General features: G+C 36.0%; 3 protein-coding genes, 2 long non-coding RNA genes and 2 other non-coding genes across 12 annotated transcripts; 3 read left to right on the forward strand and 4 right to left on the reverse strand.

Annotated features, from left to right (window-relative positions):
• Positions 1-5,878: 5,878 nt before the first annotated feature.
• LOC113336257 lies at positions 5,879-9,503 on the reverse strand. 6 transcript variants are annotated; one of them, XR_003353672.1, is made up of 8 exons: positions 9,167-9,503; positions 8,880-8,950; positions 8,725-8,788; positions 8,524-8,622; positions 7,811-7,909; positions 7,488-7,675; positions 6,650-6,748; positions 5,879-6,550 (listed from the first exon to the last, which is right to left on the reverse strand). It is a non-coding gene; the product is annotated as an uncharacterized LOC113336257 (long non-coding RNA). The 6 variants fall into 6 exon arrangements; XR_003353669.1 differs by adding an exon at positions 8,052-8,126 and having other exon boundaries at positions 7,811-7,906; positions 8,725-8,950; XR_003353668.1 differs by adding an exon at positions 8,052-8,126 and having other exon boundaries at positions 8,725-8,950.
• A 5,652-nt stretch (positions 9,504-15,155) lies between these two features.
• Positions 15,156-23,856, reverse strand: LOC113336230. Its single transcript, XR_003353657.1, has 3 exons — positions 23,636-23,856; positions 23,455-23,532; positions 15,156-23,351 (listed from the first exon to the last, which is right to left on the reverse strand). It is a non-coding gene; the product is annotated as an uncharacterized LOC113336230 (long non-coding RNA).
• Positions 23,857-24,985: 1,129 nt separating this feature from the next.
• Positions 24,986-26,320, reverse strand: LOC113336255 (metallothionein-like protein type 2). The gene is made up of 3 exons (XM_026582222.1): positions 26,165-26,320; positions 25,444-25,518; positions 24,986-25,326 (listed from the first exon to the last, which is right to left on the reverse strand). Exons 1-3 carry the CDS (start codon positions 26,254-26,256, stop codon positions 25,248-25,250), a joined length of 246 nt encoding a protein of 81 aa, XP_026438007.1. The 5' UTR covers positions 26,257-26,320; the 3' UTR covers positions 24,986-25,247.
• Positions 26,321-34,410: 8,090 nt separating this feature from the next.
• Positions 34,411-34,484, forward strand: TRNAV-AAC. Its single transcript has one exon. It is a non-coding gene; the product is annotated as a tRNA-Val (tRNA).
• A 10,175-nt stretch (positions 34,485-44,659) lies between these two features.
• LOC113336253 lies at positions 44,660-46,873 on the forward strand. The gene is made up of 2 exons (XM_026582220.1): positions 44,660-45,461; positions 46,137-46,873. Exons 1-2 carry the CDS (start codon positions 45,090-45,092, stop codon positions 46,209-46,211), a joined length of 447 nt encoding a protein of 148 aa, XP_026438005.1. The 5' UTR covers positions 44,660-45,089; the 3' UTR covers positions 46,212-46,873.
• Positions 46,874-47,017: 144 nt separating this feature from the next.
• On the forward strand, positions 47,018-47,091 carry TRNAV-AAC. Its single transcript has one exon. It is a non-coding gene; the product is annotated as a tRNA-Val (tRNA).
• Positions 47,092-64,972: 17,881 nt separating this feature from the next.
• Positions 64,973-66,286, reverse strand: LOC113336239 (F-box protein At5g49610-like). Its single transcript, XM_026582204.1, has one exon. The coding sequence runs from the start codon at positions 66,284-66,286 to the stop codon at positions 64,973-64,975; it is 1,314 nt and encodes a 437-aa protein (XP_026437989.1).
• Between the last annotated feature and the right edge of the window lie 5,803 nt (positions 66,287-72,089).

Raw genomic sequence — 72,089 nt, forward strand, 5'->3', positions numbered from 1 at the left:
CAGTGATGCGCTTGATAAGCACCTATTTCCTTGCAAGTCTCTTCTAGGTACGAAAAGTTACAGTACGCATATGGCTTTTACACCTCCATAGTACTTGAGAATGAATCTGAGGTTCAAGACAAACCAATCTGTACCAGGTAGTTACAATTTAGTATTTTGAATCACCTAATCGTTTGGAGATGTGTGCAAGGAAGTCGATTTACTTGGCACAAGTGTCAGTGAGAAGTCCTAAAGCTTGTGATCTGGACTGGAAGAAAATAGAATAGGAAGTGAGACACCAATCAGTACAAGGTCATGCGGAAGTTATGTCCTCAAACTCTTTTTATTGTGGTTTTGTTTATGAATCACTTTTTACTGTTTCTTTATCTTTTTTGTTAATTGAACAAGTCTTTCCTCCATGTGTAGGTACTGAAAAGGAAGCAACAGAGATAGAAACTTTGTGAATGAGTCAGATATAAAAACTTTAATATGTGCATTATACCCGTGGAATGAACTGCAATTCCTAGATTGTGTCAACTATTTCATGGATGGTAGTAGAATGACTATGTTTTTCACTAACTATCTCCTAGTACTTAGGAGATCTTTCTCATAGGTATGGTAGAACAGGACGTGATGGAAAGATGGTGAAATTCATACCCCCTGCTGACAGGTATTTATTATACTGAAATTTTTACCCCCTGCTGACAGGTAGTAATTAGTGTATGCCTTAGAGGTTCTAATTTTCCTCTATGCTAGCTTATATCATCTCTGGAATTTGAACTCATATGTGAACTAATAACTTAACTTGAGAAATATACTGAAATTTTCTATCTTTTGGTTGTGCATATCATTCTTCAGAAACTTAAGAAATCTCTTCTAAAACTGAACTTTATTTGGTATTGATTGTATGTTATTAGCCTGAATAAATTATTCAAATGGAAAACTTTGTTGTTTAGAGCGCACTCAATGTGTCTCTCGGTACTGTTTGGCCTCGATTTGGCCTGAAAATATTACAGGGAACTATTGACTAAGTCAACTTGACTTTTCTTTTATGTTGCAAAAGATTAGCAAAAACTGTTGCTAAATTTAGAACCAGAATAACAAAACCGGATCCATCTAAGTTTAGCCGTTCTAAATTTTTTTGGTTCTAAACTTCGCAACTGCTCCCGAGCTGTTGCGAGAATAATATAGCAACAGCAGTCAGCAATTGCTAAACCTTTTCGCAACAGCCATAACCGTTGCAAAGCCGGGAAAAAACATATGGGTGAACCGAAAACCGTTGCGAAGAAAATTTCGCAACGGCTTATGAGCAGTTGCAAAAAAATATGCAGCGTCAGGTTTCGCAACGGCCTGATGCTGTTGCAAGTCCCTTTTGCAACTGCACGCAGTTGTTGCTATTCCGGAAAAATGGTGTAGTGATTGTAGTTGAGTAGGTATATATGGTGTTACTGCTCGGAACAACCATACACCACTTTATTCTTACAACAACATTGAAACATGAGTTCTAGATACAAGAAAGAAGCTTAACACCGTTTGCCTGTGGCATGTTTAGCATCTCTTTGTCCGCTTCACATTGAGTAACTAGCCAAAATACATATCATTGATATGTTCTTGTTAGATATGGTCGCCCATATTGTATGTGGTAAGCCCGGTAGGGTTCCATATTCCTTAGGGTTTGTAACCTATATAAACATCTATAGCATATGTATAAAGGGTTACGTGATTCCCACCTATATCACACATAAGGTTTTACCATTGGAAAAGTGGTAACTCTAACCCTAAAAGAGAGTTACCATAAGGAGATAAAGGTTTTAAGTTCTTGCCTGTGAATCAAGTTTGTGCTCATTTTTGGAGATTGTAGTACCCGCTGATCATCGTGTTGAAACGTTGTTGTTATTGCTGCTGCTTGTTCTTGCTAATCGGAGCTCAAGTTCAAGGTATGAACCGATAGCCGCTTCCGCTTAATCGTATAATCTTTTGATATCGGTATCGTGAGCTATCACTAGTACAACTATGGCCTTCAGTCACGGTTGGCTTTGTCTCGATTGTATCTATAACCGTGACTAATACATTGATTGTCCCAGTTAAATATGTTTCCGAGTCCATTGTATATCTCTTTGGATACGGGTATATTGAATGCGTGTCTAATTTTCATCAATCCCCCTTTCTTAAATCCGATCAAGGGTAGAAGTACAACTGCTTTGATTTTTTAACCCACCACCTGCACTTCCAGTCTCCCACGATCTATGAAAACTCCGCCCATCTTCTTAGGTTTCAAGGTAATCATTCCTCTCAACTTCTTCTCTCCGTCGTTCAGTCCCAAATAAAAACCATATTTTATCTGTATTCACTGCTTGATCTAATTTCTTCTACCTATGGAGTTTGAATCTGAATTTCCAATCAGTCAGTCAATGTTTTTGTTTCTCAGTTTTTCTCTCAACGTGTTTTGCTATTTGATGGTGACACTGGTGTTCGATTAAGTTCAAGTGGCTTGGCATTTTTATGGAGTATGAATCGGAAGTTCCAATCAGTCGATCGATGTTTTTTTGCCCATCTCTTGATCTCAATCACATAGTTTGAAGTTTTTTATGGTTAAAATTGGTGGAAAGCCAGTAAACATTGAGCTTTCTCTTTTGGTGTTCAAGGTAACACTGTTAGTATTTATTTCTTGGTGTTTAATTGGATCTACACCAACATTCTTGAGATTTTTTATTATTGTGCAATCTTGGAATTTTTTATTATTGTGCAATTAGATTATCCCTGTGAAAACTATATTTTTCTTGTAAATTATCTTTTTAGGGCAAACAATTTTACTGGGTTCGATTAAGACCAAGCTGATTATCTGTTTTCTTTTTTCCGGTAAGAGTTTGAAATCGTTGTCAATTGTTTGGTCAATAGATATAACATTTTGCTCAAGTATGAAATCATGGAGAGTTTTCTTATTTGAAATCATAGTGAATTATTTCTCCAATTTTGATTGAATTATAATTTTAAATGTAGGTACCCTAAAGATAAGCATTGCTAGAGTGTGAGAGATCCATCCGTTCTTTCTTTATGTGAAATTGTTTCTTTCCTGGCATCATAGTTTACGTTGATACCTATTTTAAGGATGAATTGGCTTTCGGTGTTGTTTTGTGTGTTGAGATTCGGATCATGGAGTCTGTCCAATTGACGCATTAATATTTTACTGTAAGACGTTGTTTGCAGAATGCAGCATGTGTTTTGGTTCTTGGGGGATTCAGAAATCGTGGTCAGGAATGATATTGGTTGCAAATTATGCCAGCGAGAATCACATCCCCTGTCTTGTATATGCTTGGGAATGTAGATCAATGTGATCGGTTATGCTATATATCTGTATGTGGTCTTGTATCTTCTTAACAGCTCTTTTCATTTTCCCCATTCTAGTTAGTCTTCCTGACATCAATTATTTATTTACCTACCTTTGGTGGTTATGATTTTGATTAGGTTATGCTTCTTGAAAGAGCTAACAGTGCAGAATTCGACCCTGATACACCTAAACCTCTTATAAATTTTATGCCATACGTATGTTTTATGTTCTAAGATAAGTTTTGTGGGAATTTATATATCGAACAAAAACCGCATAAGGGATACTTCTATGATTGCAGGGCTCACGAACACATGGGAAGTACAATGAGGCGAGGATCACGAAGAACATTATTTCAGACAACTAATTGTATCACCTAAAAGATATATGATACATCTGTTAACTCTCAGTCAACAAATACCTTTAATTACTTTAGTTAGTTGTTTACATTGCCTATCTTTTTTTCTGAATGAGTGCTATATATATTTGTTCAATTTATATAGATAATTACTCTCACGTGGATCAGCGCAATTGTCATCGGTATGAGGTCAGCCTGTAAAACTGTTGTAGCATTAAATTTGGTGGAAATCTACCCATTGCAGCCAAATTGTCTTTCATTACACTAGATTATATGGAGCGCTAAATTTCCTTTTCCAGTGCTCATTTACCATACAAAAATTAACTGATTGCACTATATTTTGTGGCGCTAAATTTCCTTTTCCAATGCTCGTTTACATTATTTTGACTTGTATATGTAAATCCAAAGTAAACTGACCAGTTTGAGGCAGCTGACCTGAGATTTTTCGATTGGGATGAAAGTGGGAAAAAAATGGAGGTACATAATTTGGTCAATAAGGACCATCCACTTTAGTTCTTTTTAGTTTTATGATGTTATAATATCTGGAAAAAAATGTCTCTTCTTTTGCAGATTGTAGAGCTTCCAAGTCACCCTTTTTTATGTTGGAATGCATTTCCATTTCATGTACGGCCTCCTAGGTACCTTTTGCTGAAGCAAGAAATTTTTCCAGTATGGATAACGATTCTTTCACTCCGGCTAATCCCGGTGAAACCGTTTAGAACTGCAAGTTCATTTTTTATATTTTAAATCTCTCTTAACAGTAAAATTTGTGCAACTGTAGGTCTTATATTGGCAGCAAGTGGGACAGTTGCAAGCGTACGTTGACAAGCAGCAAAATGGAAACTAGGACAGAAGTTGATTTTCTTCGGTCATCGGCTGATACTTTTTCATGGTACACTAGATAGTTAGCAGTTTCAATTTCATACGTTTTGGATTTAGGAAATATCATTGGTGCACTACAGACAACACTAAAGGCACCCATGAAACTGGTGGATCCAGAAAGTAGAATTCTGAGTAATACACTTCGTTTTACTTTCTCTTTTGCATGGCCAAGCGACATGCTAGAGATAGTTTGGAGGAGCTCTTGTAGTGTGAATGAACATTGGAGTAGGCATGCAATGGAAATTCAGCTGTCGTTTGGAAGCTTTGTTGGAGATCGCCCTTTCTTATGTTCGATCCGAATTCATTAACATGTTTTGACACTTACGGGTTATATTGATGTCTTTGTTATTAACTCTAGTAGAATCCATATATCATGATCATGATAAAATGTAAACCATGTTGATTTTGCAAGATATTATGAGATCCAATGACATTAATTTCAATCAAAATTACTGTGCCTCCATTTTCTTCTTTGTAAGACACATAGATGTGCCTATACATCCAAGTATATCTTGTATATTAATATATGTGTTTAACAATTCACAAATTACTCACGGTAACAATATAATTCGTGTCCAATGATGAGGTTTGGTCACGATGTATTCCAGCATCCCGTGACTAAAGAGAAAACTTGTCACGGTGAATAATAACAACCCATGGCTGTTGGAGATGTGGTCACGGTAATTTCAAGAAACAGTCTCGAACTAAACCGTGACCAAACGTTACACTACAAAAAACCCGAGAAAAGGCCACTAAAATCTGGCAACTGCACAAAAAAATTAGTTTCCAAAGCCTTTCGGAACTAGTCAACTGCAACTAGTAGTTCTTATATACTTTGGCAATAAATTGATCGCAACTATTGTTTTTATTAGTTTCTAAACTCTTTAGCAACAAACATATGCCAACAACATGATATACGCTAGTAACCTAATGCTTCCATAACTAGGCAAAGGAAACTTGTAGTTCCTATATACTTCGGCAACATGTTGATCGCAACTCCAGTTTTCGTTAGTTTCCAAAAAAATTAACAAATGTAGGCCAACTAATGTAGGCCAACTACAAAACATACGCTTGTAGCCTAATGCTTTTGAAACAAAGCAGACACAACTACTAGAACTGCTAGTTCTTAAGTACTCCGGCAACAGTTTAATCACAACTACTGTTTCCATTAGTTTCTAAACACAAAACCAAGTAGATTATGTGGCGACTTGAACTCCAGCATTGCGGGTTTAAGTCTAAGTCATCAACCATCCTCAATAATGTTCCGATTTGTAAGCTTTGTGCAGTCTTTTTAACAATATTAGATCACTTTTTCACTGACCTTAACTTGTAAATTATGGAAGAAGTAGTGCAAATTGCTATCACAAATGTACAGTTAAAATCAATACTTAAACTCAAATAGATAAGAAGATCAACTAGTGCTGTCAGTATCTTCCACCAGCTTTGCGAATCCCCATCGAGCGTGTCTAATTTCATGAACCTGATCAATAAGAGCATCATCTGCAACATGAAAGATCCACCTGATATACACTGGGTGTTGCTCTCTCTTGGTGAACATAATTAGAAATGCTAGCAGCTAGCCGGCTCCCCATGAATTCGCACAGCGAGATTCTTACTATCACCACAAGGACAACTAAATATGATTTCAGGATTTCCAAGTTTCCCATTTGACTGTATCTATGAAATTAGTAAATGCATCATGGTATTCAGGAGTTCCTATACATGTATAAGATATATGAATTTTAGCAGAAAAAGTCAAAATATTTTAAACATGATAGGGGGATGCAATGATAATTATCCTACGGAGTATATGGCTGCTTAATTGCTTTCGGAAGCAACCAGATGACACTTGTACTAAACCAAAACCATGATTGATTGGATAAAATCTAGCTAAAGCACAAGTCATGAAATTAAAACTTGTGAGCCAACTGCAGAGAAAACATTTCAAGTAGTTGCTTGAAGAAACTGCAGAAGGACGAACGGAAGTTCACTCATCCGCAATGTACCTGAAAAGTAAACCGAAGAAGCAATGAGAAAAAGTGCATAGGAACACAAAAGAAAGTTTACCAAAGCTTAAATTGAAGTAATTGGAAGGAGTTACCTACCAGGGTTTGTAAATAAAATTTGGGGATATCAATGAGCACTCAATCCTTTGCTGGCAACCAGGAGTAACTGCGTGATCCAAGTACACAAGGCATATGCTCCTATTTGTTTCCAACAAGAAAACAGGAAATACACAATAAGAGTTATGGAGTAGAATGAGAATGTATCCACAGAAAGGTACACCAAATAGATACAGTAATAGTCAGAAGAACAAGCATATTTCTCGTGGAAACTAAAGTTCACCCCCATAAGAATGACAATTCAGAAATCACTGCAACAGAACAACTAAAGTTCATCTCAGGTGACAATTCACAAATTGAACATGCTTGGGACAGTTTACGCATTATCCAGAAGCAATATACAGCAAATATACAACAGTCTACTCCATTTCCACTTTTCTTACATGGTGGTTCGAAGACTAATTCTTCATTACAAAGAAGCCAGAAGAAAGAAGAAACAAAACTCTGTGCCCCTACCCCTGCCAGAAACGGATATATTGACTTAAAGCCACTGTTAAGTTGTTAACCCTGTTACAGCTAAACATAAGTGAAAAATTGGTTCATTTTTAATAACCAAGATATTGGTGTATTTCCTGACCACATTTTAGGTGTACTAACATTGAGGTTAACTTAACTAGTTGAGTAGGACTGGGACCAGACAAGCTGTTTCTAGAGAGATCAGCTTCAAAAAGATTCATAAGATCTCCAAAACTTTGAAGGAGTTTTACCCGGTTTTTTTCTAAGTGCAAACGTTCAAGACTTGTGAGCTCTCCCATACTTACAGGTAAATTTCCTATTAACATGTTTTCATGAATTGGTAATTCTTGGAGTGAAGTCTTACCAATTGATGATGTTAGTAATTCTTGGAGTAAATCTGTTATCTGACGTTCCTCGATATGTTTGGGAAATTAGCTTCTGAAATGAACCTGGAATGCTTCCGCCAAGCCGATTGTATTATGGATGACTGTAACCTCCTGAATTTGCAATTAACGGGTTAAGCTCTTGAATTTCATCTTGAATTCTTTTCTCCTGCAAAATGAAGTGGTGGAAATCAGTTTTTACCTTTGGGGTCCAAGCTAAATGTATTGAAAAAATTCAACACAGAACAGACTTCAGAAAACACCCTATTGTAGGCAAACACAAAGATCAACAGGTATAATAAACCTCATGAAGCAACGGCCACTTCATTCCATTTCTCCCAAAGCCAGGTAATTGGTGCTGGTTCTAGTGTTGATGACATGAGAGGGTCTGCAATTGGTGCTGCTGAAGGGGATGCAGATTCAAGAGGGTTTGCAATTAGTGCTGCTGAAGGTAAAATACCAAGAAAACACACACTAATTCACAAAGAAAAGCCTCGAATCCAAACTAACATAACCCTAAGAAGCCAAGAGTAAATGGTCTTTACCATCCGTGTCGGCAAAACATAAACTAGAGCAAATTGCTGATGCATTAGATCATTATCAAGCCTATACGACCCAACCTAAATCACCCAAGAAAACACCCAATGAACACACTCTTTAATCATAAATAATAAACCCACTACAAATTAAAATTGTGGAAAACTAATACCATTCCAAAAAAGGGTTTTCATAAATGAGTAAAAAGAGATAAAGCCAAGAAATAGGAAGCGTAGCTAAGGCAAATTAATATTGGACTCTTATCTCATTTTTGAACTAGCTTGGAGAAAAGAATCTTCTAGTTACAGAGATTTCATAGTTCAAACCAGAGCACCCTCTTCTTCACCACTATAACTACTGTTGAGAATGCAATCCATAACATTGGCAAGTGAGACAATATCTCAAACAGGTAATACATATCAAAATGATGACTAAGATTAGCTCAAATGAAGGGGAAAAGAAAGACAAGAAGAAAATTACCTCGAACTGATGATTAATTTCAGGTGCTAAATGATACCCAAACATCTAAATCCCCGACACAAACCAAAACCAATACCCAACTCCAACAAAATGAAAACCCTATTAAGAAATCAATATTTTTTCTTTAGATCAACAAAAGACTCTGAGAAACTAATGTGAATCATAAGAAACTTGAAAAACAAAGATGCAACTCAATTTTACCTTTGAGTAAGGGAAACCTCTATCACCACCTTTCTCAACAGTACTGCAAATCAAAAACTCGCTTCTATAACAGAAGCAAGCCCATTAATGCCAATCAGAAAAAGATCTGTTGGAGAAAATGTTGCAAGATTATGACAAGAACAACTTTCAATCACCATGAGTTCAGCTTGCTTCCTTAACAATTTTTCTTGAATTTTTTTTTCAATCAATCAATTGTCAACACTAACTGCACAAAATCGAAATAACAAATTGATTAAACCCCCCAAAAGAAATGAAATCGGTCAAGAAACCCCAAAATCAAACGAATCCCACACTTACAAAACCCTGGAAATGACAGGGAAAGATAATTGACTCAAAGATTTAAAAAAAAAATTAAGATCTGAACAACATATAGCATCGACTGCAACTTTCTCGAAGAATACAGAGAGAAATCACAACAAACCTCAAACGTTAACAGCCACTTCATTCCCTTTCTCGCACCACATAAACTCGTGGTTTTAAAGTTTATTTTTAGCCTTGATTTTCCCTTGGTGAAAATGTTTGGTTAACTGATTTGGATTTGGTTTGGCCGGAAAAGGTCAATTTGGAATTTCTGAGAGAAAAAAAGAAGGATGAGAGTTTCTTTTAAACTGTGAGCTAGAGATGTGGGGGATCTGAGTTTCAATTCTGGAAACAAGTTTTGCTTTTTGTTTTAGTTTCTTAGAGATAGGGGAGAGATCAATGTTTTTTTAGAATAATTGATACTGAGAATGAAAGAGAAAGGGTGAGATAGGAGCTGTGAAAAAATTTCTAGTCGAGAATTCTAGAAAAATTCATTGAAATTTTAGATTTCACCCAAAAAAAGGCGCCAGCATTCCCGCCAAATCATTTTCCCCAAAATGTTTTCCCGCCACATAAAAATTATGGTTGAAATTCTTTTGCCACCGTTGAATAAGATGGCAATCCTTATACCTTTTGTGTTTTAGTAGATAGCGGTAGGATTAAAAAATCTAATTTTCTATTGGTTGGATATATATCAGGCTGGATCGCGTATATTTAGTTATGGTGTATTGGTGTGGTGTCTTGTGTGTAACCCGAAATTTGCATTGCTAAATATTGGGATCTTAATTGTAGTGACTATCAATAGATAACAAGAAATGGGTGGATAATGAGGAGCGAGTTGAGTTTGAGGAAAAAGGGTTAACCTGATAAAATCCTCATAATTTAAAAATATATTTTTAGAAAAATATTCGATTTTAATGTCAGAATCTTATTCACTGTCGATTCATTCTCTCAAACTTCAAATTGTTCTATCTCAAATTTCATATATTATTCTCATTATGAGTTTGGTATTGGAATTTGTGTAAACTAAACATGACCAAATTAAAAATCGAGTAAAATTGGTGGACAAATGTGTAAAATCTAATGCAGTTGATTCCAAGACAATCATTTGTATTTTTAGTTCACATGCATTTGGAGCGGTTATTTCTTGGTATAGGCCGAAGTCTTACAAATTGGCGTCTCGAACTCAAAATACTCCCGTGCAATACATTTGTTTAAAGGTTAATAGAATTTGCTTAATCTGGCATCTGCTTACTCCACCATTTTACTCTTTAACCGGTAAAACGTTTTTACAAACGAACACTAAGTTAAAATAATATATAATTGGAGAAAATTAGTGCAATCCGTGAGAAAATGAGTGAGGTCGACCGACAATAGGTAAGACTGGTGAAATTTTGGTTTGAATGGGTAAAACCCCATGGAGTCCAAGCTAATTCCAATAAAATCAAGCGATATTCGATAAGATTGAGGATATATAACATATGAAATTGGGTAAGGTCGATGGAAATTCGATTAAAATCATGGATAAATGGAGAAACCTACAGAATCTGAGAGAAGAAATCTACCGATATTGAATAAGATTGACGGATAACAAGCAAAATCGAGTAAAGTCGACCGAAAATTTAGTTTGAATTGATATGTAACCATATAAACCTATGAAATCTATGGGAAATCTAGTGAGTTGAGCGGTATTGGATAAGATTGATTTAAACGCGCGAAATTAACTAAGGTTGATGAACATTTGGTGATAAATTTCTGATAACTGAAGAAACCAGTAGAACTGGGATAAAGAGTAAGGATGGATGTTATCTAATCATAAGATGATGGATGACAAGTGAAATTAATTGAAGTTGATCAAAATTGGATTTGAATTGATAAATACCCATATAAACCCATGGAATTAGAAAAAAGTTGCGTGAGGTCAGGTGATATAAAACACATTGATGAATAACATGAAAATTTAGTTTGAATTGAGTATCAAGAAGAACAAATTGTAAGGAGTACATGGGCAAATATTACGACTAGAGAGAAAAGGAATATTGAAAATTAACTAATTATGAATACAAAAGATCCGATTAAATCAGATGACGGGTGATATTAGGACAAAACCCTACCATTTGATGTATTTTCTTCTCGAGAAAGATATGCTCCATCTTCAATGGAGTAGTTTGCACAAATTTTGACCAAAAAAAGGCATAATCCGGCGACTGGAGCTCCATATTAATGATCTTCAAAATTCTAGTAACTAAAGTACAATAACTAATAAAGCTAGAGGAGAAACACTTAAAAGTGTAAATAGAAATGCCATAAAGATGCAACCAAACTACAGATGACTGGAAGAATATATCGTCGGAAAACAATAAAAACCTTCACAAATCTAAACCCTACCTTCCAATCCAAAAGAAACCAATAAATAATAAAATCTAGATACTTATACTGCTCAGATTTTCTCCAGGAAATCTGAGTAGTTTAGAGCTCGCCGGAAATATTTTCCCCTCGACGGAAATCGTTGATGTCTAGAATGGATAAAAGAGAGAGGAGGAAAAAGTTTTTTGGTTCTGCTATTCGTATTTCACAGTCACACAAATTCTAAAAGATACGTATTTTTATTTTAAATTGACAAGTGTAAATTTTGTTTGCATCCATTAATGGAAATCAATAAGATGAATGCATCACAGAAAAGCTGGTTAAGCCGTTATTAAAGCTTTATGAAATGAGTAATAACCAAAGCATCATTGACAATTTTAGAACGACTAGATTTAACGTGTCACATTCCAATGGACTATATGTATTTTTTTTTGAAGGATACATTTTACACGCTAGTATATGCTACCAAATGATTAGTTTTGTGGACAATTTTTTTAAATGATCGTTTGTGCTCATTTTAACATCCAAGTTCGTATGCATTTACATATTTCTTATTTTTGATAAATGTATACATTTACATAAAAAGTGCCATGTTTTGAACGTGTCTACTAGTCTCGTGTTTTTAATGGAGGAAGAGAGAGCAAGACAGGAGGCTGGAAATTCATCGTTTTTATGAAGTTTCCTACTTATAGTAGTTCACTCACGTCCAGGTTTCGAACTCGGAGCCAGGTTCATCCCTCGAAGTTGACGAAAAGGGGTCTCTTTGAGATTTAGGAGCCAGGTTCATTTCTCGAAGTTTCCGACTTATAGTTGTTCAATGATGACGAGGTGCAGTATCGAATTTTATGAAAAGGTAACATATTTTTGATGGTATTTTAGTTATAATTTCTAATCCGACGATCTAAAATTAAGCAAAAAAAAAACAAAAATTATCTAACGGTCACAATTCCTTGTTTGGTATGACAAAAACAAACACATTCCTCAATCCGTAACCTATTATCTTAACCAATCATATTGTACAAAAACTAATCTAACGGCTCTTATTATTATCATGCGGATTGAGGAAATTCCACCACAATACCGCTCAAACATCCCGTCAAAATTTTCCTCATTCTTCTAGAAACAGCTACGTGTCACCTCTTCCATTTTTCGGATAATAAAAAAATCGAAAACCACCACACGTACTCTTCACACATGTTTCAGAATTGAGGACCACCACATGTTTGGTCTCCCTTGGTTCTTTCTCCATTCAACTCACACACTTTCTCATCTCAGAAAGAGAAAAACTCTTTGTAAACCCTAACTCTTTCTCATCTAAAAAAATCAAATCAAAAGAGTTAATCAATTACTCAGAAAGATAAAAACTCTTTTCACCTCAAACCCCAATTTATGGTATCCGTCAAATTAGAAAACTCTTGATCTACAAAAAATCTCTCTAAAAATTCTATCTGCAACCCTCTGTCATCTGATAAACATCAAACCCAACATCACCTCAAACCTAACTTCACCTTAAACCACAACTTCATCTCAAGAAATCTCAGCTTAAACTACGCCGATTTACATCTCAACATCAAACTCTGGTATAAATCTCACATGTACAGATTTTTTTTTCATGTTCTGTTTGTTTGATACCTGATTTCCTGTATATAATTAGATTTTCATTTTCGTTGTGTTTGAATTCGTTAATTTCTGCAATAATTCGTCACTGATTTCCTGATTAGGGTTTTGTTTTCTTAGCCGAGTTAGGGTTTATTTTCTGAACCGATTCATATGATTTCTTTTTTTTTTTTCTTATAACAAATACCCTTTGCTAATAAGCTTAATTAATACACATAGGAAGTATGATTTATTTCTGAAAACCACAAAATGTTCTGTGACTCGAGCGAGTCAGAACAGATTCATGTTTGTTCTTCAATTTGGTTTGCTGATTGGTTTTTTTTCTGAACTGATTCTTGATGTGCAGAGTTGCTTAAGCTAACAGATGGTGGAGTTTAAATGAAAGAAAAAATCAAACCGAGGGATTGTCACAGCTAATGCGAAGGAAATTTCTCATAGTGCAGGCAACAGTAGTTTTTCCAGCGTAGAATAAGATTTGGTATTACATTGTATCTCATTCTTTTTCTACTGATGTTATTTTGAATCCTTGTTGTATATATGGTGTAATTTTAACCTAGCTTCTTTTGTATGCGACTTGTTGCTGCTTCAAAGATTGCAGAGAACAAGCCTTGTGATGCGGTGATTTTGTTCCCGGAAACCCATTGTTCTAAAAAACTACCACCCAAATGTCAGGAGATGAAAGTAAGACATACTGTACAATTACACTTCGAATTTTATGTGTGTTAATTGATCTGTGCAACAGTACTGATCTGTAATTTATGTAGAAAACAATGAGGACATGAAAGAAGCAACACTGCGAGGAGAATCTGTTTACAATAAACAAATGTGGGACTGCGGCTGCTAAAGCAAAGGAAATTAATCATAGTGCGGGCAACAGAAGTTTTGCCAGCGTAGAATATGATTTGGTATGCATTAATTGTATCTCATTCTTTGTCTACTGATGTTGGTTCGAATCCGTGTTTTATATACCGTGTAGTGTTAACTTACTTGGTTTGTTTGCAACTGCTTGCTGCTTCAAAGATTGCGGAGAACAAGCCTTGTGATGCAGTGATTTTGTTTTCAGAAACCCATGGTTCTAAAAAATTGCCACCGAAATGTCAGGAGATGAAGTAAGACATACTACAAATATACTTAGAATTTTGTGTCTAAATATATCTCTGCAACAGTATATGATCATGTATAGCTATCTGTAATTTATGTAGAAAACAATGGAGGACATGAAAGAAGCAACACTGCGAGGAGAATCTAGTAAAACTCCATCTGACATATATGAAACTGTCTATAATGAACAACGTGGGAGTCTTAACAAACGTGGTCGCAAAGCTTCTCACACTCACAAGAGTTTGGCTGATTTAAGGGAAAAAGAAATACAATTGTTGAATTGAAGAATTGAGTCTCTACAGACAGAAAACATGCTACAGAGAAGAGAAACACGTCGGCTTACTGATCTAATTAATAGTTTTTTTTCTAAACATTATCCTTCCATGGTTGTACCAGATGTATCAGATGATGAAATGGAGGATGATGCAGAGGTCAGTGGGCGAGATCTTGATGTGGAAGGTCAAAATGATGAGGATGACTATGATGACCTAGAGGATGAAAACTACATCCGTGACTATCCTGATATGGAGGATCGAAATGTGGAAGGTGCCATGGATGATGAATTATTTTCTTTATTTGAAAGATTGACGTGGAGGATTCCAATTGGGAGTGGGCCAGCGAGTGATGCATGAATTTCTATTTTATTTTGTTTTGTGTTTTTTTTTCTTTCTTGTTTTTTTTTCAGGTATTAGGATATTAGGGTAGGGAGGATGATAACGAGCATCCAAGGTGTTATGACTTTTTACTCTTGGTTCTGGAAATGAAATGCATATTTTATTAATTTGTTTTGTCAATGCATACATTATACAAAAAAATTGTTAATTAGGATATGATCAAAAATAGTAATTAACTAATTATGAGGTTAATTACGATATTTTCATTATCATATTAATTATGATAATTATTTGAGTTTAATTACGATATTAATTACAAGATAAATGAAGATATTAATTACCATATAAATATAATAATTAATTGTGATATTAATTACAATATTAATTACAATATCATCCATGCATACACCCAAAATAATTACAATATCACAGTTGCGGAATGAATATCACAGTTGCGGAATTATAATTACAATATCACAGTTGCGGAATGATTTGGGAACCATATGCCAACTAGTAAATTTAATTGTTTAACGATTCGATAACTATCAATCAACTTCAACTTAATTGTCTATACCTATTGAAATTATGAAATCATATTATTTGGCTACCACCAAATTAATTGTTAAATAAATCCACAACAAGATTTTAATTTAGTTGCCATATTATGTGGAAAGTTACTGACAATTACGATGATTATGTTGTTAATATGTTTGGCAACTCTAGAACAACTGCAAAATTTTGTGGTTTTAATTAATTGCATTTAACTAAGTAACGTATTTGGCTCCTGTAACATAAGTTGCCAAATGAAACCATGGCAACTATGTATTTTTAGTAATTGCCTTTACATTTGGAAACACCCCATACGACAACTTAGGCTCCGCAACTACCATTAGTTGCCAATGTGTTTGGCAACTAAAAACTCATATTCGGCAACCAAACTAGCTTGGTTGCCAATGCTCAAGTTTTTTGTAGTGTTAGACTTTTGGCCTCGCAGGCTTTCGTCACGGTTTTAAAAAATGAGTCACCATGACCATAAATATTTGGTCACAGTAAATTAGCGTGACGAAAGGGCATTTTTGTACTAGTGTATTGGTTATGCTACGTTTTCGTGCTTGATATAACTTGCTTTGGTTGCTTGAAAGTTGCTGATAACATGATAGTATCATGATTAGGGTTCTTATTGTTTTTTTTTGGGTTAAAAACCATTAATGGATGTATGAATCTTTCGGATCTTGATACGGGTGTTTCGTTTTGAAATATTTAATTGGTATGTTCATTATTGATTCAAACCCTAGTTTTATATCATGTTTGTGAGCATTGGTTTGATGATTGTTTTGATGTATATAAGTTGATCTATGTTAATTAAAATTAATTTAGATATATAGTGCTCTTTGAGAGCTTTCATTTGACATATTATTTGCTTGAATCGGAGCTTGTATGAGTGAGATATCGTCTCCCAAAGTTGGTCATGTGCGTCTGTACGCTGCTGAAATTTGGAGAAGATGATGAACAGTAACCGATTCAAATCGGCGATTTGAACCGAGTCAAATCGGAGAGTCAACCCGATCTAGGATCGGCGGTTCGGTTCGCGGTTCAGACCGATGGTTCAGTTCGCGGTTCATACCGATGGTTCGGTTCGCGGTTCAGATCGGTGGTTCAGTTCTCGGTTCAGACCGACCGTTTGTTCGCGGTTCAGACCGGTGGTTCGGTTCTCGATTTATACCAACGGTTCGGTTTACTGTCCAGACTGGCGGTTTGGTTCGCGGTTCAGACCGGGTTATTTGTTTTTCATTTGTTTCTCTATTTGTGGTTGTTGGATCAACTCTAATTTTGGTACCCTAAGGTTTTTCGCCGCTCCGAATTCAATGAAACTATTTTCAGAACCTAATTATATTCACATGATAGAGTTTCTTTGAATTATATGGTTAATCGCTTTATCTATGATATCATGTGAATGGTTTAATGTTGTGATTGTCTAATTTCCTTAATATAAAACATGTATGGTGCTGGATTGAATTCATATCTTACTGAATTGTATGTATATATAACATGTTAATTGATTAAATAATCATCTTTGTTTGATAACATGTTTGATTGAATTACTATTTTGATTGAATAACATGTTAAAAAAATTGAGTGGGAGGTTGTTTGGTTGAGTTTGTTTAATTCCCAAAACCATTAACTTGCAGATATATTAAATTGATGTAGAAAATATTACCTGTGGCGCGAGAGATGATTAGGAGTTTAACGATTTTTCGATCTTGCGACTTGTAATGTTGTTTTGCTATTTATTTAGATTAATCCTGGAAAGTTATTTTTTTTGAATATGTGTATAGTGCCATAAGTTTAATATCCTTTTTCTTATTTTTCGCCTTCTATGTTAGACTAAATGGCTTCCAAGAACATCATTTCTAATTTGAACAAGGGTGAAAAACTTGATGGATACAACTAGAATATCTGGCGCCGAAAGATCGTTTTTCTCTTGAATGATGATGGGATGCAGGAAATAACTGAGCATGTGATGCCTCGGCCTGAGGAAGGTACGACGGTACAACACCGTCTCAACCTCGAGGCTTACTAGGAATGGATTAATAAGGATCCCAGTGCTCGTCATATGATCCTGAGCTCAATGCACAATGATCTCATTGGGGAGTTTGAGAACCACCAGTTTGCTCATGACATGTTAGAGGCAGTCAGGCAGAAATCTGGAGTTACCTTTGTGGCTAAGTTGCGCGCTTTAACTATGAAGTTTGACACTTGTCAAAAGAAGCCGAATGTTAAAATGAAGCAACATTTGAGGACAATGTCGTCAATGATACACGAACTTGAGGCTGCAGGTCATCACTTGACAGATGAACAACATGTACAAGCTGTTATTCGTTCGTTACCTAACTCTTGGGAGCATATGAAGCAAAACATGACACATAATGATAATTTCCGCACTTTTGAGGATATTTCTCGTCATGTGGAACTAGAAGCCGAGCGCTTGGAAGCTGCTAAGACTGACAGTTCTGTTTTTGCTGCTGAATCTGTTTAGCATAAGACCAATGGGTCTAAGCGCAAGAGGGGTAAGGGTTCTTCTGCTAAGAATCCTCGTGATGGATCTGTGTCATACACTACCAACGCTCCTAAGCGCAAAAGAGGGAAGCGTGATGGTAATAAAGACAAAGCAGAGATGAAATGCTTTAACTGTGATAAGAAATGACACTTTTCTCGTGAATGCACTTAGCCAAAGAAGGTAATTTTTGAATCTATTGCTCGCTATGAATGTTTTGTTTCTAGTCAAGCATTAGTTGCTCATTCTCCTCATTTGTGGGTTGTAGATTCGGGAGCAACCGACCATGTAGCGAGGGACCGAGATGGGTTCCTAGATTATCGTCAAGTTCCTGTTGGGAGCATGAAAGTTTATATGGGGAACACAACTAGCATATAAGTACTTGGCATCAGTACCTATATGCTAAATCTGCAACAAGGGCGCACGTTAATCCTCCACGATGTACTTTATGCTTCAGATATTCGACAAAATTTAGTTTCAGTTAATAGTATGTTGCGTCTAGGCTTTGGTTTTCTTTTTGACGGTAATTTTGTTAAGATTTGCTTGGAAACTGAGTTTTATGGTTTTGGTTTTATGTCAGATGGTTTTATGGTTTTGTATATTGAAAATTCTAGTTCTTATGATGTTAATAAATATATTTAATTAGTTGCGTCTTTCTTAGATGTTAATAATGATTCTGTGATTTTGCATGCTAGATTAGGTCATATAGGGAAAGAAAGGATGACTAGGCTAGCTAGAGAAGGTCTTTTAGGCCCCATCGCTAAAATCTCCTTGCCTACCTGTGAACATTGTCTTGCAGGTAAAACCATCAGAAAACCGTTTGGGACAGCCAAAAGGACCTCTGAGCCTTTGCAATTAATTCATTCTGATATATGTGTCCCAATGAACGTTAATGCAAGACATGGATACTCTTATTTCATCACTTTCATAGATGACTTTACGCGCTATGGTCATATTTACTTGATATCCCACAAAACAGAAGCATTGGACTGCTTTAGACGCTATGTATGCGAAGTTGAAAATCAACTAAAATAAGAGCATTAAGGCTCTCAGAACTGATCGTGGCCGCGAGTATCTATCTGAACTATTCAAAGGGTATTGTGAGAAAAAAGGGATCCTGAGACAATTGACTGTTCCTGGTACTCCGCAACAAAATGGTGAAGTAGAGAGAAGGAATCGTACTTTGTTAGATATGGTTAGGTCAATGATGGCGCAAGCTCATCATCCTATTTCTTTTTGGGGAGATGTGTTACTGACTGCTTCCTATGTCCTTAATCGTGTGCCTTCGAAGTCAGTGCCTTCCATCCCATATGAATTATGGACCGGCAGAAAACCTGAATTGGTTAATTTGCGACCATGGGGTTCATCTTCTTATGTATACAACAGTTCTCATCGGTATGGAAAGTTGGGCCCTCGAGCGAAAAGTGTATCTTTATCAGATATTCTGATCACTCAAAAGGCCATGTGTTCATTGGTGAGCATCCTGATGGAAGTGTAACTGAGATTGAGTCACGTGATGCAGATTTCCTAGAACAGGATTTTCCTAGAATGAACGAGGTAGGGGGATATCTTAGCCTCTTTGAGGTGGAAGTGTCAATGGAAGACACACCAATTCGTCTAGTTGAGAATCACGAAGAAATTCCTCGTTCTCCTAGGGAAAGTGGGAGTGTTCCACTTGATAATGGATTGTCTTCATCAAATCAGGATCCCCGATCTCGGAGAAGTGAACGTGGAAAATTCCTTCGTCGTCGTTTTCAGATTGAGGGGGAAAGTTTCATGGTTTGTTCACATGATGACGCAGAGCCTAAGAATTTTAAAGAGGCTATGTCATCTCCTAAAAGGGAAAAATGGATTATTGCACAGGAAGAAGAGATATAATCAATGAGGATAAATGGTGTGCGGCAATACGTTGACCTCCCAGAAGGGCGCAAGGCTATTGGAAATAAATGGGTTTTCAAAGTCAAACGCAATGGGATGGTTTAGATGAAAGATATAGGGATCTCCTTGTGGCGAAAGGTTACATCCAACAGGAGGGTGTTGACTACGAGGAAACTTTCTCCCCTGTGGTGATAATTTCCTCGATACACCTTATGCTAGCTATTGTCGCACATATGGATTTGGAACTTCATCAAATGGATGTTAAACTGCATTTCTCAATGGAGAACTAGATGCGGAAACTTACATGGAGCAACCAGAGGGCTTCGTGATTAAAGGTCAAGAGCGCAAAGTTTCCAAGCTCCAAAAATCTATTTATGGCATAAAACAATCATCTAAACAATGGTATTTAAAATTTGATCGAGCCATTATTTCCAATGGGTTTATGATGATAGAGGAAGACCATTGTGTGAACGTTAAACGGTCCGATAAATATTTCCTTATCTTGTCCTTATATGTTGATGATATCCTTATAGATGGAAGTAACATGGAAATTGTTGTCGCCACAAAAGAGTGGTTGTCCTCAACTTTTGAGATGAAGGACATGGGAGAAGAAAGCTATGTGCTCGGGATTAAGATCCTTAGAGATCGTTCAAAGAGACTTTTGGGTATGTCACAAGAGACATACATTAAAAGGGTTCTTGAGCGATTTCACATGAAAGATTGCAAGCCCATAGACACACCAGTTGCTAAAGGTCAGAACTTAAGCCTTGAGATGTGCCCTAATACCCCTGAAGAGAAAGACAAGATGTCACGAGTACCATATTCCAACGCAATTGGTATTCTGATGTATGGTATGATGTGTACTCGGCCTGACATATGCTATGCTATTGGATTAGTTAGTCGGTACCAGTCGAATCCTGGTTTTGAACAATGGTAAGCGGTCATGAGGATACTAAGGTATCTCAAAGGGACGAGCGACCTCATGTTATGCTACAAGGGTTCAGATCTACGTCTCAGTGGTTATTGTGATACAATAAGCTAGCATGAGGGTTAGACTAGCTCTACGAGGGATCAGAGTAGTCTAGACCAATGAGATTTTTATGGACCTAGGATACTACGAGATACAAACATTTTTAAAAGGGTTGATGTCTCTATGCTAACTCATATTGAGCTGCTAGTATGAAGCTCCCAAAATTCAGGTACCTCGACGGTCGCACATGCTATTTACTAATATGATACGGGACGTATATAGGATGTCTATCATCAGTCTCGGACCCGGTACTTATTATCTTTTTAGTCGTATCATTGTTAGGATTTGTTATAATGCTGTTAGATAGTTAGGATAAACTTCACACATATGTGTAGTTCTGTTCGGTCAAGGGTTTGTTAGGGTTTAGTTAAACTACAAGTATTCATTGTTCTTGTCATTGTAAGGTAGCTTGGTTTAGGTCACTTTTATATGATTAATGAAAACTCTTAAGTTGTTTGGTTTATACCATTGTTTATCGTTTTAATTCTTGGATTAGAGATTGTCGTAGCTCCTGGATTGGACTGAGTGTTACGTTTTGGGAGTGGATTCTCCTTGATCTGTTACTTTTCTAATTGCTTCCGCTTGTGCCATATCAGGTGGTATCAGAGAAGGTTTTCCTGCGATGTTCTTCTGTGAGGCCGCCTAGAAGAATCGGTCGAGGATTCCTGTGATCTCTAGGTAAGATCTCTGACTCTTCGATTAATTAGGGATTCGGAGTTTTGGAAATCAAGGTTTTCAATTTGGGATTATATGTTTTACGTGTTGAAAAGGTCCTGTCTCCTGTGCACGAGTCAAGATGCAGGGTCAAAATAGTACTTTCCATGTCGATACATAGTGGAAAACAGAATCTGTGATTTTATTGTTGATGGTGGTTGTGAACAGAATTTGGTTTCGATCAAAATGGTGAAAGCATTGGGTTATGAGGTGGACTGGTATCCCGTACCGGGCCAGATTAAATGGGTAAACAACGACGACGGGGTAATTACCTGTATGAGTGTTTGCAAAGTTCCAGTTTCAATCGGTAAGTGTTACTCTGACACAATCTTTTGTGAAGTTGTTGACATGGATGCTTGTGATGTTGTGTTGGGTACGTCTTGGTTATTTAATGTTCGAGCAGTTCGTAGCAGCCGAAGCAACAACTTGTATGAGTTCCGGGTGGGAAAGACAAAGGTAATTCTAATGTTAGGTTCTAGACCTTCGCAAGGAGACGAAGACAGTAAGGAGTTTGTCAGTAATGCTTCTGTAAAGCCTGAGAAGTTATACCAGGCAGTTGATGGGTTTGCATAAGAAAACAATCAAGGAAACTGAGACAACAATTACCATGGTTTTACAAGTGGACACATGTGGAGACTTAATGTTGGTGCCAAAATCATCCGAGATAGATCTCATGGCTGTTTCTCACCATGGCGACATCTTGGTTTCGACCAAGAAGTCGATGGCAATGGATGTGGCGTTGTCAGTTCCCTATCAATATGAAGATGCATTTGCTATATATTATAAAGTAAAAACCATATCTTCTGGAGGCTCTTGTGATTACGTTCATATGCTAGGAATGGAATCTCTAACTTTTGTTTATGGATTTGTACAAAAGCATCAGCTCAAATCCAGTATACAAGAACAGAGGGGATGTCATCATTTATCGGGTTTTAGTCGTTTTGTTACGCCCATGCATAATTCGACAGCAAGCTACGCTACTGAAGCAACGATGTAAGGACAGTCAAGTGCTTTGTTTCTGACTTGCCTCATTCATTGTAAACTCGAGAAGAGTTTCTTCGCAGTAGGGAAGCCTGATACGGGACGTATATAGGATGTCTATCATGAGTCTCGGACCCGGTCCTTATTATCTGTTTAGTCGTATCATTGTTAGGATTTGCTATAATTCTGTTAGATGATTAGGATAAACTTCACACGTATGTGAAGTTCTGTTCGGTCAAAGGTTTGTTAGGGTTTAGTTAAACTATAAGTATTCGTTGTTCTTGTCATTGTAAGGTAGCTTGGTTTGGCTCACTTTTATCTGATTAATGAAAACTCTTAAGTTGTTTGGTTTATACTATTGTTTATCGTTTTAACTCTTGGATTAGAGATTGTCGTAGCTCCTAGATTTGAGTGAGTGTTACGTTTTGGGAGTGGATTCTCCTTGGTCTGTTACTTTTCTAATTTCTTTCGCTTGTGCCATATCATAATATGAACTTTTTTTTCTTCTGGTATAATCCACACACACTATGTGCGAGTGGGAGATGTTAGATATTCGGGTTGGATCCGAATATGGTCGTCCATATTGTATGTGGTAAGCCCGGTAGGGTTCCATATTCCTTAGGGTTTGGAACCTATATGTGTAAAGGGTTAGGTGATTCCCACCTATATCACACATAGGGTTTTACCATTAGAAAAGTGATTACTCTAACCCTAAAAGAGAGTTACCATAACGAGATAAAGGTTTTAAGTTCTTAGCCTGTGAATCAAGTTTGTGTTCATCTTTGGAGATTGTAGTACCCGTTGATCGTCGTGTTGAAACGTTGTTGTTGTTGCTGCTTGTTCTTGCTAATCGGAGCTCAAGTTCAAGGTATGAACCGATACCCGCTTCCGCTTAATCGTATAATCTTTTGATAGTTCTTCTATTCTCATTTCTGATCCCTCAAAAAACCTGCATGCATGCACAGTGAACACTCCCAAATTATAAAAAACATCTCTTTAATCATATAGCTAGAGATAGCTGAAAGTGAGAGGAAGATGATCACCAGACTTACAGTTTCTGAGAAGAAACACCTACGATGGTCGGGGTTTGAGTGTTAGTGCTCTCGCCAAAGTCTAGGTACATCTTGCTTCTGTAATTAACAATCAACCCAACCATCATTAAAAAACTTTTTTTTTGTAATAATGTAACTGAAAATTCTTAAAATTTAAATGGTCAATCAGGAAATTACTTACCCTGCACGGCTAGTGCCGAATGAACAGCCCGATAAACCTTAAGTGCAAGTCATGATTTCTAATGAACAGCCCGATAAACTTTAACAAAGAAAAAACTGAGGTTGTGAAGTGAAAATTAATATGTTGAGTGATCTTGGAGAGTGAGGTCTATTTATAGTGAAGATGGGAGTGTTGAGTGAACAAAGATTTCGCTCAATTACCTTACCCCTTCAAAAATTAGTTTTCTTTTCTTCTTCATGACCTAGTATAGAACAAATATCTTATCATTTGTATCATTCGCCAATTTTAAAATCGATTAAAATAAAGGAATAAAATCTTATTATGTGCTTGATGAGTTTTTAACTCGAGTTATTCGTATCATCACCCTGTAGCGTAGCGTGGCTAAATTTGATTAATTTTCTCTCCCATTTTCATTTTCAATTTATTCTCCTTTATCTTTTTAGATAACGATTCTGTTCTATAAACATTCGTCTCCAAATGTATGATCTCCTAAAAAAAATATATGTTTAAACAACAAATGCAGTGTACCAAGTTTTCTTTTTCCAGTTTCAAATATTACACTCATTGATAAATGTCTTAAATGTTACATTTTGCTAACTCATACATTTCACCTTTTGGCAGATTCGATAAGCTGGAATAAGCTAAAAAGGAGGGTCTGAAAGGAACCTTCTAGGGTGATTAGGGTCTGAAAGGAACCTTCCTCCAGGTAGGCTCTGAATGGCAGTAGTGAGCTGTGTCTGAAAGGAACCTTTCTACGAGGATGCAATTTTTTTTTTTTGCACACATTCCCTTTGAAAATTTATATTTTTTTAGGGTACGTTTGAAATATTTGGCAAGGTGTCTGGAGCACATCTCAACCACTCAAGAAACGTCTCTGCATTGGGAGAACCACTTAGTAGTTCAAATTAGGGTCACAAAAATGAAGTAAATTAGAGAGATGACCTTACATTCGATAATTTGATATTATCCTTCTCTGATTCGGGGGTCACCCTCTATCACATCATCTCCAACGATTTGGTCTGTGTAGGAAGATACCCTTTGGAAACTAATTACAGGAACCATGCTTCCAGGAATAAGAAAAACGTAATCGAATTCACTTTTATGCACACTATTGTTAATTTTCTTTTGGATATGTAGTTAACAAATGGTCCGACTATCACACCACGCACGCTAATTAAAATCTCTTCTTTCATATTACATAACTCTTAAAATCGAACTGAAAAATGAGGTTGAAATGTCACATGCACATTTGTTAAGTCCAAACGCTGAGTCTCTTTTTCTGTGTCATGCTTGACATAAAAACTGTTGTTCAAGAGCAAATTATATAACCCATAATCATGGAGACAAACGTTAACAAAAGGATAAAGGCCTTGATATTTCATCAATAAGACAGACTAATAAACCCAAAGCCAAACATAGTACAACCATCACAAATTTTCTTTTCTTGTTTCCACAGAAAAAGAAAATTAAACAACAGCATGAAAGGCATCATTACAACAACCACACTGCACACACATCCAACTTTATTTTTACAACCATATTAAGAAATTACTAGCTTAGACAGCAACGATGGATAATTACTTCAGTGTCTATCTGCGCATCCGTGAAGGGTCTAAATAGCCAGAATTTTAACATGAGCACTGTTGCCCTTATCATCACCATCTCCTTCTACTGCCATCCCTGATCCAAACCTGCATGCATCACAACGAACATTATTGTTGAGATGCTGAACCTTACTAGAAAGTTGGTCTTGAGAAAACCCATGGCCTAGCTAAGATCCTATACATATACAGAAAGATGGGGCTTACGTTGTATAAGGAGCAACACCAACCATAAAGCTTTGAGTGCCAGAGTTCTCATCAAAGTCTGGGTAAATGTTGCACCTGTAATTACCCGAACCACCGTCATCATCATTAGCATCCAAAACAAAGTGAATATATATTATCTTAAAACGTAAGTAGCAGAGAGTGCAATTTAAACAAAAAATATCATAATTAATTATAGTTGGTACATGAAAATGACGGATCCTCCCCCGCCCCGTCTACGATGTCCACAAGACATGGATAAAAATAAACGCAATATGGGGAAATATATCCTTGAAGTCAATCAAGTCCGTAGGAAACTGAAAGGAAAACTAATACCGACACCAAACTGAGGATATCAATTATTTGTTCGATAAACCATCGAGTAGACAATTACTGATTTTATACGGAATTACTGGCTAAGGATTAGATTAGAAGGTTATTATTAGGGCATCACATTCCAATAGAGGGGCTTCACATGAATTCCTAGTAACTAAAATATTGGTTATGGGGTATCTTGATGTAAATAGCAAATGTCTAAGCAGGGACCGAGGAGGTATTATTTAGTATTTTTTATACCAAATTTCAAACTCACAGCCAAACCAACGAACCAACGTTTTGCTAAAAAAGTTTTGCTTTGTGCCGGCAAGAACATGTGTAGACTTGTGAAATAGGTGAGTTGTCCAGGAGACTAGAAGTATTGTAAAGTAAGAGAAGATGAAATTACCCTTCACGGCTAGTACCGCATGAACAGCCTGATCCACAACCACAGCCAGACATAATTTCTGAAAGAATAAGAGGAAGAAGAAACCTGAACATGTAAGGAGAAAAATTAAGTTTGTTTTTGATACATTCAGTAAGCTTAGGAAGGACTATTTATAGGCAAGTTGGGAAAGACCATGTACAAGTCATTATGGGATTCTAAAAATATATGGATGACAACCGGGAAAACACTTAACGTAAACTAATTTTTCTTTTTGATAGATAACTTAGAATATGTTACAAATTAATTTTACTTTACTTTCTTGTAGAATCAGTTTTATCTCCCACTTGTAAAATGATTCAAATTAAAATGGTTTTTTTCTATACCGGGCTCAAGACCACTTGTCAAGTTCATGTGTAGACTTGTGATCAAGCAGCGCAAAACTCACCCAAACCCACCAACCCAACCCGCACCTCCAATCGGACTCCAAGTCTCCAACCCATGCATAACAGATTGTACATGGGTACGTGCTTAAAAATCTATTGGATTCTAGCTAACTAGCAGGATGCTGATCTATTGGATTCAAACCCCTGGACGAAGCCATAATACTGTATTTTTTTCCTTGTTTCAATGGGTTTTTTTTTTCCAACTTTTTCTCCCTACAGTTTCCTTGTTTCAGTGGATTTCTTTCTAAAAATGTGTTCGTGATTCAAATTCCTTCTTGGCTATAATAAAACATTGTATAACTCTTGTAATTAGGTCAAAGTTCTGCATGCAAAGAACGGCAATGGAAAACTGCAAGGGAAAAGCAGTTGTTCATGATTCTTCAAAACCAACGGCAGAAGACATTCACAAAAGTAAATTCTTTCTGCATATTGATTGCATCAAAACCAGAAACCTAGAAGGCGAAACACAACATGGCTGTGCATTACTTACGGATACGGCAATCCCTTGTTACTATGTTTCTGTTACGTTGGAAGAAAATTTAGTCGATGGTCGACATTGGTGCAAGGATACTCAGCCCAGATGTAAATCAATAGAGAAAAAACACCTTGTTTGGAACTGTACAGATATTTGGTTTAAACTCGATTTTATGAAAATTCATGTGTCAGATTTAAAGCTAGAAGTGATTCAGCATTATGATAATGATGGTGTGCGTCGTGAAGAAGTTGGGACTTCTAATTGTACTAGAGCTGTTGGTAGAGCTAGAATTCCTTTATGGAAATTTTTACAAGGAGATGATCAGAAAAATCAAAATACACGCGAAAAGCTGGAAGAGTTAAAGCGTGGTGGTGCTGGGAATCGAAGTAAATGTGTGCAATTGGCAAAGACAAACGGATCTGCAGGACCTAAAGCTCAAGAAGTTCAACAAGGAGATGATAAGAAGAAACATAAACGCGAGTCGCTGGAAGAGTTATTGTGTGGTGATGCAAAGAGGAGTAAACGTGTTCAATTGACAAAGATGGACGGGGCTTCACCTAAACCTCAAGGAGTTCTACAAGTTGATATGACTGTGAAGAAAGCTGCTGTGCGCAACAGAAAGAGGAAGCGAAAGCGGAACGGGAAACAAGCAGCTCTTCCTATTGTTACATTACGACAAAAGATGATGCGCAAATAATTTCTTAATGTCTCCATGCGGTTATCATTCACAGCCAAACTATTCTAGTATATGATTCAATTTTAATATTTCTTCATTTTTATTTCTAATTTTTTTCTTGTTGGGAACACGAATTTGTTTTGGTTCTTGCATCCCTGTGTGGTCTAGGCTAACATGTTTTGACCTTGTAGGTCATATAAGTACATATATATGGTCGTCTGTTTCAGGAGGCCTTGATTTAGAATAGAAAATCGATTCATAAAAATATGCAAAAGATGCCAACAACATATATGGCTTTGATTAAACAGATACAATAAATATCTATAAATTTAGGAGAAGTCTTCTCTTCAGTTTACCCCTACTTTTCTGTGATGCCATTGGGGTTTTGTGTATAGTAGTTAGCATGAAACTTCGAGAAACAGAAAACACTGTCGACAAATTGTCTTCGGCAAACTTACATCTTCTTTTCACATGGTTGAGGCCGGCTAAGCTAATTGATGATTCTTCGCAGATAGTGTGAGAGTGTGGGCTACCATAAAAATGTGGAGGGACCTTCAAATTAAGTGTTTCCCTGTGCCTGTACTTGGGACTCTTATCAAGGATGTCAATACTTCTCATATTGTTGGATAGTTCCAAAACCATTATACCGTTCCTAAATTTGGCAGACGAGGAGGACTATGTCTAATGTGGAGTAACGGCATTAACGTCCAAATAACTCTACACACCCAGAGCTACATATACGCAATAATCGCCCCACCAGCTCCTGAACAACTTTGGATATTCTCTGGCATTTATGACCCGCCACACCCGGTAGCAAGAACAGATTTCTGGCAGACATTTCAATCAATATTTCCCAACATAACTCCAACTACTCCATGGATCTTGATAGGAGACTTCAATGAAATAATGGACCAATCCGAAAAACAAAAGGGGGCAGGCAAGTAACTTACGCTCAAACCCAACCTTTTCTCACAATGGTAGATCAGATGGGCCTTATCGACCTGGGATTTCGAGGCGATCCATACACTTGGACCAACAATCATATGGGGCAAGATAACATCATGGAACACCTGGATAGAGCGTTGGAAACTCAACATTGGCGTACTGCAAACCCTCATGTAGGAGTTATTCACCTGCCAAGAATCGCCTCGGACCATGCACCAATTTTGTTGGAAACTAAAGCAGCGAAATGGCAGGGTGCGAAAAACTACAAATTCAAGCATTTCTGGTTATCTCACCCTCAACTCAGACAAGTGGTATAAACTGCATAGATTCAACAACATGATACAAAACCTTCACTTGACCTTCAACTAAAGCTTATCACAACCAGCCAAACTCTTTTGGAGAGGAATAAGCAAACATACGGCCACTTCCCAACAATGATTAAAAATTCAACGACGCAAATAAAAATTGCCCAACACCATTGCGCAACTAGTCAAGGAAATAAGTTAGAATACTGGTTGCAACAAGAAAATCAATTAAGAAATCAACAAACAACCCTACTCCAATGTCATGCAATTTACTGGCAACAAAGATTTAGAATGTAGTGGCTACAATCAGGGGAGAACAACAAAACTTTCTTCCACACCAAAGCAACCATTCATCAGAGTCATAACAACATTCAATAACTACAGGACTCGCAAGACAACTGGATTACCAACAAAGATGAAGTGGTACAACTACTACTGAACCACTACACGAACCTTTATACGTCCCCTAACACAATAATCGATGAATACCTCTTTGTCGGAATCAAACCCAGACTGACACCCAGGCAATGTGATTCGCTCACTGCAGAAGTAACACCAGGGGAAATCAGGAAAGCTCTCTTCTCTATAAACTCTGAAAGTGCCCCTGGTCCTTATGGATATACTAGTAAGTTCTTCAAAACCTTTTGGGAAACTACACATACACAATCGATTGCTATGGTCCGCAGTTTTTCAACTCTCTCAACATTCACCCATTAACCATATGAATATTACCTTAATCCCAAAAATAGAACATCCTTCAAAACCATCACAATTCAGACCTATAGGACTTTGTAACTACATATAAGATCATCGCCAAAATTTTAGTCAACATAATTCGACCGTTACTTCCATTTATAATAAGCCCTTATCAGAGTGCATTTGTTCCCCAAAGATCGATACATGATAATATTGCAATCGCAGGAGAATTATTTCATCATATCAAAACCTCGAGCCGACCAAAAGACCCAAAAGTAGCACTAAAATTGGATATTCAGAAGGCTTACGATAGTTTAGACTGGGGCTTCATCAAGACAACGCTCACCAAACTCGGATTCCCAATAATTTTTGTGGACTACATAATGTTATGCATCGCCACAGTCACATATTCAATCAACATCAATGGCACACCACACGGCTATATCACTCTGACTAGAGGCATTAGACAGGGCGACCCTCTTTCCTCTTATGTTTTCATACTTTGTGCGGAAATTCTCTCCATCAACCTGGAGAACTTGGAAATCCGTAAAAGCATAGGGGAGCTACGAATATCTCAAAAGGCGCCACCAATCTTGCATCTGATGTATGCAGACGACCTACTCATCATATTTAAAGCATCTACGGAAAGCAGCAATCATCTAAAGAACCTACTGCAATCCTACAGTTCATCAGCAGGGCAGGTGATTAATACTTCAAAATCAATAATTATCCACCACCCAATATTGGAGCAGCATAAGGTAGACAATCCACAACAGCTTTTTGGAACACCAACCAATTTATCTGTGGGTCCAATTCAAGATGGGAAGAACCTCTTGTCACATCTTCGAGCCCCTCCTCCAAAGATTAGCACGAAAAGCGAAAGGATGGATGACCAAATGCCTAAAAAATGCCGGGAGGTTAGTTCTCATTAAAAATTCTCTCACACCCACCACAAATCATATAATGTAAAATCAACTTTTACCCACAACTGTTCATCAAAAATAGACTGAATCAAAAGAAACTTCTTTTGGGGGCATGACTCATCAGTTAGGAAACTTCATACATTGGGTGGGGATAAATTAACCAAGCTAGTAACAGAGGGAGGGCTAGGCATAAAAGTAGCGCACACAATCAAGCTCTACTCTTGAAAAGAATTTGGAGTTTGCATGATCATAAAGACTCCATATACACAAGTCTATGTAACGAGAAATACCTAAATAACCAGCCAATTCTTAAAGGAACCATTACCATCTTACTTTCAACTATCCCACAATGGAAACAATTGGCATCCCTCATACCGACAGTCCAGAAACATACTTTCCACCAAATAGGAAACGGTTTGAAAACCCCTATTGAGGCTAACTGGATCCCACATTCTACGAACCTTGATCCAACACAATGTTACCCTATCCAGATGGTAGCTGACATAATTGATCCTATCTCTCATAACTGGATCCACGACAAACTAAACACCCTACCCCTCCATGCTTCACAGAGAATTAAAAATATTCACCTCCTACTAAGCGACAACGAGGACAAGATCATCTGGTCGTACTCCAAATCTGAAAAATACACTACCTCCTCTGGTTACAAATGCCTAACCCAAGAAGTAGCACAACCTCAACATAACCCCCTTCCAGCAACCAAATTTCTTTGGACCTTACCATGTCCACCAAAAATTAGGCTTTTCTTGTGGAAAGCAATTAATGAAGGCCTACCAACCTTCATTATCTTAAAAAAAAATCCATCTTGTCAATTCCAACCTCTGCCCTCGTTGTAATTTTGATATAGAATCAGCTGATCACATACTCTTACGCTGCCCTGTAGCGATTACAACCTGGAACACCTTACTTCATCAACTCACAAATACCCAAAATACCTCCACTACAATCCAAAACGTAATTACACCTCAAACAACCATCTCTGAACTCCTGCAACAGCAAGCCCCTCCCGCATTCATCACCTCCTTCTGTTATCTTTTCGGGTCACTCTGGACAACTAGAAACGATTTTGTCCACCGCCAAAAACAGGCAACAACAAATGACGTTTGAGTTTCAACCCTAAAGCAACAACATGAGTACATGTAGGCTCAAGAATCCCTACCACCGATCCTTCCGGGCGACTTACCAACATCCACTCCTTCAAGTGGAAACAGAACAACAACAACATTATGGTAGGATGGTCCTCCCCCATCTTGGATTGGATAAAAATAAATACAGATGGCGCTGCCAGAGGACACCCAGGAATTGCAGGGGCGGGCTTCATTTGCAGAAGTTCAGAAACAAAAGTCATCATGGCTCTCGCGCAACCACTAGGAATTACTACTAGCTTAATTGCAGAAACCTGGTCTCTGTTGCTAGCCACAAGAACCGCGACAGAAAGACAATGGATGAAAGACCATTTCGAAACAGATTCTGAAAATTTAATGCGCTTTGTTACCTGGCCTACAGCACCACCGTGGTATTTACAGAGAATGATAGCAGAAATAAAGCATCATATCAATCACATACCACACACAGCCATCCAACACAACTACAGAGAGGGAAACCAAGCGGCAGACGGACTTGCCAATCACGCAGCGGATGGAAGCCAGACAGGAAATCTTGGAACCAAAATATGGGAACATGCAATCCCAAGTTTCATTAGTCAAATTGTACTTAGCGATTCCATGGGTACCAGATACGCTCGTGGAATTTCCTCCAAATTTCTTTAATAAATACATACTTCAAAAAAAAAAATCAAATATAGAGATGTGATACTAGTACTATGATTAACTGAAATGTCTCGATAACGCTATATGCACACCTCCTTTCATGACCAGAAAAATCCAATGGCTGCATTGATCCATGCCAAGTGCATGGGCGGATGTATGCACAAGCTTCCCCTGGCTTAAGCCAGGGGTGAATCAAAGGAAAAAAAAATTGGGGTAGTAAATGATAGCTCGAATCCGTTAATTAGCTCAGTTACACCTGCTGTCAAGCCAGGGTAGAAATCTATTGTCAAGCCTGGGTAAGATTTTTTGTTCGAGAAGTTCTTAAATTAAGTAATGATCAAGGGTCAGTGCAATCACTCCCACCACAATGCCATTTTTCAAAGGTATTTTATTTGATGTGCTAATTAAAAAGTGTTCATTTGAATTGAACATTTCGTCTTTGGATCATTATTCCAGTACATCTTTCTTTGAGTGGCCTTTTTGTGTTTGTGAAAATGCTTAAGAGAGGAAAATGATATAATACTTCTTGGTTTTGGTTGTGAGTATATTTTGAATTGTGTGAATGCTGGTCTCCTTTGCCTCCAACGGTTAGATAGCAGGGACTGTAAACTAGGATCATAGGGTGGATGAGCTCTAAGGTCTTCATTGACTAATTTGCTACTATATCATGGTTTTGTGCTCGGTCCCAAGAAAGTTCTATACTGTTGTTCTTATCATTCATTATTTTTTATACAAAATTCTTGACTGTTGTACATGATTGTTTCATAGTTTCTCTATATGTGCTTAAAATGTGATGCTTTGTTGTTACCTTATTGTGTTTCAGTGGGAATCATTTGTTGAATGGTTGCCCCAACTGAACCTTTTGCCGATCGCACTTCAGATAAATAAAAGAATGGAATTTGTATTTGTAAGTCATAGCTTCAATGTGTGGGAAGTCGGGCATTATAAGTTTCTTTTCTTGAGGAGTGCAGGCTTGTCAACTGTAAAACCCCACGGTAAAGTTCTGTTTCTTTAATCTTATATAAATAAAATATTAAGTTATCGTGTTTTCATCTTGTCTTGCCAGTTGTACATATATAGATAGCATCCACGTGCCCAACATCAATGAAACTACAAAAGGACATACCATAATTTGCTAGTTTAGCATCATCCCTTTGTTGCATTGCCTGAAATCAGCCTCTCTTCTTTGTTTCGATGGACATACCATAATTTTCCAGTTTTATATATTACCAAGTCAATCGAATTAAACCAAACAAAGTTGCCAAAGAACGATGCTGGCATGCTGCTATTGTTAACTTAACCTGGTTATATATGTTACTGCACAAACTTCAAACAAACACTTTGTAGGATTAGTTAATATATGAAAATGGAAATGAAGGCCCTTTTTTGGATAATGTCTTGTTATTACTCATTAGTATGACATTACTGATTTGATATGTCTAGTTTAATCTTACAATGATGGAAAGGCCAGCCATGTCAGGTGTATTTGTATCTTTTCTTGGGGTAGCCGACCACTGTATTGATTATGATTCTTTCGCTGGTATTTTGAGATTAATCTCATTCAATTGTTTTCAGGAGCTGCTGCAAATACAGTATATGCTAGAAACACTAGTCCACCCTTAAAAAGTGCCAAAACGGACATGCGATACGATTTTGCTATTAGGACTTCCGACTTCGGTTGTTCCTTTAATAGGTAATATTTTTGTTTGCCTCGCAAAATTTTTTATTATACAAGTGCACATAAATTTTTTCCAAGCCCCCTAACCTTAAATTCTGGTTCCGCCATTGGCCAAGTGCAAACCCAATGGTTTTTTTTTTTTTTATATATCGAAGAGCCTTGAAGGGATTCGAGTCTAGTTTTCAGTCAGGCGCTGCGTAAAGTTTTTCAAGTTATTGTAATGTGCAGAATTGTTTATCTGGTTGAGTGTTGCTCCTAAGTAAAAGGTGTCATCGTCTATGGCATACAATCGTATTATTACTTCTGAAACACAAATAAGCGTTCTATTTAAAACCTGGTTTCGTGGTGTAGTTGGTTATCACGTCAGTCTAACACACTGAAGGTCTCCAGTTCAAACCTGGGTGAAGCCATAAGTATTTACTTAATCTGCCTGAAATACCATCAGGAGAAAGAAAAGAAAAAGAAGAAAAGAGGGAAAGGGGGAAGTATTGCAAGGGAAATCAGTTGTATGCGTGCACAATTCTCTAGTACCAGAAGAAGATGTTACCAAAACTAAAGTTGTTTTGAGTATTAGATTGCATCGACGAAATCAAGAACCTCGAAGGCGATCAAGTACAAAAGCAGCAACAGTGCACGGATGATGTGAAAAACCTTGAGGGCGAAGAAAAAGAACCACAAAAGAGTCGTGGATTTGCAGACATTGTAAAGCCTGCTAGTGCTAAGTACTATGTTTCTGTTAGTTTGGAAAATTTACTCGATGGTGAATATTGCTGCAAGGGTACTCGAGACAGACGTAGGTTGATGCAAAACTACCTAATTAGATGGGAACCTGCATGCATTCAGTTTGATATCGATTTATTGAGGATTCATGAATCAGTTTTGAAACTTGAAGTGATTAGACATTATGACAAAGGTTCCATGAACGTGCCTTACGATGAAGTAGGGACTTCAAGAGGTACTAAAGTTGTTGGTAGAGCTAGAATTCCGTTATGGGATTTCTTACAAGGTGATCTCAAAAAACCTGTGTCAGCTGATTTTTTTATCTGGTGATGAAAGCCGCAGTAAAGTCATTCAACTGGTGAAGATGGACGGATCTGATCGTAAAAACCAAGGACTTCTGGAAGTTCATATGACTGTTAACAAGATTATTAAGCCGACTAAGGTTATCAAGCCGACTAAGCGAAGTTTTAGTAAGGTGTTAAATAATACTTTGGGCTGGATTTCTGGCTCCCCTTTGTAGACCTTTCGTCGATCTTTATTTTACTGACAGTTATTATTTGTTTGGTTACCATGATGCTTCGAGAAAGAGAAGACACTGTCGATAAATTGTTTTGATAAAGTTACAGCTATAAGATTTAATTTTATAGATACTTAATTTAGGATCGTTGAACTTCATGATAATCACACGATAATTATATACAAGAATAGTTTATACGGAATACTTGTTACCGTTAATCCGTAGTACATCCTGGATGATCTCAGTAGCAGCAATAATATCATGTGGAGGTCATGGTTTCTCCTTCTTCACCTCTTACGTTATGAATAATCAATTTTCCGAACCCAATACCGATGGCTATTGTGTTCCTCTTATATGTAGAAGGAGGACCAAGTTCCTAGGATTTAATTAATAGCATTAGATCTCGACCGTCCATCAAAGAAGAGATATTAGGAAATAATCCCAGAAATGGTAACCGACATATGTTAGCAATATTCTATAATTAATCAAAATTATTACGTGGCCCAAGGGAATATTTCTATGTGTAAAAATATTCTTACATTCTCCCATTGGTCCATGTGATAATCTATTTAACGGTTAATCGTAGAAAAACATAAGACGCGCGTAATTGCTAACACAATTTAAAGGTTAACGTAATACTTTGGCCAACTAAGCTAATCATGCGAGTCACAGAGGTTGCACGTTGTCTTGTTATCAACATGTTCCCTTCCATGTACCACAACAAAAATAACTTACTTAACTAGGCCTTAAATTGGGATATCATAATGGTCCAGTGATGTCTTCAAAAGAAAGACAATTTCTGTTAACATTCATCCGTTTACATAAGTGTATACTAAACATGGATACAAAAATAATTCAGAACGACATTAATAAAAGATCATAAAGTGTTCAAAAACAGACACATAAATTAGCTGAATTTAATAATCATTTACTCACACAGACCTAAGATTTTATTCTTTTCTTAAGAGGTCTTAAAATGTAATTGTTCAATAAGTACACCTCTCAATGCAATTGTGCTTAACTGATACATGAACAACTATTGTTTCTGAATTTCTTGATTCACGCATATATACTCAAGGTTCATGTGTTTTGTTCCTTTTGTATCATATCGTGCTTTAATGCTGCGAAACTAAAACTATAAATTTCAGCAATGTCGAGAAAAACCTTAAGTCTCTAAGTATCACAGTCATAAATATTTAAACTCAATTGTGGGACTAGTATTAATGGATTCTTCCTTTATAGAATCCATACATCCATAAAAATTGAAGTTTGAAAAACCCAATAAATTCTTGTTGGGTTTGCTAACTAATTATAAGACAGAAGTTAAAATAGTATCTCATCAAGAACCCAAACACCCACAAACAATACTGTCTTCTACTGAAATATCTTTGTGCAATATTTTCCAGTTTACATCATCAAGAACCCAAACACTCACAGTCACTTCCCTTTTTGTAATTCTAATACTTGCGTAAAAGACCTTCCTTCTGATTCCCCAAGAATACTAATGTCGAAGTCATTCCCTTCATCAACAAACTCCTCATCTGGCAAAGTTATCACACTACACCGATGTCCATCACTTTCGTTGTGCTGATTGATATTGTAAACTAACATTCTATCCGACCCTTCAATCCAAAACAAAACACCAAGGATAACAACAATACTAGAGTTACACGGACTCCACACAACATTTTCATCACACGAAACTTGAAAAGTTACCTATACACCCAGATCAGAACAAAATATATCAACATCAAATTTCTTTGAAGGATTATGAAATGCAGGGATACGAAAAACCTTAAACCAACTTCTGAATGTAAACAAATGTTGATTTCTAGGCATAGATTCTGAATGTAAATCAGGATATGCCATCTCAAATTGCAAAGGGTTATCATCGCGACCGTAATAAGCAACCGTATGATAGTGTATCCATGGAATAGATTCGTTATTGGTATGAAACCATTTGGCTATGAAATTAGGGTGAGAGAGGTTAGATAACCATACCTTTGATAAACATCTGAACTTATAGATCGAATTCAGAGGAAGATTAGTAAAGATCTCAATCAAGATATCATTTTTTAATGAAGTTGAAGGAGCCATCCCAGCAATTGAGATCCTAAAACCCTAGAAAGTTTAATGAGAATCCTAGGAAAATCCCTAAATATTTTTCTTCTGTTTTTTCCACGGAGTCTTAAAAGAGGATTGACTGGGACCCACTTTCCTATAACTTCAGTGATGGACAAAACTAACCTGAAAACACTCATCGGTGATCGGTGATCGGTTTGATAAAGATGATGTCCCTGATACAGGAGAGAAAAGTTATGTGAATTTTAGGTGTTTTGACAAGTTTACAAATAAAAAAAAGGGCGTTGGTGCCCAGTTGGTGGCTAGACTGCCAACAAACCCTGTATAACTCGTTGTTCATTTTCAATAAAAGCTAAGAAAAAAAAAAAAAAAAACTCTCCTATGACCGTATTATCCGGAAAAAAAACTCTCTGAAACTTCTTTCTTCTCCTGCATCTTCAACCTAGATTTACTCGGATTTATCGGGTAGATCGAGGTAATGTTTATATAAGTGCTTCTTATTAGTATGTAAATATATCTATAATAAATTATAATCCCTATTTAGGTGATTATCATATCTAATGATCTGTTTTAGGCGATTAGATTACTTATTATATATCTCCATAATAATTTCATATAGCCTTCAAGGCGTTTCTATTGATTGTCATAATCGTTTCAAGCATACATCTGAGGGAATTTCACATCAATTTGACGTCGATCTACATGTTTATGAAGATCCATAGCGATGGGATATGATCGCGATTTCGATGTATTGTGCAAATCACTCCTCTACAGGAGCATCTAGTCTTAATGAAGAAGACAAAAAGAATTCAATGAAGAAAATTGAAGTAATTTCAAATGGCGGAATCTGAAATTTCACACCATCCCTAAATCCATCTCCTCAACAAGATACATGTTTTTAATACTTTTATATTTTTGTGTTTATTCATGTATCTCAATTTGTATGCATTTGATTGATGTAAACAATCATATTTAATATGTGAAATTAGGAGAGTTTCTCCTGTTCCTTCAAAAAAGACAAGTTTACAAACCAATTCCAAATTGTAATTTTGTTATATGATGGGATAATTGTTTTTATCTATGATGGCTTGTGCAAACCAACTAGATGATTTCTAAAGCCATAAAAAAACTTCTAATAAACATATAAAGACACATTCGAGCAATAAAATATCTGCTCTCGTTGTTTAGTTAAATCTTTGATGTAATTTTTGAATGTAGCGTTCTAACCATGCATATTAGTTAAATCTTAGATGCTCTCAACGTTTTATCGAGAAACATACTGAGAAAAAAAACCCGTTAGAAAGAATTATTTTAATATTTCTTAAGATTAAGTAATTAATATTTTTTTAATTTCACTGAGAGAATATTTAACTGAGAAACTCACTAAGACAGTCAAACTTTTAGCGAGATGCAACCAAGATCTCACTGGAACTAGCTTAAGATATGGAAATTAAGTAGTAAAAGTCAAACACAACCCTAAAAAGCTTTATTGTTTTTTACTTTTTCTTGCAAATTGGTATTACATTTATTTATATCTATATAAGCTCAACATACCTTAAATGTGCAAAATGCTTGGAATATATATTATTAGTATAAAATTTGAAAATTCAGACTCCAAGACTTCACGGAGAATCTCCCCGAGATAAAATTGTCACGGAGTCTCAGTCTCTCGCGAGATCTCACCAAGCTCATTCTCGATTCATGGCCGAAACAAGCCAATTAATTTATGAGATACCAAATTTAACTGACAAAATCACGGGAACAACCGAGATTCCACCAAGATGCAGTCCAGATCTCACAGAGACAAGATTAAGATATACAAATTAGTAATAAAAATCAAACGCAACACTAAAAGCTTGAGTTTTTTTTTTCACTTTTTCCTAAAAATTGGTATCGTTTCTTTATATCTGTACAAGTTTAACATATGTAAAGTACGAAAAATGGCTCCATATATATTTCATAAAAAAATTGAAAATAAAGACTCCGGACTTCATCGAGAATCTCCCCGAAATAAAATTATCTCGATGTCTTGGTCACAGTCGACATAAAATTGAGACCCCGTGTTCAATGCATCGGTCTGAACTGGTCTCACTGAATAGGTAACATGGATATACGTCTTTTGAGACCATGTTTGTGTCAGACACATTAGTGACGTCATACGCTTTTCTCACACATACTTTTGTGTAAATGGGATCGATAGAACAAATCTTTTTAATATAAATGTGTTTAATATAAATGTGTACTACTAAAAATGTCTGAATCCTCTGTCCAAAGATTGTACATTAGTATATATGCTTATTCTTTCACAGCTTATTAGTCTTATAATATAACTCCTACAAAATAATAGCGTTCAGATCATAAATTTATCGCGATATTAAATTACCGATAAAATAATAATTATCAATTTATATACTAAATATATGAATTATTATCAAAACATTGTATAATATTTGCGCACCTACTACGACAAAGATATAACCTTTGTGATCGATGCAGAGATTATATGAGCTTTCAAGATGCAATATCGTCGTCGATTCTATCGCAGTCATTTGGAGGTTTATGAAGCTGGAAAACCAAATTCCGAGAAGATTAATGTTTTAGACACGATAAACCTTGCTGTTTTAGCTTGGAGAAAAGATGCTCGCTGAGTGGATAACACCGCGTTAGAGAATTCAATTAAAATATTGGATAATGAAAGGCACTATAAAACTGCAAAATTTAATTAAAAGATTGTATCATCGCAATGGAATGGACGTTTGAATGCATTTTGAACTATCCAAGAAAATAGTATTTCGGGTTTTTGATTGACGGAAGAATATTTGAAAGTATCATGATAATTTGGAAAGCGATGATGTAGAAACCGATTATGAAATTGTAGTTATAAAGCCCCTTCACGTAAAGAAGCTATCGAAGAAATGAATACATTGAATAGTTTTTGTTGCACCATCAAACGAAAACACAAGAAACTCTTCTATGTTAATAAAATCAAAGATAATATTTAATGTGACATCAATTTCAAAAAAATCAAGTCAGAATGGAATATTCTATACCAAATTAATATAAATGTGAACTAATTCCATGTAAATTAGAAAGTTATTAATATATATATATATATCGAAAGGGAACTATAAAAAGCCAAATTATTTTATTAGTTTATAAATTTAGCAAATTATGAATTTAGAATCTTGTTCCTAACTCCAGATAAACAAAATTTATTAGTTTATAAGAATTCTACCATGTGTATGCTATTCTTTCATAAAAAAAATTTTTGTCTCCTTTATTAGTGGTTTTAAGACATCTCCGCTCATAATATGCATATTTTAATAAGAAATATCCTAGTTGTTTGAGAAATTGTTAGCTCTTTATAGACGCGTCGTGTATGTGTCCACTAAGGGCAAGCAACGGATGGGTGGATGCGGATTTGGTACCATCCGCGTCTAATCCACTAAAAGACAGATTTTGAAAATGCACCAACATCAGAATGTCTGAGAATGTTAAGGAGGCTAACCTAACTCTTTTTCCTTCGGATCGGATGTCCAACGGGTGGGTGATGTATGCCATGTACCACCCGTATCCAACCCGTAAAAGTAACCGCTTTTAGAAATACACCCACGTCCAATCCACCAATTTGCGTACCAGATATCCACCCGCCAAATTCGGGGTTGGGCCAAATAAAATCGGCCGGTATGAACCTTTTGCTCAGAACTATGATTTTCGACATACCAAAATCTTCCAAGGCATACAGAATGAAGACAAAAAAGGTTGTGAAATAGCAAAATCAGATAACCCCTTAACCCAAAAAAAATTTAATGGAAAATCTGCCCTTTACGTATTAGTGTTAATAATCTTGATTAGTGATTAAATATTTTGTTTAGTGATTAAAATAATTTTCAGAATTATAAGAGTTGTCTAGATGAAAAATTTGAGGAAAAAAAAATCAAAGTTTTGGTTTGGTTAAGAATGAGAGAAGGAGAAGAAGAAAGTGATAAAATTCTAATTCTTGATTCAATGGAGGATGAGGAGGGTCATCATTCATCTAAAAAAACTAGGAAAATATATATCAACTACAACAATGATCCAGAAATGGTTGATTTCTTAGATTATGAGAATGATTTTACACCCACTAAAACTCAAGCTCAAACTCAAACACAAACTCAAGATGATGATTTTTATGAGCCAAATCCTGATGATGAAGACATTGATGAGGAACCCAATGCTTCTAATACACAGGTACACTTATATTCTATACTTAATCTCACTTCTATAGCTCTCAATTATCAAAAGTTAGGTTTTTTGAATCATGGTTCGGCGAAACAGGTTGAGGTTCGGCTCACATCTATGAGCCGAATCTACCAATTGATGAACGGTTCGGCTTACTGAATCTGTTTACTGCATGCGCCGAACCGATAATTTCCAATTCCAACCATTTTGTTAGACACTAGTTCGGCTTATATGAAAGTTACATAGTAAGCCGAACAACATCCTGAATAGCCCGGAATAGAATTATTACTAATTCGGATTATATATCCAAAATCTTATGTGACGAACATAATTTTTTAATTTCTGGGTTGAAATATTATTACTGGTTCGGCACATATGGAGAATATGTGGTTCGGCACATATTAAAGATATCGTATAAGACGAAACCTATAAATATTTATAGTTCGGCACATAATGTGATTATCGAATGCGCCGAACCTTGTTATTATATTCCCTTTCTAGTGTTTAACCTTGTGATATTCTTTGTAGATCGTGCTTGGACCCATGGAAAATCAACATGATCCAGTAGAAATAATTCATGAGGATACGAAGGATCACTTCCAAAATAATTTGGTATGTAAGAACCTTTTGTTTACCTTAATTTTGTCGGAATATCCAAAGTTTTTCTTACAAATTACTTGTTTTGGAATGAACGTAAATATGGAAAACTAAACAGAAGTTCTGGATTGGCTTGAGGAACACGCGATGAAGATAAATTGTGTACTAGTTAAAGGACAACAAAGCCGATGGGATCGGTTTGAAATGATTTGTGAGCGTAGTGAAACCGGCGCTAGCAAGGTTAAAAAGGGTACTGTATGCGTTGGGAAGACCGGGAGAAAGAATAGGACGAAGACGAAGAAAAGAAATTGCCCTTTCAAGACCGCCTTGTAGTATATTTTTGAAGAAAACCGAACCTGACATGATTCATGAATACAAGAATTATTATATCATTCCAAATAAACTTTTCAAATTCATAGAAATTGTGGATTACATCCCTGCTACATAGTAGGCTTGCAATTAATTTCTAATATCCTAAACGGGTAATGAGAAACCTTCTAAGAATGTGGTAGTGATCTTTGTATTTGAAATTCTTTCCCTTCCATCGTCGCATAACTCAAACTTCAAGATAAGCCGAACTTTATAAATTGCAGGTAGTAAGTAGCTAATTAACTATTAAGCTATTCATTAAAACATGAAATTGAAGGTGTCCATAACCCAATCCCAGCACCATTAAAAACAAAGTTCAGCACCTAAAAGCAAAGGTGTTTGCAACACCATAAAAGTGTACTTAAAACTTAAGAAAAACATTAAAAGGAAGTTGGAAACATAAAAGGGCATTTAACCACGACCCCTCTTCTTAGTTGCACGACCACCTCTTCTTCCACCTTGGTCTTCATCTTCCGACGCATCATTACCGGGTTGGACGGTAGGACCACCTTGGCTTGTACCTTCACCAACTTGGCGAGACCTCTTAGTGGTAGGTCTTTGTTCGGGTTCCTCGGGTCCTTGTCCTTTGTTGACGATTGCATCCCACTTGTTGATGAGGTATTTTTGTTCTTCCACGGTCATTGGTGTTTTGCAACCAAGTTTGGCCTTCATTTTTTTTCAACATCTCCCTACCCGCGATATTGGTCCTGACACAAGTATGAAAGTTATAAGACTAATTCGAACAACAAAGAGATTTGGAAAGCCAAAAACTTGTAAGAAAATAAGAAGGGTCGGCTTACCCGAAATAACACATATGAGCCGATTCATGTCTTGAAATTTTTATTAGCTTACACAGAGAGTGGATCGGCTCATACCACAAAACAATTATAAGCCGATCCTATATATTCGGCTCACAACCGATACTATCGAATAAGCCGAATCTATGATTATGAACTCAAACATGTATTCGGCGCAACATGATATCATATAAATAAGACGATCCTATACACTTGTAAAATTTATGAAATTTTAACAATGATATTCGGCGCAACCCTAATACTATCGAATAAGCCGAATCTAGACTTATGAATTGAAACATTTATTCGGCGCAAAACTAATACTACCATACAAGCCGATCCTACGCACATGCAAAATTTCTGAAATTCACAAAACTAACACCATCGAATAAGCCGATCCTAAATATAAGTCTCCGTGTCACTAAGTTCGGCTCAAAACGGATTTTCAGATTTACGCCGAGCCGTTCATATGCACTTTCAGGGTTCAGTTTTAAGAACAGCTCGGCGCACATCTAAGATTTGTTTTGCGCCGAACTATACACTGCCACCGCCGCAGAAACATGATTTTGACGAATTAAATCGACCAAACCAATCTAAAACATGAAATACGAGATGGGTTTGTAGAACTAACCTTCTTATTCTCATTTCCGGAGTTGCTTCTTCTTCAATCTCTTCTTCCGGTTGATTTTGTGGTTGATTTTAAGTGTGTTCTTCACTCTCTAAATCTTCTTCTTCTTCAATAGGTTGTTCATTCGATCGATTTGAACGAGATACTGGCTTACGACGACCCATTATATAGATGAGTTTAATCGTCGACTAAATTTTCATGAATCGACGATTAAATTTCCGCGATGATACGATGAAAAAAAGGAAGAAGAAGGGTTTGGCTGTTGTGGAGGAGGAAGAAGAAGGGGTTAGGGATATGAAACTGATTTTGGTTATGAAACTGATTATAGGTTTTTGTATTAGGGTTAGGGATAGATTAGTAATTTAAAGGATTTAAGGGCATATAGATAATTGAACCACCCCACAGGATACCCCTTATAAGGTCACCCAAGTTAGGACTAGTGCTTTGTATGCCTAGGAAGATTTTGGTATGCCCAAAATCAGGGTTCTTTGCTCACCCTAGTCCACGCCATCACTTCGTAGAATGATGGGTATGAGACCCAGTCTAAAAGGCAACAGGTCTGGTGGCGTCGAACTATCAAATGGACGGCCCATAAGCCCCTATATACCAAGTTGGTCCTGGTGAACTGTGAAGTGAAGAGTCTGCAGACTAAGCTCGAGGAGTGTCCGTTTCCCCCAAATCTGTAAGTTCCCAGAACCCTAATTTCTCAAATTAATTCTTGATTTACTAATTTCTTCGACAATGTTTCGTTCTCTATGCAAATCATTGTTTCACAATAGGGTTCTTTACGGGGGTAATTCAAAACCCCTTTCCATATGCTCAAATTTTATATCACAAAATCATTATTTTCTTCTACTTCAAATTTCTGGTAGATCCATTTCTTCTTCCTCCTCCATAGATCAGAACGATTCTTCTTCATCTTCTTCATTTGTTGTTTCTTACTTGATGAATTCATGTGGGTTAACTGAAAAACAAGCTCTCTCTGCTTCTAAGAAGCTTAATTTCAAAACCACATCAAATCCAGATTCTAATCTTACCTTATTTCAAGATTACGGGTTCACTAAATCAGACATCTCCAAAATCGATGGCTAAATCGACCTGGGAAGCAAAACCGAATACTTACAGGAAATGGGGTTGGTCAGAAGAACAAATTCAATATGAATTTCTGGTGTATCCTATTTCTATGAGGTATTCTGAGAAGAAGATATCGGGGACTATGGATTTTCTTGTGAATCAAATGTGTATTAGTACATTGCACATTGCCAGATGCCCAGGGATTTTGAGTTATAATTTGGAGAAGAGGATTATACCTAGGTCTTCTGTTTACCAAATTTTAATCTCCAAGGGTCTATTTAAGGAACAGATTTCCTTATTTTCACTTTTGAAAATGACTGACGAGTCTTTCTCGAAGAAGTTTTTGTTCAAGTATGAGAAAGAAGCTCCTGAACTATTAGAGGTATTTCTTTATTCTTTAATACTGAGATGCTGTAGATTGTCTGGATTTTGTTTAGTTCCTCCTTCTGTTTAACATATTTGTCATATGTATGTTTTTTTCCATTTAAAATGAAATTTGTGTTTGTTCTGTTCCGGTAGCTTGCCTTTTATACATCAACACATAGCTTATGCAGCAGTTTCATGCTCTCTGGCAACTCAGTTTGGCTTGAAAATCTGTATGGGATGACTAAATTTTGCTCATTTTTAGTGAGTTATGTATGGTTTGTTGTTTGGTTAAGAAAGTTATTACTTATTACTGTATGTACATGTAATACAGTAATAACTTGGCACTGCGTCCATGGATAACTTTGGTTAACAAACTGTTGTATCTTAACTACCTACATAAGTGAGGGCTCTAGATGACTAGACCTCTCTGCTGTCATGTGGAGCCTTCCTTTTCACAGAGTTATGTGTATTGATTAGTCTGACCATGGAATCCATCTTATGATAATGGATCGTCTCCACTTGATTATTCAGCAAAATAAATCTAATAGTTCTCTGCTATATTTTATCTACTTATTGCAGACTTATTTTTCTAGTATTACTCATCTGTTTATGTCCATATTATCATTCAAATCGATGACTTGGTCTCACAAAGCAATGAACTAATGTCTTATAATATCAATTTTGGAAGCAGGCATCCCAGCATCGTGCCTTAGAGGTCTCACAAAGCAATGAATCGATCCTTGCCGAGCAAATTGAACGGACCTAGTTGCTGTCTGTGGGTGCAGCTCCAAGCAAGCATATATATCAGACAACGAGTCAATGACATTCCATCGTGAAGAAGAGGGATCAGGTAATAACAAATATTCCAAGATCAAAAATGGAAAAGTTCAAGGTTAAATCAGTTGTACGTGCACATTCCATCGTGAAGAAGAGGGATCAGGTAATAACAAATATTCCAAGATCCAAAATGGAAAAGTTTAAGGTTACATCAGTTGTACGTGCACATTTCCTTAGTATCGAAGAAAACAGTACCAAGACTTTAAGTTCTCTGCGTATTAATTGCATCGAAGAAATCAAGAACCCCGAGGGCGAACAACAACACCAACCATACACCAGTGCTATAAAAAATCTCCAAGGTGAAGAACAGCAAAATGACTTCTAGGTACTGTGTATCTGTTAGTTTGGAACATATACTCGATGGTCTGTATTTGCTGCAAGGGTACTCGAGACAGACGTAGGTTGATGGTAGATAGGCTCCTCCGTGTATTCAGTTTGATATTGTTGAAGATTCATGAATCAGTTTTGAAACTAGATAGAAGTGATTAGACATTATGACAAAGGTGACTCTTAACAAGGTTATTTAGCCGAGTAAAAGAACTTTTCTTAAGGTTTTGTTATGTTTTGAGATCCTGCTATAATATTGTTGATATTCTCATATGACTCAATGAAGTTTTTTCTTTTTTCCTCATATTTCTTCATCTGAAACACTTAAAATTCCTTCGGTCGTTTCATCTCTGTCTGGTCCATAAGAATCCAGTTTTAATCGAGTTCATCTCAGGGAATATCAACAACGGTTTCGTGGTGTAGTTGGTTATCACGTCAGTCTAACACACTGAAGGTCTCCAGTTCAAACCTGGGCGAAGCCATATTATCTTTTTTTTTTTTTTTTTAATATAATTCTTGCTTTGCTGCAAAGTAACAAGTTCGGGGCAAAGCCATATGTTTTTATGTTATGTTTCCTTAAGTTTGGAACATATTACTCGCAAGGGTTCTCGAGACAGAGATGTAAGTTGATGTAAGTGATTTTTAGCCTCGCGTCATTAGGGGCCACCCTAAAAGAACCTAGCTTAATTGGGAGCCATCGGAATTAATTGGGGGTAGAGCTGTCAAACGGGGCAAGCTAGGGTCAACCCGGTCCTAGCTTGCCAATCCGTATTAGGGTTAGGGTCAGCCCTAACCCTAGTACTATTCATGAACAAGTTCAAAACCGCAACCCTAATCCTAGACGGGTCAGTCATGGCGGGTTAACGGGTTGGCTGATTAATGGTATTCGATTCAAAAATGAAAATAAAAACTAAGGACTTTGGTAAGGGTCGAACTTAGCTTAGGCATAAGTCAATTTGGTGTTTAGTTAACAGCCCAACCACTGGGATGTGAAGTGGACGTTCATAGTCCCACTTAATCAACACTATAACTAGTGAGTGCACTTTAGCTTCTTAGGAACGAAACCCTAACATCAACTGAGCACTTCATTTTTCTATCATTTTATTAGTTTAATGTCGGTGAAACTAACCACGGTTTTAAGTTTTTTTTCCCGTGTTTGTTCTCTTTTTCTCATTTGTAAACAATCCTCCATCACTTAATATCTATTCTCCTGTCACAATTTTATATTTCAACTTTTACAGTCGATAATTATATATATATATATATATATATATATATGAGCAAGATCTGCATCAATTTTTCATCATTTAATATTTCCCCTGCCATTGGTCACTCCTCCGCTCTATTAAAATCAACTATCAGGAATATTGAAAGCACCTGCATAAAAAGAATAAAATATGCGCTTATGTGTTTAAAGATCTTTCTTTGTTATGCTACTCTTCTTATAGATTTGGGGCATCCTGAATAGATATGTGATTAATGAATCAAAGTTTTTATTTGATTTATTGATTGATTATTTGAAACCTAAAATTGTAATATATGTTTGGTTAGATCTTAAATTAACTAAATTTATTGATTTAAAATGAACTAAATTGTAATATATGTATACAAGTCAGGGATTTTAAACAGTTGGTAGGGATGAAGGATGTATTTATTAATTTTGACGGGTTGGCGGGTAACCCGCGGGTTAGACCTAGCCCGACTTGTTTTCTAGTAGGGTTGTATATGCCAATCCTAACCCGGCCCGTTTAGACAACAGGCCGGGTTAGGGTCAACCCGCGGGTCGGGTTACAAATTGACAACTCTAATTGGGGGCCATGCACTAGAGGACAAAAAAGGTCACCATAACCTAATTTGGAATTCTTACATTCGAAATCTAAGTAAAAGCTTTTACTTCCGAATATTCCTTGGCCACAAACTCCAAACCATATGCATTAGCCACCTTGGAACCACCACGAGCCTTGGCATTTCGAGCCATCATGAGCCTTGGAACCACCATAATCGGGAGATATTTGGTTTGTTAAACCTCCGAATGTAGAGTGGCCCAAAATTTTGATTTTCGAAAAAACGCATAATTCGTATTTTGTGGAATTTTTACAATTGGATGATAAGTTAAGGATATAACCTCTGAATGTTCATCGGCCAAAAGCTTCAAACCATATGCATTATCCACCTTGGAACCACCACGAGCCCTGGCATTTCGAGCCACCGTGAGCCTTGGAACCACTATAATCGAGAGATATTTGGTTTGCTAAACCTCCGAATGTAGAGTGGCCAAAAATTCTTATTTTCAAAAAAAACTAATGTTTGGTGGTTTTGGAATTGTTATAATAGGAAGTCAGGTAAAATACCCAACTTCGGAATATGAATTGGCCACAAACTCCAAACCATATGCACTGACTACCTTGGAACCACCACGAGCCTTGGCATTTCGAGGCATCATGAGCCTTGGAACCACCATAATCGGGAGATATTTGGTTTGCTAAACCTCCGAATGTAGAGTGGCCCAAAATTCTGATTTTCGAAAAAACTCATAATTTGTATTTTTTGGATTTTTTACAATCGGATGATAAGGATATAACCTCTGAATGTTCATCGGCCAAAAACTTCAACCCATATGCATTGACCACCATGGAACCACCACCGAACCACCATGGAGTCTTGGAACGTCGACGATTGAACCACTACAATCGGAAGTTAATTTGTGTCCTTCACTTCCGATTGTAGAAGAGTAGTTTCGCCAATACGGCTTACTCGGTTAAGGGATGACCACTTATTATGCTTAAGTGACCTTTTTTGTCTTTTAGCGTGGCCCCTAATGACGCGAGGATTTTTAGATGGGATTTTCAGTTAGATACTGATTTGTTGAAGATTCATGCATCAGTTTTGAAACTAGAAGTGAATAGACATCATGACAGAAATTGTTCAACTAGCAAAGATGGACCGATCTGATCCTATAAACCAAGGAGTTTACATGACTGTACAAGTCATATAAACAAATTTCTCGTAAGGTGCTATGTTTTACTGGGCAGTTATAATTTGTACGTTTGATCTTTTATCACCTTATTTGTCATTGTGTTTTTTCTCCGAGTTTACATTGTAAATGTGATTATTTGTAAAAGCATGTCTACTGGAGGGGTTTCTTTGCACCACATAGGTACCACTTTGTGTTACTGCGAAGCTACATTAACATCGAAGATTCAGATTGGGGAGCTTGAGGTTCTAGAAAACCTATGATCAACTCCATGTCTTTTCGTGCATTTTTATGGAGAACAATATAAGCAACACAAAATTAGTTAAAAATACCAAAATCAATAATTCCTGGGTGAAAAAGACATTTAGATTTTGATAATGTTTAAATGGACAACATTATAAAAATAGCTTGGATGTAACCAGTTTTATCCTGTCCATTTTCAAATACTTTTTCTTATTTTTAATTTGTATCAGAATGCATCTAGTTTCATCCTTTCTATTTTTTAAGTTTAAGCCAGGATGAATCCAGTTTCATCCTTGCTATTTTTTATGTGTCCATTTCAACCATACTAATTTTTACTCGTCCATTTGAACCATGTTTTAAATATTTTTGGACAAATGACCCATTTTCCGATTAAGAAACTAATGATCTCAAATATGATGAGGAATGACTCATTCCTCCACATCATTTTCCAAGTCGGATTAGCTGTCACTCAGCTGCTCGCTCATGTAGCAAAATTGTCTTGTTTGTGTCCGCGTCAGTGCTTAGAAGAATAATGGGTTTAAGACGTGGAACATCTAACGGACAGTCCATAAGCCCCTAAGCCCCTATTCTACCAACTTGGTAGAATTTAAGACGTCGTTCTCTGTTCAAATCATCGTTTCAGAATAGGGTTTTCACGGGGGTGGTTCAAAACCCCTTTCTATATGCTCAAATTTTATGGTTTTCTTCTTCCTCCTCTGTAGAACCCCTATCTGCTTCTAAGAAACTTGATAATTTAAAATCCAGATTATGTTCTTACCTTCTTTGAATCCTACGACTCACTAAACTTGATATCTCGAAAATCATCAAAAGACCAATAACCCTTCTATCTGATGCTTATAAAACCCTAATCAAACCTTAAGCCCAAACTTGATTATTTCAGTTCTAAAGAGGTCTCCAGACTTGAAGTTTTCAAGGTATTATCTACTATAGGTGTAAATAATCCACAGGGCTAGGTGGAAAGATCCTAGGATAGGATGCACCAAAGAATGAAGAAAGGCGAAACACAGAATAGATCCAGATGGCGTGAAGAATAAGGAGTCACGTGGGTCGGAAGTGATGACCCTACAATTGTCGGATGTGACGTGATCCTTATCATATGACAGGAGTAATGGACGAACATGGAGTACTCGGTCAAACAAAGGAAACTGGTCAAAACGAAAGGGACGACAAGGAAGAAGGGCGATATCGTGTCTAATCAAGTACCAAGGACACGACCTTGGGCGAAAGGCTGTCAAATACCAAGATTCCATCGGCCACACCAGAAAGACGGGAGAATAACTAAGATAGATCTGATAGGGAACATCAGAGTTGATGTATTTGTGACCAACACTGTAATTTCGTTGTATCTCGACTATGGCCTATAAATATAAGGGCTTGTCGAGAGTGAGAGGAAGGTTGAAAAAGAGAGAGAAGAAAGTCGTTACACTTGAGAATTGGAGAGATAGTTCATTTGAGAAAGAGAGCACACTTCGTAACCTAAAACGAGAAGTAATAACAATCATCCTTTCACCCTGTGGACGTAGGTCATCATACCGACCCACGCATATCCTTGTGTTCATGTTTGAGTATGCATCTCTACTTGTTTTAGTTTATCTTTTTCACTTTTGGATGTAGTTTGTGATTTTATGCAACTACATTCTGGCGCCGACTAAGGGGAACGTCTAAGTTCTCCGGATACCTTGGCCGAGTACATCAACAAAGACGATCAATAAAGCTCCTAAGAACACGTCGTATGTGGTAGTTGATGCTATGAGATGAACTCTGTTTGGTGAAGCGTCTCTTCTATGTTTTGTTTCTCGAGTTTTGGTTAGACAGTTAAATTTCTTTTCATAAAGTTGTGTGGTAGAGAAATTTTTTTCGGTTCTGTCGGATTTGAGCAGTCGATTTATAAGGAAGTCTTTCGAGAGCTCCCAAATAACGCCATCATTGTTTGGTCGAGGCCATGGAGAGACTATGTTAACAGATCGACTGGCTGTGCTTTCAAACGAGTAGATTTGAGTGTTTGTTTTCGTCTTCGATAATTGTTTTCACTTCCGAAAATCTAACAGATGAGAAACTTCACAAGACTCCCAAGTAACATCTTTGATGTCGGGTTGAAGTCACTTGTAGTTCCGTGCAGACTTACCAAGTGTCGAAAATTTTACAAAGTAGGCAATAAGATTTTTATTTCAAAGTCAGTTGAAACCCCTACTCGACAGATCGACTTCAAACCATGGAGTCAGATCCAAAACAGGGAACAAAGTAGTCGGACGGCGAGATCACTAGTGGCCGTAGAAAACCCAAGGAATTCAGGGAAGTCATCCATGAGTAATTCAAAGGAAGTTAATGAAATTTTTGTATAAAATTGATTTTCAACACAGATATGAACCTTTTACTTACAAAACACTAGGAGTTAATGATTAGGAGCATAGGGAATGTAGGAAAAACTTTTTTTAATGCAAAGTCGGGTACTTAGAGCGACGTCATGTAGTACTAAAAGCGACATAGCGTAATACCTGCATAGTAGTACTGTATTTCACGTTCTCCATTTTTTTCCTTTATTTCACGATTGGCTTAAGTTGTTGGGCGAAAGGATTTTTTACTTCTCTGGCAATCTTTTCTCGCGAGGAAAAGAAGTTCCACACTGGTAACTTATATTCAAACTCTTAGTACACAAATCTGGTTTATTTTATTAGGAAAAAAAGAGATATTTTTATTTAGGGTTTATCGATCTTAAATCAATTTATCAATCACCAGAGGAGGGTACGACCAGTTATTGGTAAGTATAAACTACTATGCTTAAACTTATTATGTACTGGCAATAAAATTGAGAACTGTCTTCGTATTCCTATTGCTCATATTGTGAACCTGGTCTTTATATGTCATTTAACCCGATATATTCTCAACTTTTCTTATGTTTACAACACTTAGCTGAAATCCAAAGAGTCGAAACAAAATACAGCGAGACAGTTCCGGATGCCACTACTTTCATCTTCGTTTTTTATTCCTTCCATCTGTTCAACCCTCTCCTTCTCAAACGCTCCTGTGTTATAGTGTGTTTGTATCTTCTTTTTGTTTTGTTTTTGTTTTTGATACGGAGTGAGTTAACCAGAGAGTCAAGACAAATTAGTGCCACATAAGAAGTGGGTTTGACTAGTGGGATTCACTAGTGGGCTAAATAGAATTATTGATTTTGCATATAAAAGTTTAGAAATAAAAATCAAATATAAAAGGAAAATTATACCAAAATTTAAAACAAAATATCAATTTTTATTTTATTTTACTTAACAGGTAGTATAGATTTTTCTTGTATCCATACTGCTTTTCCATATTCAAGAGGTTAAGACGCAAAGTGGCCATCATCATATATAGTTTTTTCTTGTTTTATTTTTAACCCTTCACTAGAAAGGAAAATTATCAAAGAAAAGAAGGGACTAGGCTCAAAGGGACAAATAAGAAGCAAAGAAAAGCAAAAAAAGAAAATAAAAAACAAAAAAAAGAGTAGAAAGTAAAAGTAAAAACTATCAGATAGTCTTTAGTTCTTTAGTATTAGGATAAACATGTCCTTTCGGTCATGTTCAGTCCAGTTGTTTTAGGGTTCTTTTAACAATATATGTTTAATTTGGTCATAAAAATTATTTCTGGTTTTATGGTGGACGTTACTCACACGGAATGACGTCATCAATGAGTCATCATTTTTTAAAAACTGTGACAACTGTTCTTTTTTCTCTATTTTTCTTTCTCTCTGCATAAAGAAACAAACAGCTTAAAAACGAAATTTCTTTTGAATCATAAGTCAAAAAATAATAAATTTTATATATTCAGTTCGAAAAGCATTCATCGAGATCTATCTAACGGGTACCATTGTTACTATATTTCGACGCTTTTAATTAGTTTGAAATTTTTTCACATTATGCTTTAGCTAAAAATGAACCATCATAGTAGTTCATTTAAAAAAAAACGAACTACATTGAACTAACGTACTATATATCTAGTTCATTCTACAAAGTGAACTGCTAAGTGAATGAACTATAATATGATCATTCAATAAAATGAACTCCGAGGATGAACTACCATACGAGTTCATTCTATAAATGAACTATCATCCGAGTTCATTCTACAAAATGAACTACTATTACGAGTTCATTCTACCATACGAAATACCATTAGGAGTTCATTCAACCATATGAACACCTATCAAGAGTTCATTCTACATTATGGACTACCATTTATGAGTTCATTTTACAATGCGGACTACCATAAGTAACACATACTACGATTTTTTACAATATGAACTATCATAATTAACTATCATTACGAGTTCATTTTACAAAATGAATTACCATTCCTACAATATGAACACTACCATATACTAGTTCATTCTACGAAATAAACGGTTAGAATTAGAATAAACTATTATTGAATGGAGGTAGAGAAGATCTTTCGTATACCATAAAAGATCGAATAAAAGAAGGTGGTTGATCCCAACATACCCAAAAGTTGCACCCCATTTAGCTAAATCTGAACTTCATTGCCTTCTTTACAAATATGTGAGTATCTATATTGAACGGAAGATAAGTATCTTTGATAATTCTCTTAATGATATAAAAAACTTCCGAGGACAAGGAACAAACTAGATCTAGACAACCCATGATAACGTGTATAAATCACACTCAAACTCGATTTTCTCATTCTCCATCCTAACTGGAGATATGTGAAAGGCATGAACACCACTTTCGTAACTCCTGAAGATGAATTATCAATACCTAAAGCTTGAGCTAGACTTCCCAAAACTAAACCCTTTGTTGATCACCACTTTGCAGTTCGCGAGGCCAAGATTACCAACAAAACAACTATCGACGTTTACTAAACGTCTAAAGGAAAGTGCCAATGCAACTCGATAATTTTAGCTAAGAGCTTTCAGAACCTTTCCCTCCACATTAACAGATCTCAAAATGTAAAGATCTGTCATATCATTAGTCATACTCCCTTACCAATTTTTCCAGACTCCAAAATCAACAATTTGACCACCATAGTGCGTGACGAATCTCTTGGTTCTAATTTTTGTTGAGATTATTTGTCCCACATTGTTTAGTTATCTAAGGTCCTGCGGTTTATAATTCTTAGGGCCACTTCACTCGTTGTCAATTATTTTTGAGTCGGATGTCCACATTCTAACATGGTATCAGAGCAGGCTATTTGTGACGAGTCTTTTGACCGCATCTTTACTCCGCGTCATCCGATTTAATTTTGTCCACGTGTTAGACCCAATGAGGTTACACGTGAGGGGGCTTGTTGAGACTATTTGTCCCACATTGGCTGGTTATCTAAGATCCTGCGGTTTATAATACTTAGGGCTACTCCACTTACTGTCAATTGGCTTTGAGATGGATGCCCAGGTTATTAAGCCAATTATACGACCTTTTCGTAAGGTGTTAGTCCCTCTGTTCCAGGAAAAAAGAGATGCTTTCTTTTTAATTTTTATACCAAGATATTAAAGAGATACTTTTCCTTATATAATATCTTCCAAAACAATCCTACGGCCTTGTTTGGCAAAATTTATGATTATCTATTTATGATTATAGATAATCAAAAATAGATAAATGATTTTAGTATAATCATTTTTATAATAAATTTTCACAAACAACTTTATCAAATAATTGATTGTCTTTAAAAAATGCTCCCTAAAAGTAGTGGAAAAAAATAATGATCTAGAACTTTTTTCTAAGTTCCTTAGTGTTTTTTTAACCCTCTCTTGATAGTTTATAGAAAATAAGAGGAATAAACACAACTCAATTTTATTAAGAAAAAATAATTGATTATAATAATTTTTAAACAACTTTTTTCTGTTTATGAAAATAATGGATTTTTTCAATTATGATTAAAATAAGCAATTATTATAATGGTTACCAAACGCATATAGAATCCATTATAATCTGCATAATGGATTATGGGATGATAATCCATTAAAATAATGGTTACCAAACAGCCCCTACACGATGATTTATATTGTTAGATTTTAGTCTGCTTGACCTCACAAGGAAATTTTATTGATAACGAAAAGAAAAACATGGAGTTAACTCCTGACCTCAAAGAAAGAAAAGAGGAGCAAAGTAAGCCAAAGCAAAAAAAGAAGGTATTAAAGCATACTGCAGTCTACAAACTTATCACCTGCGACATCTAATTGTGCATTGTTACGTCTGAGAGTAAAACAAGTTTCGTGGTGTAGTTGGTTATCACGTCATTCTAACTAACACACTGAAGGTCTCCAGTTCAAACCTGGGCGAATGCATATAAAAAAAAGTTCTAACCTGGGCAAAGCCATATAATTTTTTTGTGTGCTTTTAAAACAACAGTTTCATCCCCAACTGATGATGACTTCTTTTTGGCCATTTATGTGGTCGATGTATCCAACAAAAGAAGTTGGATACAAGATCTGAAAACCTCGAGGGCGAAAAACAACACCAACCATGCGGCGGTGCTATAAAAATATCCAAGGAGAACTACAACAAAAAGACAAATGCCAGGGCAGTGCAGGCATTGTAAAAAGTCTTCTAGGTACTGTATATATATATATGTTTCTGTTAGTTTAGAAAATTAAACACTTACCCAATGGTTCGTATTGCTGCAAGGGTAGTCGAGACAGATGTGGGTTAGTTGATGGGAACTAGAAGTGATTAAACATTATGACAAAGGTGACTGGTGACAAGGTTATTACTTATCCGAGTAAAAGAAGTTCCCGTAAGGTTGTTGTATTTTGTTAAATGGTTGCATTTTATTTATAAGCTAACAAGAAAAGTAAATTACATAGCAGGCAAGCGAGCAACAAGCTGCGTCACAAGCCCTTTTTAAATTGCAAAATCCATCCTCTTGAAAATAAACTCTCTCGAACCGGGAGTCATGACATTACTGTGCATGACTTTCTAAACTCTCTTGAGAAGTCCAACCGCTTCTAGAGCCAAAAATAATAGAACATGTAGGTGATAATAGAACACCGCTTTTGTAGCCAAAAATAATATAACTCTCTTGTTAAATCAATTTTTTTTAACGAATTTCCTCTTATCTGAAAATTCTTTCTGGTTGTTCCATCCTTGTGTTTTGTATGTTGATATATGTTATACTATATATAATTGTTGCTTTCCCATTTCAATAATAGAACATGTAGGTGATAATAGAACACCGATGCAACGATGGGGAGGGCTGACCGAAGAAAAAATAAACTGCTGCAATTGGACTGTAAAAGAAAATTTGTGCCTAAAATTAAAGTATCACTTTTTCTGAAACGAAGGAAGTACATCGTTTTATTAGTTGAAATAGAAAATTAATTGATGGATAAAACCCAAAATATGGCTACATAATGTGTTATGCATTCTTTGTGGAGGTTTGCAAAATGGCTATGAAATCAATTTTTGAAAATTCTGCCTAATGATAAACACCTTTGAATTTTTCGTAAAAACTTTAAATTTGATATTTTTGTTTGTACTCATTTTGTAGATATCTTTAAAAATCTTTCCCACGAGATAAAATTTATCTATGTTATAGAATACATAGCACAGTTTGGTTAACTTAGCTTATCTAAGTGGTGGTTCAGATTTACTCACAAAATAGATAAATCAATAGCTGTGGTTAATCCCATGTAATTAAATACCCATTACCCACTTAATTAATTTGTTAGGGCCATCAAAAGTTAAGCCCGTGATATTTTGTAATCCCTCTCTCGAACAAAAACGATTCAGTTCTTCAAGACTTCAACGCAGTGTGATTCTTTTCTCTCTCTCTCTTTCTCTCTAATCAAATCTACTTCTAATGTTGTTGGAGGTAATAATGTCATTTGTATACACAATTTCCCTTTCTTTTTATTTTTCTCTTTTTTAATCTTTTTTGTTGTCGTGAGTTCTTCATTTTCTTCCAAGTAGAACAAAACTACTCTCATCGATCCTTGATTATCTTTAGTGGAACCAACAAAATCGATTTACTTCCATTCAGATCCCATTATTTTCGACTTTGGTCTTATCTTTCACAGTAACCGTTGTATGGTCAAGGAATTTCTTCGATTTTAAAAAATTCACTGGATATTGCCGAGTAAAAAAAAAAACCGCTGGATGAGATCATAAATGCCGAACAAGTTTGGATCTCCAAATTTGTCTTGATCTGTTGGCTCTTTCTTTGCGCTCTTTCATTGTATAATTATCATTCTGCAGAAATTTATTCCTACAGGAAAAATGACTTGCCAACATTATTTTATTTTTTGATATTTATAATTGTTTGCAGTACGAACCTATAATTGGGGGATACTCTCACAGATTGGGGGATACTCATTGTTATATGGGTTTATATTTGGTTAAGAAAGTATTCTTTTTAATACAAACTACCAATACTGCCCTGTATCCTAATAAAAAATAAAAACCAAAATCATTGGGTATCCTCCTTCATTCCGACTGCATTCTTTCTTTTTCTTCTTCTCTTCTTCCATAATTTCTTCATTCAATTAAGACAAAACTTCCTTCATATCAACGACACCCCTAACCAAATGGCTCCGGTGAGAAGGTGGGTGATTCCCATTCATTATGGTAGCGTTATGATCAATTTTAATAGGTTTTAATCAAAAGATTAGATTTACAGTTGGGTTGAGCAGTCGGTATTGATTTGGGTATGAATGCAATACCGATGGAATTGTCGGTTTTGTTTTCTCGATGAGTTCAATACAGATGAAACTTTCGATTTTGTTTCGTGGGTGCAAACAATACCGACTGTAATTGAATTAATTGAAGCTGCTTCTTGACTTACAACTGATCTTAGATAAACTAATGTACTACTATATCCATCTCTACCTTGTTTTTTAATTCTATCTTTAAACTCCCTACACCCACTCACTGTTCTTCCTACCTCTCCACGTATTCAACTAAGTCAGCTGAAAACTGATCATGTTTCGGATGTATAACTTTCTTATTAATCTTATAAGTTGTTGTGAATGCGTTACAGAAAATATTATAACAATATACCTTGCTTGAATTAGGATGTATAACTTTCTTATTAATCATGAAGATATGTTATTGCTTGAAGTAATTTGAAAAAATCCCTTGTGAAATACTTAAAATAAAATAAAAAAAGACATTATAATTGGGGGATATCATCACAAATTGGGGATACTTAAAATAAAATAAAAAAAAGACATTATGAAGTAATTTGAAAAATCCCTTATCAAAATTTTTTAGTATTGACAAAATTGTCCTTTGAGTATCCCCAAATGCGTTACGATCATCAATAAACTATGCAGTACAACCTACGTCAAATCAAATAATAAAAGATGTCGGTATTGGTTTTTCGCACGAGACATAATCTAGATCCACAAGCAATAACATATCTTCATGACCACCCTAATTCAAGCAAAGGTATATTTTTTTAATATTTTCTGTAACGCATTTACAACAATTTATAAGATTAATAAGAAAGTTATACATCCGAAATTTTATCAGTTTTCAGCTGACTTAGTTGAATACAGAGAGAGGCAGGAAGAACAGTGATGGGTGTAGGGAGTTTAAAGATAGAATTAAAAAACAAGGTAGAGATGGATATAGTAGCACATTAGTTTATCTAAGATCAGTTGTAAGTCAAGAGGCAGCTTCAATTAATTCAATTACAGTCAGTATTGTTTGCACCCACAAAACAAAACCGAAAGTTTCATCGGTATTGAACTCATCCAGAAAACAAAATCGACAAATCCGTCGGTATTGCATTCATACCCAAATCAATACCGACTGCTCAACCCAACAGTAAATCTAATTTTTTGATTAAAACCTATTAAAAATGATCATAGCGCTACCATAATGAATGGGAAATTGGAATCACCCACCTTTTCACCGGAGCCATTTGATTCGCGGTGTCGTTGACATGAAGGAATTTTTGTATTAATTGAATGAAGAAATTATGGAAGAAGAGATGATGAAAAAGAAAGAATGCAGTCGGAATGAAGGGGGATACCAAATGTTTTTGGTTTTTATTTTTTATTAGGATTCATGGAAGTATTGATAGTTTGTGTTAAAAAGAATACCCCTTAACCAAAATATAACCCCATATAATCATGAGTATTCGAGAATTTGTGAGAGTATCCCCAATTATGGGTTCTTAAACTGCCCTGAACTTCTTTTCATGTTTTTTTTTTAATAATAAGTTAATCTATGCTCTTTTGATGTGCTCAGAAATGTCGTGGTTAATCAAGAGTTTCAGCATCAATTTTGTAACAAAGGTAAAGCTTCAAGATTTCTGTAGATTAATATGTACCGTCTATTAGAGTATAACTACATATTGTTTACCATATCTGGAAAATTTTCCTCTATTACTAATTTTCTGAAATTTGTAATATCTAGAAATGTTGATGGGAGACAAGAAGATATTTCATTAAAGAGAATGTCGGGGTTGATCCCATATACAGAATATAGTTTAGCTTGGTATTGATGTTTATGGAAATTGGATCGTGTCATTTACAAAGGAAGTTCACATCGCTTATGAATATCAGTGGTAGAATTATCCACTAACACTGTCTTTAGAATGAAGGTGAAAATTTTCTTTTTGAATCTGGCAATAGGCCTGTTCACCATGGAGGATGTTAAAGATGCATGAATTTTGACTGATGGAAAAGAAACAAAGAATACTAAGATGGGAGGTACCATTTTTCTCAGCAGAGGTTAGTGACTTCTCTCTACTCTCATCATTGGTTTTGTATCTTCAACTTATTACATGTTTGAATACATTATCTCTTGCAAAGCTAAATTTATGTTTCTTGAACTTAGGTGTTCAGAAACTCTTACTATTGTATGATAAAAAAAAATACATAGCATGCATGCTGTGAAACCCAATAAATTTCTACCAATTTTGTTTCTTTTGCATGACCTATGTCTTACAAAGATAGATAATTTTGTACCGCAATATTCAACGAAATAGTATCTAATTTTTATCGTTGGTTGATGATAATTCAGTTATCAATTTCTTTTCTTTTGATAAAAGTCTGACACTTGATTGGCTTATTTACTGTTTGCTTTCTTCTTAACAGAAAGATAAAGGAAAATATATAGCGGGAGTTTGTCATTTTATAGTTGCGAATACAAGAAGGAAAGTGATGGAACGGGAATGTGTTCGGGAAAACTGGAAGGATGTTTTAAGTTTCAACATGTCTAAGGATTCTTTTGTGTATGCGTGATTGTTCATGAATTAAATGTTATTCAATGGTAAATTTTTGATAATTATAATCAATGATAATTTAATTTGATTCAAAATAATACGAAACAAGAGAACATGATTTGATATTGAAGGAAGTGTACTTAGAAACTGCGTATGGTCTGAGAATGAAAATTTTGTGTGCACATGTCAACTAGATTGCAGGCCCGTGCCGTTACGGCACGGGTGAAGCGCTAGTAAAACTATAAGGCACGGATTTTTATATATGTTATATTCTAGTTTGCTTGCCAATTATATCCATGAAAAAATATAAATTATAATATAATTTGACTCTTATACCTATTTATCCATCCTCTTTGGTTTATTTACAAAAATGTCTAATATCTATTTGCCCTTCCCATTCGATTTATTTACGAAAATATCTAATACCTATTTGTTCTTCCTCTTTGCTGTATTTAAGAAAATGTCAAAAGGAAAAAAAGAAAAAATTTCGACCCTGACCATTTCCAATATTTTTGTGTCAATTGATCCCTTATATTTTACAAAATAATTACCATATAAAAGGTCCTCCCTCCCTTACTTCGCTCGGTCGCCAAATTAATAGAAAATGGAGTCATAAAAGTATTGCAAAAGAACGCGTAATTGGGGGATACTAAAACTAATTGGGGAATATAAATTAATAACCTCATCCAATAGTGTCTGCTAGTAAGGATGAGAATGGCACTTATCGAAACGAATAGTGGCTCAACCGCTTCCGTTTGCAATGATAGTTACCAGATATCCGATATCCGATAACTTCCGACGGAATTCTTAAAACCAATTTCGATTCCGTTACATTTAAGTTATCAGATATCGGATAGTTTTCCGGTAAATCACCACCAGTTTCTTGTAGTTCATACCAACTTCAATTCTTGCATATTGCTCAATTCCATTCTCATGATTGTTGGCTTGAATCTCATGCTCAAGCTTGCCCAACAACTTGCACAACCCAATACCCATATATGCAGTTTCTGTCAACAATCATTGCAGGATCCAAATCATTATTCAGTTCAACATCCACCACTAAAATATCATTCCTGCAAACATAACATGCATCTAATTCATTCCTGCAAGTAAGATACACAATACCAATCATGCCACCGGTTAACTCCTTATCTCCTTGTCTCAAATTCTGTCCAAAATCCAATTCCTTTAAGGTGGATGTAAAACCGTTCTCTAATTTATTATCAACCTCGTCATATATGAGTCAATCCCTCGTATATTTGTCAATCAGCTGCTTCTTCTTCTTTCCTCATTCGAAATCAACATCATCAATCCAAAATCTATGTTCTCTAATCCAAAATCGAACAAAACTCTCCACCAACCTCCGAAATCCTAATATCTCAAATCAATTTTAAAACTCTAAATTATGTTTCAAAATAAAAATTGGATTTTAAAAGAAACCACAAAAAGATAGGAGATTATGGTGGTAACAGAGTACGAGATTAATTAATAAGAAGAAAAAGAAGATTCAGGAGAAAAAATGGATAGAAAGGGGGTAAGTTTTCTTACTGTTTTCTTTGGACGACTCATTCAGAAGAAGATTTGAATGGCTTAAGTGTATAACAGATTAATAGGCTTATATATTATCGGATATCGGAAATTAACATATCGAAAACTGCCTCAGCCGGTTCCGTTACGATAAGATTTCCGGTTCGACATCCGATAACTGTTATGTCAAAAATTAACCTATCGGAATTGGATATTCGTAAACGGCTGTCAGATATCGGATTTCCATTGACAGCCCTAATTAAAGGTTTTTTTTTTGGGGCAAAAATACTAAAATATCCTTTAGGTTAATACCCTTGCATCTGAATTAAAATTTAAAACTAAAAATCAAAATCAAAATCAAACCCCAACAAGTTCTTAAAGATAGGTTACATTGAATTGTTGTTGAGCAAAAATAAGAAGAAGAATGGCTTCATTGAGAAGGTACGTGTACCCATTCTTATTTAAAGAGTTGTTGTTTTAAAACTTCGTTTGGGTTAGAATCATAAACTCAAACTTTTCAGTTTCAGTTTCAATCCACTCCCTACATTGTGTTCATGATGAATACCCTGTCGATTTCTTGTGTCGGCACTGTTTTTCATTTGAATACCATGTAGATATCTGGTGCCGGAATTGCTTTTAGGATGAATAGCATGTCGATACCTTGTGTCGGCATGGTTTTTAGGATGAATACCATGCCGATATCTTGTGCCGGTACGGCTTTTAGGATGAATACCATGCCGGTACCAACATATCTCAGAAAATGTGTCCCAAAACTTGTTTGTGCCGGCATGGTCGATTCCCAAGTGTACTGTTCCGATTTGAGGACAAAAACATACAGAAAATCTGTCTAAAATAGCAAGTTACAATGTACAATGCTGACACTACTACCAGCATGCTCGATAATGAACTTTTTGTACCACCAGTGTACTTACAATTTCAAAATTGGAGGATATTATGTATCGGCATGGTGAAAGTATGAATACCATGCCGATTTGGTCCCTGCTGGCATGGTATTCATACTTTTACTATGCCGACACTGAGTTTTTCAGGCGTAACAATGGTGAATTCAATGGAAAAAAATCAAATTTCAATACATTAATACCTATACATGAGTAATTGGAGCACTTATATGTTCAAGTTGTTTACTTTTCTGGGTCGGTTCTTCACCTAAACTTTTATGATCATAAATATCTTGATTTAATGTTGTTGCATCAACAAATTCAATGATAATGATTTGTTCTAATGATTATCAAACTAATCAATTAACTAAATTACCTAATTATATTTAATAATGAGGGGTATATTAGGAATTATATAAATTATCCGGATAGGGAGTGACCTTGATGTACTATTTAAATCTCTATTCTATCTTTTTCCTATATCCCCAGTTGCGCATTCTTGCAAAAGATGTTCAAAAAAAAAACATGGCTTCCAATAAACAAAAGTACTAGTACTGCGTTCAGCTGAAGAATTAAAAAAACAAAACATATTCCATTCTGTTCTTGTGATCTGTATTGACTGGCAGTGACAAAATTGAACTTCGTATTTGGAAACTCAGTCGTGTGTAAGTCACATATCCATAGTATTTATCTTCTCTTCTCCCTTTGTAACGGAAACATTTAAAACAGCCACATCCTTAATATGTTTTACGTAGTTAAATCCATGCCATGGTCAAGACCATGGTTGAAGTTAGTCCTGTGTGTAAGTTGTTAATCATATGTGGCATGCAACCGGTTTATTTATTATGATGTTCTCAATGATTGCCAACAAAGGTTTCGTGGTTTAGTTGGTTTTGGTTATCCGTTATCACGTCAGTCTAACACACTGAAGGTACTAAAAACCCGGTAAGTTCGGAAAAACTTATGCCCGTTTTTAAGACGGATCTGATCCTAAAAACTAAGGACTTTTGCAAGTGTATATACCTTAAGGTTGCTATCTGTAGCTCTACTTTGTGGTTGCGGACCTTTTGCCGGTCATTGAAGATTCAGAAAACCTACGGTCAACTCCATGTCTTTTCGTGCATTGTCATGTTTTTAAGCAACTAATGATCTCAAGTATGAAAATAAATTCCAGTTACTTGGGTATATTATAAATCTGACGAAACCTCCTGCTCTTGTTCATCCAGTCATAACTTATCATCTTCAAACATAAGCTCTGGAAAGCCCTATTAGGAGAGACTAAAGAGACCAATGATAGAAACCGGACTCTCACAACATTTTACAAATAAAAATTCAGTATACAACGAAAGTTAACAGTTATAGAGACGTCAAATACAATACTTCGCTGTAATAGTGGCAGTAGTAGACCGAAAGTATCTTGATAAGATGATGAGAGTTACTTCCCCCAAAAGTCACCACATTGAGAACATTAATAACTAAATATCTTCTTGATAGTGTTCATATTTAAGTTCTTAAAGAGACAAAGGATATTCTTAGTAGAACTTATACCGTCTTCATTCTTTTCGCATTTGTGATTTTGATTTTCTCCCATCCTCCTATCTTTGAAATAAGGGGCGCTTCCGGTTCTGTCAGAATTATTTCCTTTTCTATCCAAGAGGGAGGTGGAAGTACTGTTGGCATTGGCGTTAGCACAACCGGTCGAATCATCCTACTACCTTCATCATATCTATGTTTGTTATCCAAGCAAAGCTCTTCAAAGCTTTTGGTTTGGATATTGAACCCCCATACCCTGTCCTTGCAACAGATCAAAACAACATTATGATCTACCGGACTGAAACCTAGAATTTTGATTCCCCTTCTTACAACTTGATCTGTCTCAAATTGCATATCCGCGAAGATGCCATCAATTGAAATATCATTGTGCAATACTACCCAATTGACCTCATCGAGCATCCAAACACTAACAGTCGCTTCCCTTTGTATAATTCTAATTCTAGCATAACAGACCCTGCCTTCCGACTCGCCAAGAATCATGTCAGAGTCATACTCATTATCCTCATCTGGCAAATTAATCAAACTACATTGATGTCCATCACTATTATATTCCTGATTGAGATTGTAAACTAACATTTTATCTCCCCCTTCAATCCAAAACATAACACCATTAAGGATGATAGCATTATGATACTTAGAACTGTTTAACGCAACGATTTCGTCACACAAAACTTGAAAACTTTCCCATACACCTAAATCAGAAGAGAAAATATCAACACTAAATTTCTCCGAAGGCCTATCGGTTAGCGGGATACGTACAACCTTATAAGAACTGGCAAAGGATGACGATGACTGCTCACAGAATATACCACTTAAATCAAGATAACTAGCCGGGTATCCACGTCGAGGTGGTTCAGGAAGTGACACCCATGTCTGAGTAAGTGGATTACAAACATGATACCTCCTCCCCTCAGTACTATTTCTAGGAATTGAAAGACAGAGTGCTAAGCCATTACTAGAACCTAAAACAAATAATATAGCTTCCACGAATGGTTTTTCAGTTATAAAAAACTTAAAAGCAAACATGTTTCTAGACATAAACTCTGAATGTAATTCAGGATATGCCTTTCTAAATCTCAAAGGGCTTTTATCAGCAAAGAGATTGTCACAGTTAACTGTATCATAGTGTATCCATGGGAGAGACTTGTAATTCACTTGGAACCATTTGATTGTGAAATTAGGGTTTGAGAGGTTGGATAACCATACCTTTGATAAACATTTAAACTTGTAGACTGAATTCAGAGGAAGATAACTAAAGATTTCGAGCAATATATCATCTGTTAATGATGAAAAAGAAACCATCTTCAGAAGTTGATGACGATAATAACTAGGAAAACCTACTCGTTTCTTCAGTTCTCAATGAGAAACTCTAGAAAAAATCCCTAACTATCTCTGATCTCTTTCTCCACGAACGAGTTTTAAAAGAAGGATGTGCTATAACTTTATATACGTTCAGAAGTTTCCCAATTGGTCCATGACTCCATTACCGATTCCCAAAAAGGTTCAGAATCCAAACCTTCGTAAATCTAGCTTTTAAATTGGGTCACGTCATGATGGAAGAAAAATGTGAAAACTACAGGGAAACCCATTCTCCCAGATCTTTCCACTGTGAAACCCACGCTCCCAAAACTAAAGGCGCGCACCCATTTTCTGGAAGAAAATTATTCTCAGACTCATAATTTATAAAATTCGGTTGTCGTTCTTTTTTCTTCTTCATCATCTTCAATCCTTTTTAACTCAGATAAGGAAATCGAAGAATTTAGACAACGAAGATTCGAGGGAGAGTTTGCTACTATGATTTTGGTTGAATCAAAGAAGAAACTGAGATTGGGGTTTTTTCAATCAGATGGAAGGTTGATGTTCAAGAAGAGGAAAGGGGATCTGTGAGATTTTGAAATCAAAGCAGATGAGAAGAAATTGCTGATTTTGAATTGCGAAAAATGGGTTGTAGTCTGTATGTTGATTGGAAAGGAAGAGGAATTCGAAGGTGGGTCTGTGATGTTGAGAAGATTTAAGAACTTGGATTTGTCTTTGATTCCAAGATGGCAGCAGATGGTCTCGAAATTGTGATGTGAGTTCAACACAGGAAGATGCAGAAATTGGTTGGTCGATTCAGAAGTTTGACAGTGGTTCCGTCGTCGTATGTGAAGGTATCAATATAAGGTTTAAGAGATGGAAGTTTTGGCCGATGGAGATAATGAAGAAAACGAGTTGCTGCCATCGATTTGGGTGAGTAATGGAGGAGGTTAAGACAAGGAATATGAAGCGGAGAAGAAAATGAAGATGTGTTTTTATTGAATTTGGCTTCACAACAAGGATTGATAGTGAACAATTTCAGAAGTTATCTCAGCCAGGGAAGAGAGGAAAGTTGTTGTTGTTGTTAACTTCAGTGAATAAATTGCATTTTCATGAATGTCTGAGGTTTATGTGAATGTTTAGGACAGTGGGTTTGTCTCTAATCCATATTTTCTGGTAAGAAATTGATTCTGGTAGTTTCCAAGATGCATCCATTACACAATCCGTCACCAACTCAAAACTGCACACAAGGTGCTTGGCTAAATGCCTGAATGACCGGCCAGTTCCTGTTGCCACCTTTTAACTATAGAGTGGTGAGTCTTTGCACAGGTTTTGGAGAGGATTTAAAGTGGTGTCTGAGTCCGTTTAGAAGATTACCAGTTGAGCTGGATTTAAGAACAAGTTGCTTATGAACACATGAGTATTTGGCTCTGGTATTTGACGAGAAAACAAGGAAAAAAGGTGGGTCAGTTTGCCATATTTTCTTGACCCTGTAACAAAGGTTTGCTGCCGGTTTCAATGGGTTCATTGGTTGTTTTTCAAGGGGCAGTGGAAAATAGTTGTTGTGGATGCTTTTGTTTTGTTGCTTTTTTTCAGAATTATTATGGTACTTTATAGTTTTAGTCGTTTTTGAGAGGTGTTGGTGTTCTTGGTTGGGAAGCCACATATGTATTTGGTCATAATGGTTGAATAATTTGTTATGCAACTATGACAATGGTTGCATAACCTGTTATGCATCTACCAAAGTTGTTGCATAACTTGTTATGCAGTCCAGAAAACGGTTGCATAACACGTTATGCAGCTACTTTTTTCTTAGTATTGAAACCAACAAAAAATAGGGTAGCATAACTTGTCATGCACCTACAATAATATCTACATAACATGTTATGCAGTCGTGAAAATAGATGCATAACCTGTTACGCATCCGAAAATATGACTGCATAATACATTATGCATCGATAAAATTGTTGCACAATCTTTTATGCATCGAGAAAATAAATGCATAATCTTATATGCATCCGTAAATATGGATGCATACTGCATTATGCATCAATTTTTTATGTACGCACTAAAATCAACCAAAACAATGCATAACTTTGTTATCCAAATGCATAATTTGTTATGCAGTGGAGAAAATGGTTGCATAATTCGTTATGCATCTGCAGAATGTGTTATGCATCTTTTTCGGTGGCTGTGTAATGTATTGTGAATACATGAAAGAAGATGATGGTGTAAATACATGATTTTGACCAAGAGCCCCCGAATAACTGAAAGATAATGGTTTACGTGGGAGTTAATGAAACATGAAAGAAGATGATGATTTGGTTATGACTGCATAACATGTCATTCAGTCGAGAAACTGTCTGCATAACATGTTATGCATTCGTGAAAATGGATGCATAACCTGTTATGCATCTACAAAATGTGTTGCATAACTTGTTATGCAGTCCAGAAAACCTGCATAACCTGTTATGCGTCCGAAAATATGGCTACATAATGCATTATGCATCGAGAAAATAGATGCATAACCTGATATGCATCCGTAAATATGGATGCATACTGCATTATGCATCAATTTTTTATATGTACGGCTAAAACCAACCAAAAAAATGGTAATATAACTTGTTATAGATGCGTAATTTTGTTATCCAAATGCATAATTTGTTATGCAGTGGAGAAAATGGTTGCATAATTCGTTATGCGTCAGCAGAATGTGTTATGCATCGTTTTTGGTGACTGCATAATGGTTAAGTATCAAGTTTTCAAAAAATTTCCCTAAAATGAGGATCACCTCCGATTTTTTCGTTAAAAACAAAAATTTGATATTCTTGTTTGTACTCGTTGCGCAGCTCTTTTAAAAAGATTTCCAACGATATAAAGTTTGTAAAATTCTAAGGCGCGGATTTTTAGATATGTTATGTCCAAGTTGCGCTGCCAATTATACCCCTGAAAAATTAGGCTGCGTAACGAGTTATGCCCGAAAAGATAGTATGCATAACCAGTTATGTATTGATTCATATAATTATGGGTGTCACGGTATACAAAATTAATTGTGGGCCTGAAAATTAGAATATTATTTTTATTGGGTCTCCCCCTAATTTCCCTAAGAAAAATTATCATATGGTTCAACCAAACAATTCTTGATTATTTTGTTGGAAAGTCTAATTTGTAATCTTGATTTTTTTGAGCAAGTGTGAACGAAGTTGTGTAGTATTTTTGTAATATTAAGTGTTAGAAAAGTCTGGAAAATGTTAGTGTGTGTATAATCAGTAAGGTCGGCTGGAAAATGTTTTCCCAACTTTCTATCATGCTTGGTGTTACCAGCATTTGAAGAATAATATCCGCAGTAAGACCAACAAGAAAAAGGGAGAGCATTGTGCTGCGATGGGTTTGTTCAAAGAATGTTTCTATTCATCGACTCATGAAGGCTTTGATCAGGGTACGCAAAAGTTGAAGGATATGCGATGTGATGGTCTTCACAAATTCTTGAGTGAGATTCCAGTGGAATGTTGGTCCAATGCACATTGTCTGGGCTGTCGTTACGGCGACATGTGTTCAAACATTGCAGAGTCCTTTAACTCTTGGATCAAGGAAGCAAAAGGTATGACTATTGCAACACTTGTTAACTGGATCATACTTAAAATTATGGAACAGATGAGTACAAGGAAGGGGGCGACGTATAAAGGATTCATTTGTCCCAGGCTAGAGAAAAAAGTGTTGGCTTCCATTCGTGCTGGTGCCCAGTGGAGAATAACCAAGTCTGGTGACATGGAGTGGGAAATTTTTGATGGAAAGCACACGCATGCTGTTAATATTGCGAAGTTTCAGTGCAGCTGTAGGGTTTGGTTTACTGAGTAGTTCCCTTGTGATCACGCTATTGCGTGTATGCATTCAAATAACATCAATGTTTACGAGAATATTAATCCGTATTTCAGCATTTCTAGCTTCCGTGCTTCGTATGATCGTCCTATCAAGCCCATTTCTGATTACGACAAGCCTATTGATGTTGCTACTGGAGATCTCGTGAACCCACCAACTGTCGTAGGAAAAAAACATGGTAGGCCGAAGAAGAAGCGAATTCCTAACACAGTTAGTGCAAGTTTCAAGAGACCAATTACGTGCGGTAACTGCCATACTCAGGCACATCATAACAAGACGACGTGTCTTCATCCTCCTGCGAAAAAACAACGTTAAGTACCTGCTTAAGAACATCTCCAGCCTTCATTTCTTCTGTGCAGCTTTTTACCATGATATCTTTTATTAGCTTTTTACCATGATATCTTTATTAGTTTATTCTTCTGTGCAGCCTCTTGTTGCAGATTTAAGATTCATTTACCTTGAATTATATTTTTGCAACTAGTATTTACCTTGGATTGTTTCTTTTGTTCATAAAAATATATCTTATGGAATTATTTTTCAAGTATTTCTCTTCATTTTTATAGTATATATCTATTAGTCTTATGTTGATTGTTTAATTGTACATTCCCTTCATTTTTTCACTGTAAAATTTAAATGTTTGCGAAGATTCAAATTTAATTGTACAGGATGTAACCAATTTCATCCTGCCTATTCTGGAAAAATGAGATTTTTGGCCAAGATGAAACTGGATTTCATCCATCACATATGGACAAAAAAAACTATTTTTTGTCAACCTGCACACTCTGAAAACAGTTTTTATACAGGCATTGATGTAACCAGTTTCATCTAAGCCTGGTTACAATCTGACAAAAAAATTGAAGTTTTATACACGCTAGGATGTAACCAGTTTCATCCAAGCCTGGTTACATTTTCAACCTGCAAATTTAATCATTTCTGGCTAACATATTCAAACACAACCATCATGAAATTGAAGTATAGGCATTTTTCAGTAAAAGAGTTCATATTTTAATTAAGACCAATCCACGAATCACAACTGTATGGGAAGACATAGTTCAACAAAAAAAAGTACTACCAAATGAACCACATTAATAAAAAAAATTCTAAACAAGCTAAACACATCAAACTTTCCAGCAGCTATTCTCATCAGTTAGGATTTCATATGCCAGATTGATTCGTCTTGTGCCCATCTCCTCTCCAATAGTATCTTTGCCTTCAAATGAGTAACCGTCTGTCATTTCCCATTCCATGTAGTAGATAACATACATCATAGAATCATCATTGCAAGACAAAAGAATATGTAATGTCGGTTCAAACTTTGTTTCAGTTTGTATGTTATAATCTCAGTTCAAAGAGTTAACGACCTACCTTTCGCATTGTTGTGGACAATCTGATTGAACGACGACATCAACGTCATCCATACTAGTACTTTGAATTTGAACTTGAAAGATATGATTTATTCTTTCCGCCATCATTTGAGCTTCTTTTAAATAGTTTGAAGAACCTATGCGAGAATTGTAGTGTGTCCAAGTTCTTCCATGTATGTCAAGGTGAAGCAATGTGAAATGTTCTTTCTCATTCAGCACTGGGATGAACAACTGTTGCGTTTCGACATCAATCTTTTGCAGTTCAGCATTTATCATTTTTGCAGCGTCTAACTCATCTCCCGCAATGACATCAAGCTGAATACAAATTTGAATCAAATCCAGTTAATCCATATTTTTTAAATGAATGAAACTCAATTACATCCTGTCATTATTGCTAGATGAAAACCAGTTTCTGCAGGTATCATATGAAACCCAGTTACATCCTATATATAATAGATAGATGAAACTCAGTTTTATCGTACACTAGTGAGAGAATTATATTTCAAGCAACAGATGCAAGCCAGGTACATCCTACACTAACTTAAAAGTTATATGAAAACAAATTG

The sequence above is a fragment of the Papaver somniferum genome, unplaced genomic scaffold (genome assembly GCF_003573695.1).
Source record: "Papaver somniferum cultivar HN1 unplaced genomic scaffold, ASM357369v1 unplaced-scaffold_151, whole genome shotgun sequence".
Lineage (NCBI taxonomy): Eukaryota > Viridiplantae > Streptophyta > Magnoliopsida > Ranunculales > Papaveraceae > Papaver > Papaver somniferum.

Bases quoted from the DNA above. Each gene is read 5' to 3' on its own strand.
- LOC113336255 (XM_026582222.1), bottom strand. From the start codon at position 26,256: ATGTTCAGGTTTCTTCTTCCTCTTATTCTTTCAGAAATTATGTCTGGC. The intron at 25,519-26,164 runs GTAATTTCATCT...GGGTAATTACAG, and splicing joins TGCGGTACTAGCCGTGAAGG to GTGCAACATTTACCCAGACT. The intron at 25,327-25,443 runs GTAAGCCCCATC...TGATGCATGCAG, and splicing joins GGTGTTGCTCCTTATACAAC to GTTTGGATCAGGGATGGCAG.
- LOC113336253 (XM_026582220.1), top strand. From the start codon at position 45,090: ATGGCTAAATCGACCTGGGAAGCAAAACCGAATACTTACAGGAAATGG. The intron at 45,462-46,136 runs GTATTTCTTTAT...TTTTGGAAGCAG, and splicing joins AAGCTCCTGAACTATTAGAG to GCATCCCAGCATCGTGCCTT.
- LOC113336239 (XM_026582204.1), bottom strand. From the start codon at position 66,286: ATGGTTTCTTTTTCATCATTAACAGATGATATATTGCTCGAAATCTTT.